Raw genomic sequence first — 72,089 nt, 5'->3', positions numbered from 1 at the left:
CTCTCTCTCTCTCTCTCTCTCTCTCTCTCTCTCTCTGTGTGTGTGTGTGTGTGTGTGTTTATCTGTTTGCATGTATGTTTGTAACAGTTGAAAGAGAGCAAGGGGGATTATGGAAAAAAGGGATGTAGTTATAATTTTTTTAATTGCAAAAAAATGTTCTTATGTCCCCAAATGCAATTTATTCTTACAATATAGAGTTTTTGTGATGGCAAAAGTTTCTGCTTTATAAATTGAAGGCTATTCTACAATGTTGATGGATACTTTGTAAAGCCCACTGGGGGGTGTTTAAATGCTGAGACACAGAAATTAAATTTATTTTTGTTGGACTTCAAATTGAAAGTTTGTTCTTTTGCATTTATTCTCAAAATGATATTATTAGAAATTAGTCTCTTATGTACTGTAACTTGCTTTGTCAGTATCTGCACAAACTTACTGACTCAAACTCTACCAGGTTGGTTTGTGCTAACTATACTTCCCCCATGATTCTTCTTCCAATTTACATGATTGTACAGAAATAATTGAGAATATTAGAATAAAAATAATGAGCAACTGTCGGGCTGCACATGAAGATAGACTTAAGAAAAACTCCAGAGGTAGGTATATAGTAAGTATCAGAAATACTTCACAAATATTTTTATTGAAGAGCAGGACATATTCTTAATTATTATAATAGATATGTACATGTCTAATATATAATGTTTTGTGATAATCTTTCAGAGAAATAACACAGTATGTTAATAAAGTTAATAGACAAACAGCATCCATGGGAAAGTCTGTGCAAGTGGAAATAACAGTTTGTTATTTAACAATCTACCTAACTGTTCTGGAAAAGGAAGTCTCATAGCAACTGGCAAAGACATTTCCCCTTACTATAGGCATTCTTTTCACTTCATTGATGGTGTTTCTTCTGTACAGATGCTTTTAGTTTCATGTGGTCTCACTTTTTTCAATGTTGGTCTCCATACCTATACAATAAGGGTCCTTCTCAGAAGGTCTCCTCCTATGCCAGTGAGTTCAAGCACAGCCCCTCCTCTCTCCTCTTATCAGATTCAGCATATCAGTTCCTATTTCAAAGCTCTTTAGTTTTATTCTTCTACATGTAACTACCATTACTATTTGTCTTCTCTCAAGTGTGTCATTTTAGCCTGTGCTAAAATTTGGGAGGCTGTAGAGGCACAGACTTTTGTCTGTATCACCCGTTCCTTTCTATTGATGAGTATATAAATGTCAGCTTTATTTTTATATTCTGTAGCATTAGTTGAAATCGTGATAGTGAATTCTTTATCATTAATTTTATTGTATAAAATTATTTTAGATATTCTTGATCTTCTGTGTTCCCATATGAATTTTAAGCATATTTTTTCAAATTGTGTAAAAATTTGAATTGGAATTTTATGGCTATTAGATTCAACCTGTGTATTGCTTTTGATAGGACAGTCGTATCATAATATTAATTCTACCAAACCATGAGCACCGGTGATATTTCCATCTTCTGTTAGATTCTTAAGTTTCTTTCTTCATTGTCTTAATGTTTTCACTGGTAAAGTAGCCAAAGGTATAAAATAAAATATAGCTGAATTTTTCTTCTTAATTTCTCTTATAATCAAAAAAGATAAAGAATCTGATGGATAATAACAAACCTTCTTTATACTATATAATATTTCTGTGTTGGTTCAAAAATAGTCTCTTTTTTCACCTCATTTTAGAAAATTAGTGGGAATACAGGACTTTTAAAGCAAGATATGAGTATTGTACTTGATGCCATGATGGGGGTCAAACTGACCCAATCAGAATATTTTATTTCTATATCATCAAATCTTGATCCAAACAGAAAGCAAATTTTGAATTCAGATTCCCTCTCAAATCCTATGTGACCTATCAACATTATTTTTATTTTTTTATCTGTTAAGTTCTTTAACACATTGTATCATTTTCTATATTTCATTGATTATGCAAAGTACACATATTGATATAAAGAACTTATTTTACTATGAAAAATAATGTTATTTCAAGATTATGTTTAATGAGAATAAATTTTATTCAGGATTTATTATTAATGTGAAAATCATGTTTTTTAATCTGAAAATGCAGTCTGTTAACATTAACCACGATTTAGAGTATGTGTATTATACCCAATGTACTGATCACTTTTATAGGCACTGATTTATAAAATGTATCTATTAGTCTACTAATAATTTTAATGATTATTTTTGAGGTAGTATTACAGATGACCTTTAATCTCTTATTTCCTTTTTAAAAAAAAAATCCCCGTATAAACTCAGAGTCAGCTTTATAGTGTATAGTTCAAGACTGGTCTTAACTAAATCAGAAAGAGTATTACTGTAATTTTCATTAGACACACTGATTTAAAATATAGTTGAGAAAGTTTAAAAGAAAAACTAAAGTAATATAAATTATCTTTTACTGATATTCATATGTCTCTCCTACTAATGCAAATGAGTAGGTGTTAGATGTTAAGGTATAAGCTGGACTATTATTAGTGATTAAATAAGACTAAAGCAGATAAAAAACATCCTCCATCCTGTATCCAATAGAAAACCTCTGTCACTGAAAAAAGTTTTTCATTTTTGTATACATTTTTCCTACAGTCATTCAGTGATGAGTCTAGTGCATTATTATGCCTTTATCTTTTCTCATATCATAGAATTTGTATTACCAATTCTTAAATATTTTACAATAAGGATATAAAATAAAAGACTGGGATATTAAGCTATTTGCATATAAGTCAGAAATCAATTCATCTATCATGAATGTTTTATTAGTAAATAAAACATTTGTGGTATTTGGAAATGTCACTAAAGCTAAAAATGTATTGGACCAAGAATTGTGTTCAGTATTGTGAATCAGAGAAGTCTGTGCTGAGGTGAAACCCCTTAGGGTACACACAGGTACAAAGTCTCTGTCTTTCTGGAAAAACCTGAATAATAGCTGCCTTTTTGCCTCTGAATCAGACCTATGTTGTCTGCTGGCTAATTATGAGTTACCTGCTACTTGCCCCTACACAACAAAATTCACTTCCATTTTCCCTTCCTTCCAAACTCACTGCCTCTGAATTCTCTGATATTATATTTGATGCCAAGGATCAGCTGTCAACAGTGATGGATTTTCAGAATTGGTCTTAGAATAGCAGAGAGAGAGAGTTTACCTTATTCTTTTGTGAGCATTCTACCAGTGAATTGTTCCTCCAATGTTAAATTACTGAAAGATTTAAAAACTTCTCACTAGAACATAGGAATTTGAAAACTGTCACATGTGTGACAGTTAACAACCTGGTATGTAGATAAAGCCCATACAGGTACACCCGTGTCAAGTACACTTAATTAATTGGCTTTATGGAAATAAGAGATAATTGGATTCACACCAAATATTTTCTTACTATTGCTTTTGTATGAGTATTTCATTGGAGTAGGCAGTATATCAACAGGATGTACTTTCCATTTGAATTCATGAATGCTAAACTTTTAGAACTTTTTTATTATTTAGTGGAAGAGATTCTCAGGCTTAATTTATTTTGCAAAGCTATTTCCCTCCTGTTTTCCATTTCTGAATAGAAAGAGCCTATTGTTGGGGAAAGTGGATGTTAATTAATCATATTCAAGCAAGGTTTTTTTTATTGCGTAGCTTGACTTTAGTTGAAAGGCACAAGCAGGGTCCAGGTAGGGCGAGAGTGAACGAGTCAGACAACGCTTATGGTTTATGGCAGGATTGGATACTTACAAGAACTATCTGAAGGCTTCAGTATGTTTTCTGTTGGTAACATTTTGTGGTTGATTAAACCTGTCAGACCATTATTCAAATTAAATGCGGAGGCAGGTCATTCAGAATGAAGAAGTATGCGCAGCCAATCAGCACTCAGCACTCTAGTAGAAGGCAAGAATGCTAATTATCCGAGTCCCTCCTGAAGCATGACAAGGATCCTTCACCTTAAAATACTAATATCGAATTCATATATTTTTATTTTAAGATTACAAATGTCACATTAGCCTTTATTTAACTTTTAAATCATAGTGTTGGAAACTAGTATCTTTCTGGTAATTTCTAAATAATGAAAATAAAAAAAAATAATTTAACAAATGAGATGGCAGATTTAAGAAAATCAGTCTCATTGAGGTGCCACGCTGTTTGAAAACAAAAATTTAAAATTTTTAGTAAATCCTTAAATTTTATTTTCTATCAAAAACTAAATGTGCTTGCATGCTAAACAGGTTCTGAAAATATGACTCAATATTCATATATTTAAAAGATCCTATTAAAATGAATTTTTCTTATAAAAACTTGTTCTTGAGCCAGCAGTGCACTCTGATTTAACAAACACTAAATATCTGTCTATTTGACAGTGAGTAAGTGTGTGCATACTGCAACCAACACATTGCTTCTTTATTCTGAAAAGAAACAGGGATGACTAGAGGAGCTGGATTGACTTCTGAGACAAGAATACCTTTTAGGAAGGTTTTTAGTCATAGTTCAATAACTCCACCAACTATAAGGTACATTGCTAATCTAGATCATTTCAAAGTCCCTTTAAGTCCTGAGAAGTTTCAAACAACACCCCCCCCCCCCCCGCCCACAATTTATCAAGTGGTCTAAATTTATCATATCTATTTACTTTCTCTTTACAAACGTAAATCATTTCATTGAAGGTTTTTTTGTTTGTTTGTTTGGTTTGGTTTTTTTTTTTTTTTGACAGTCCTGTTTGGTTTTATCTTAGGTCTCTAGCTGTCCTGCTTCTGATTCCTGACCATTCAGGCAGTGCCAGGAGTGGGCTCCCTCTTAAGTTGGACAAGCCATTCCCACAAGTTCTGTGCCACCTCTACCCCAAAAGTTCTTGCAGGCAGGAAAAATGTAGGTTGAAGGTTTCCTGCTGGTTTCATGTCCCAGTTGCTCCACTGGAAGCCTTGTCTGGTTATGGAAGATGGCCAGTTCAGGCTTTATAGCCCACATTACTGGGAGTCTTTGACAGGGTCACCCTCATAGATTTCAAGGAGGTTAGGATGGCAACTTTTTCTTATTCTTCCATGTTTTCCTTGTATTAAAAAGGGTCCCCCCACTTTTCCTCTGCCCTGAACTCCAGTGGAACATGCAGATATTCTCATACAACCTTTCTCTACACCTACCCCTTTCTCTGAGCCTTCAACTCTGGCAAGCATTCTCTGGAAACACTCCAGCCACCCCTGCCGGAGAAGCAGCAGAACAGGGAAACAAGTAAACGATCTTCACATTTTTACTCTTTCATTGCTTCGGATTCTGATTTCCAGTCTTATACTCAGCTCTACTGCAGTGGCCTCACTGTCCTCTGTGTCCGTCCCTCAGGGACTAAACTTACCCTGGTAGAAAAACCCTGACTTCCTCCCTCCTGTGAACCCACCACTGCCCATCTCCCATCCCATCACCATTCTTAAGTGTCAAGTCCCAACACCTGAAAACACTTCTACCTGGAACCCCAAGTGGCTGCACTTCGAAGGATCCCAGAAGATTCTTTACTAAGCAGCACACTAAAAGCCACTAAGTAGCCTTTACGCTATATATGGCATGGCCTCTTATGCTATAAATGCTGATGTAAAGTGCAGACTCTCTCTCTCTCTCTCTCTCTCTCTCTCTCTCTCTCTCTCTCTCTCTCTCTCTCTCCCCAGGCTTCTGGAATGGGTTCTTGTTCCCCATTTGTGCAGAGGACTGTGATCTGTGAGTCTACCCCTAAATAAATAACACTTTATTATATGCAATACTAAGCTAGTGTGAGTTCCATCTTCAGCAGACAGCCACCATAGTCTATCAAGAAGTAGAGGGAGCAAACAAAGGAAAGAATCACCTACCTAACAAAGACAGAACCAGATATCAGCACCTACATTTACATTTAAACCTAGATGATCATGTAAAAGTACAATCAATAACAGTCAGAGCAGTATGTCTCTACTAGAGTCCAGCAACTCTACTACAATAGGGCCTTAAAGCACAACATAGCAGAAGCACAAAATAGGGACTTCAGAATCACCTTATGAATGTTATAGACCATTAAACATTTATGAAAACATAAACAGTGGAATAAAGCCAATAAAAGAGTTCAAGACATAAAAGTGGAAGTAGAATCAATAAAGACAGCACAAACTGAGAAAAAAACTGGAAAAGAAAATTTCAAGAATGAGACCAGGAACCTAAGAGACAAGACTTGCCAACAGAATACAAAAGATAGAAGAAAGATCCTCAGGCAATGAAGACAACATGGAAGAAATGGAGGCCTCAGTTAAAGAAAATGTTTATCCAAAATTCAGTCACAAAACATCCAGGAAATAATCTGGGACACTATGAGAAGACCAAGTCTGCATGTAATGGAATAGGAGAAAGAGAATAAACAGAAAGTATTTCTAATAAAATCATAGAAGGCAAATTTCCTGACTAAAGCGGAGGTACCTATCAAGGTACAAGAAGCATACAGAACATTGAAGAGACAAGATCAGTAAAGAAATTCCCCATGCCACATAATAATCAAAACACTAAATGCATGGAACAAAGAAGACTTTTTTAAAAGCTGCATGGGAAAAATAAACATATTAAACAACAAACATTAAAACAGACCTTTTAGAATAACACCTGACTTTTCAATGGAGTATATAAAAGACACAAAGACATGGATGGATGTTCTGTAACTCTAAGAGACAACCGAGGCCAACCTAGACTACTTGCAAAACTTGCTATCACAATGGATGGAGAAAGAAACATATTTCAAAAAAGAAACAAAAAACAAATTCAAGCTGTATCTATCTACATATCCTGCAGGAGGTGCTAGAAGAAACCATCAACCTGAAGAAATTATCTGCCCAAGAAAACACAAGAAATAAATCATCCCAAACAAGCAAATAAAAAGGGGAAGCATATCAAAATAACAAAAAAGACAACAAAATAGGAATCCCTCTTGTGTCTATAGACAGGTTGTCCAGATAAACACTTAAACAGAGAAATCTGAAATGAACTGTCATCATAAACCAAATGGACCTAAGAGATATTTACAGAACATTTCACCCAAACATAAAAGACACACCATCTAAGTAGGTCATGAAATCTTCTCCGATTTTGATCATATATTTAGACACAAATCAAGTCTCAACAGTTTAGAATATTGATATCTGATTACTACATATTGTAACTACATATCAAAAGAAACAAATACCAAAAAGAGGAACAACAGAAAGCTTACAAACTCAAGGGCACTGAACAACTAATCACTGAATAAAAAATAAATCAAGCCAAAAATTAATGAAGAAATTAAAAAAAAATTCTAAAATTAAATAAAAATAAACACAGAAAAGACCCAGACTTATACAACCAATGAAACAAGTTCTAAGGAAAATTCACAATACTTACTTATACAACTTACACAACAACAACAACAAAACAACAACAAAAAATCAAAAATAAAAAAACCTACCCACCCTAAAAGAATGATTTCATACTAAAACACCTCATAGTTATAGAACAAAAAAAGAAGAAATAAAACCCCAAAGAGGTAAATGGCAAGAGATAATCAAACTCAGAGATGAACTCAATAAATCAGCAACAAAGAAATGAGAAAAACACGATATAATAAATGAATTTGTTCTTTGAGAAAATCAGTAAAATTGAAAAACATCAGTTTAACGAAAGGCTGAAGGAAAAAGATCCAAGTTAGCAAAACTGGAGATAAAAAATGGGGCATAACAACAGACACTGGGAAATCCAGGGAATCACAAGCACATACTTTAAAAACCTGTAACCCACCCAATTGTAAATTCTAAAATAAATATATAATTTTATTGATATATAACATTTACCAAAATTAAATCAACAATAGACAAGTGATTCGAATAAACATGTAAACTCTAGTGAAATAGAAAAAGTAACTAAAAGTCTAGCAAGCAAATGAGTCCCAGGACCAGATGGTTTTAGGCCAGAATTCTACTTAACAGTCAAAGACTTAATGGCTCAATTAATTCCATAAGACACAAACAAAAGAATCATTTCTTAATCCTTTGTATGAGGCCACATTATGCTTATATTTGATCCACTAAATACACAACAAAGAAAGAAATTTATAAATCAATTTCGCTGTCAATGACTATCAGTGCAAAAAATTTCAATAAAATACTTGCAAGCTGAATCCAAGTACCCATTAACAAGATCATCCACCATGATCAAGTAGGCTTTATTTCAGAGATTCAGGAATATTTCAGCATATGCAAATCAATAAAAGTAATCCACCATATAAACAAAGTAAAAAACAGAAAATGCATGATCATCTCACTGGAATCAGAAAAGGACTTTGAAAAATATTCAACACATCTTCTGCATAAAAGTGACAGAGAGATTAGGGATGCAAGAGACATTCCCCAACACAATAAAGGCAAATTAGCTAAAGTGATAACCAACAACAACTTAAATGGAGAGAAACTCAAAATATTTCTTCTAAAATCAGGAATGAAAAAAAAAAGTTGTTCACCTTTCCTATACCTATTTAATACAGTGCTTGAAGTCTTAGCTAGGATAATAGGATGACTATCAAGTGGCTACAAATAAGAAGAGAAAAAAATTCAAAGTATCATTATTTGCAGACAATATGATAACAAGCATTAATGACCTTAAATGTTTCACTGGGAAACTCCGAGAACTGATAAACACTTTTAGCAAAGTAGCTGGATACAAAATTAACCAAGAAAGCCCAGTAACTTTTCTGTAAACAAATGTCTGGGAGAGAAATCAGCAAAACTTTCAAAATAGCTTCAAAAATAGAAAATATATTGGTATAATTCTAACCAAGCAAGTGAGTCTTTAAGACATAAAATATTCAAGTTATTGGGGAAAGAAATAGTAAGATATCAGAAGATAGAAAGATGTTCCACGCTCATGAATTGATGGGATTAATATAGTAAAATTACTAGTCTACAAAAAGCAATCAACATATTCAATGCAATCTGCACCAAAATTTCAACACAACTCTTCATAGATCTTGAAAGGGCAATTTTCTGCTTCATATGGAACAAGCAAGCAAGCGAGCAAGCAATAAAGTAAGTAAAGAAACTAACAAACACAGCTAAAACAATTTTTAACATACGAGAACTGCTGGAGGGATCACCATCTCTGATCTCTGTAGTACAGAACTATAGCAACAAAGGTGCCATAATATTGGCTTGAAAACAGATGTGCTGATCAATGGAATCAAGCTGAAGACCCATATATTAGTATACACACGTTTGGTCATCTGACTTTTGATTAAGAAGACTGAAATACACACTGGAAAAAGAGTGGCATATTCAATAAATGGTTCTGGTTAAACTGAATGTAACAGAATCCAAATAGGTTCTATTTAACACCCTGCACAAAACTCAACTGCAAATGGAACAAAGACCTTAACATAATACTAGATAGGCTGAATTATGTAGAAGAGAAACTGAGGAACAGTCTTGAATTCATTGGCACAGGAAAAGACTTTCTATGTAGAATATCAATAGCAGAAGCACTAAGATCAGCAATTAATAAATGGAACCAGATGAAACTGAGAAACTTCTGTCGGGCAAAGGACTTCATAATTCAAAGAGATAGCCTACAGAATGATAATTTTTGCCATCTAAACATCTGATATAGGGCTAATATCAAAAATATATAACTAGCTGAAGAGATGGCTCAGAGCTTTAGAGCACTGACTGTTCTTCCAGAGGTGTTGAGTTTAATTTTTGTCGGGGTCTAAACAGAGAGTTTTCAAAAGAGAGAACTCAAATGAATGAGAAATACTTAAAGAAATGTTCAACATCTTTAGTCATCAGAGAAATGTAAATCTAAATTACTTTGAAATTTCATATGACACCAGGCAGAATAACCAAGAACAGGAGAACAAAAGACAGCTCGTGTTGTTTAGGATGGGGAGTAAGGAGAACACTTGTTCACTGCTGGTGGGAGTGTAAACTTGCTTAGCCTCTTGGAAATCAGTGTAGTAGCTTCTCAGGAAGATAGAAATTGATTTACCCCCCAAACCAACTATATCACTCCTGGGCATATTCCAAAAAAAAAAAAAACCCACTTAATTGTACTATAAAGATGCTCGCTCAATCATGTTCATTCACGTTTTATTTATATTAGGCAGAAATTGGAAACAACCTTCTGACAACCAACCGAAAAAAATAGTTAATGGAGATGTGGTGCATTTATGTAAATGATTACTCCTCAACTTTAAAAAAATGTAATTATGAAATTTTGAGGAAAATTGAGGCAAGTGGGAAAAAAATCTCCGAGTGATGTACACTAGACCCATAAAGACAAATATGGTATGTATTTGCTTATATGTGGATCTTAGCTGTTAATTCAATGATAAGCAAGCTACAATACGGAACTTCAGATATTAGGTGGTATCCATCTTTCTAGTCAAGGGAAATAAGAGAGTTATAGATGAATGGCGGCAGCTGGAATGAGAGGAACAGTTTGTGAAGAAGGTGGGTAAAGAGGGAGAAGATAAGAATAGGGGAAAGGCAGCTAAAATTAAAAGCCATTTGTGTGGTCATATGGAAACCTAATACAGTAGAAGCTTCCTAATATATAAAGGTGATTTAAATGAAATCACCAAGTAATGATTAAAACAAAGCCCCAACTGGACAACAATTATCACTAAATAGAGTTTTTGGTACTTGAAATGGGTTGCATCTAACTTAGTTTTCAGCCGAACGGTTCCCATGGGAACCCTCAAACAGCCCAGGCTGTTGCCACAACTTACTTTACTCTTCACAAGGACCTATTGGTGAAGATAACACCTATATTGAATATGGAGAAGTAGAATTGGTGCCTATCTGAATCCTTTACTCTTCTGGGCTCATGATACCAGAAGATACTCTGAATTCTACCAAAGGAGAAAACTAAACAATAACCCAACTACAACTCCTTCAGTCTACAATGGTGTCCTGCCAGCAATGTACTTAGTACAAAAATGTGGCTTAATGTTTGCGGGAGGAACCTGCTAATATCTGGTTCGAACTAAGGCCCATTCCACAAGATGGAGCCCATACTCAACATTGCTTCTGTGGTCAAGAACCTAAGGCTAGACAGATCAGGGATCTATGGGCAACCAAATACTACTGTTTCGCGAAAGGAACATAGCAATGAAATGATTTCTACTGACATCCGCTATGGATATAGCAGCGCGTTGCCCAGCCATCATAAAAGAAGTTTCCTCCTGCATCAGATGGGAACAAATACAAAGACCACAGAGTTCCTGAGCACTGAGAGGAGGGATTAAATGGAGCCAACCCTTGAGGGCTGAGTGTTCCAAGGTCTTTTACGCTATGTATACTCTCAGAGGAGATGAATAGTAGCATGAAATGAAGGATTTCTTGACACAACAGGGCTGGTGAACATATCAATTGAAACAGGAGGAGATAAGCAACACAGCCATTAATAAATCTGTAACTGTGCTTATTCAAAATCCACACATTCTTCTGGATACAATCACCTGGAAAGGAGTCTCAGGCATTGTCTCCATCTGACCAGCCTCTAAGTGTATGTATAAGGGATTGACTTGAGTTATTTGTGGAAAGACCTGCACACTGTTGGTGGCATATTCCCAATGTACACAATTCTGAACTGTTTAAGTGGAGAGAGGCAACGGAGGACAAGCGTTCGTGTAATAGTTTATTTTTTTCCTATTTTCCCCTGATGGTTGAGGTGGTTGCATTGAGAACAGGTGTTTCAAGATGAGAACAGATGTTTTAAGGTCTTGGTGTGATTTCCCAGCAACGATGAATTATAATCTGGAACTGAGAACGAAAATGAAACAGGCCCTATCTTAAAAACAAACAATAAAACAAAATATCACATCTTATTAAGCACCAGCTATAGTGAAGCAAAATAAAGGGGGGGATTAATAGCATTAAGAATTAGAGAAGTTCATCAGTGTAGGTATCATAACCATTAAAACAATAGTATGACATTATAGAATACTTGCAAATCCAAACTTCCTTTAGAAAATACACTGTAGTAGATTTAAATTAAAACTATAGTCACCTTTATTTCTATGACAAAAATTAAATTCTTAAAAAGACATTTGGCGAGTTTAAAAGAAACTTTTTTATGCTTTGCTAATGCTGAATCCATATCAAATCTGATAAATTTTTTTAGACTTAGCATAATTATGTACTTAACTAATTGTTCAATACATGAGTGTCACAATAGTGACATGGAGTTTATCAGACAATGGAATTGAAGTAAAATATATGTGTTTGTGTGTTTTCTAACCTAAGATAGAAGGGGACTCTAAATTCAAGTTAAGGATGGTATTTAGAAGCTATTTTGAACAATGGAAGTCATGCAAGTATAAGTAACAAAAACAATTAAACCTATTAGAAACTTACTTTCCTCATCTTTGCTTTTACTCTGCCCTGTAAAATCCAAACTGAGACAATTAGTCTAAGGAGACCAAATGATTTAGGTTGGCTCGTTTCATTGAGTAAAAGCAAAAAGCTTTGATTTTTCATTTTAAGGGAAATTGTTTGTTTGCTGTCTTTACATGCTAGCTTGGTTCTATCCTGAGAACAAGCAACTTGAGGGTCAAGGGCACTCTGAGTTCTCTTGTACTGAATTTAATCTTGCCTCCAGAATTCCAAATGATTTTCTTCTAATGTCTTGAAATATTCACAATTATGAATAGTGATTTATATATTTCAGTAATATGCTATTTGCATTTATTTCATTTCCCAAAAGTTGTAAAAAATAAAACCTATAGGATAGGGTCATTTCAGGTTCCCTATCCTCAGCTGCCCAAGGAACTAACTGGGGACATTGCCCTGGGCACCTGGGAGCCACTCTAGGTTCAAGTCTCTTACCAACCCTAAGGTGGTTCCCTTAATTAAGTTATGTGATTCCCTGCTCCTCTATCCAATCTTGTTTTATCCCAATCATCCCGTTTCCCCAACTTTCCCCCATCCTCCCCTTCTCACTTTTCTCTCCCCTTCTCCCCTTACCCCCATCCCACCCCATCCCCAAGATCCCAATTTTTTGCCCAGCAATTTTGTCTATTTCCCATAGCAGGGATAATAACTATATGTTTTCCTTTGGGTTCACCTTCTTATTTAGCTTCTTTAGGATCACAAATTATAAATTAAATGACCCTATCCTATAGCAATACTGATGAATATCTTGCATATCACCATAGAACCTTCATCTAGCGATGGATGGAGATAGAGACAGAGACCCACACTGGAGCATCAGACTAAGCACCCAAAGTCCCAATGAGGAGCAGAAGGAGGGAGAACATGAGCATGGAAGTCAGGACCACGAGAGGTGCAACCACCCACTGAGACAGTGGGGCTGATCTATTGGGAGCTCACCAAGGCCAGCTGGACTGTGACTGAAAAAGCATGGGAAAAAAACGGACTTTCTGAACGTGGCGGACGATGAGGGCTGATGAGAAGCCAAGGACAATGTCATGGGGTTTTGTTCCTACTTCATGTTCTGGCTTTGTGGGAGCCTAGCCAGTTTGGATGTTCACCTTCCTAGACCTGGATGGAGCGGGGAGGACCTTGGACTTTCCACAGGGCAGGGAACCCTGACTGCTCTTCGGACTGGAGGGGGAGAGGAGTGGCGGGAGGGGGAGAGGGACGGGGAGGAGGGGGAGGAAAATGAGAGGCCGGGAGGAGGCAGAAATTTTTTTTTTCAAAAAAAAAAATAAAAAAATAAAAAATAAAAAAACACAATAATAAATAAATAATATAAAAAAAACAAAACCTAGATTTACAAAGAAGTTTCTTTGAAAAGTACCTGTTTTATTTTAGAAAATTCACATAATTTGACAATTTCCAAAAAGAGGAAAAACTAAAAGAAATTGAAATGTAGGATAACTCATTGTTGGTTACAAACATTGATGGTCTATTTAAGATATTGGTTAACTAACATAATTTAGGTGAGTTTCATTCTGGACGAGTTACCTGGCAGGACATCTATTCGCATATTTATTTAGCACATGTCTGGAATGGTGGGTGCAGATTAGATGACTCTTTAATGGGCAGCTGCATTCTTGTTAGGATGGTTTTTAAAAAGCAGCGTTATCCTAAATGGTTTGAGATAAAATATGCAGTCCTGCAGTTTAGTCAGAATTTTTCAAGTGAACATCTGAAGGACGTTTATTATTTCGGTGACCTGAGAGTAAGATAGAAGTAAACTCAGCCAAATTTTGTAGAAGCTAATCCCATTGACTCATCCATTTATTTTGCGCACATTAATTCAGACAGCTTGCACTATGCTTAGAGTCATCTCCTTTCCACTCTCTGAGCGATGTGCTGACAGCAAAAAGACACCTGTGAATAGACCCTGCTTCAAGGAATTTATGATGTCAGGGCAAGACGGGAGTGGATAAGGAGCAAGCACGTAGTCCGTTCTTGAACCAAATCATTTCTGTAATCAAAGACTAGGACACCTTCTCTTTATTCTCTGTAATTACTGTCCACTAATAAATAAGCAATGCCAAAAGCATTTTATCTCACGATTTTCCAGGCATTTCCTAAATGGTGTGTGATGCACCACGTCAAACAATGAAATCTGATGCTTAGATATGCCATTTCTTGAACAATACAGATTAGTATGATGGCTTTAGCTCCAGTTTAATGAGATTTTTGAAAGTTGCAAGCTGATTACCTCATTTCCCCTTGCTTCCACATGCATCCATATATCTATTATCTAGTTAGACAAACATAAAAACTTCTCTGGTTTTCCAAGCTTATAGTATTTGTAGGGCATGTAATTTGTTCAGGAATGGAGATTTCTGTTTGATCTTAGCTGTGTAATTTAATTGAATAATAATTAAATTATTAAGTTAGTGTGTGTGTGTGTGTGTGTGTGTGTGTGTATGTGTGTGTGTGTGTGTGTGTGTGTCCATGCATTTGTACTGTAGTGCATAGATGCGGACAAGTGGTCAACCCACAGCACTTGGTTTGGTTCTTTTTTTCCACCATGTGGGTCCTGAGGATCCAACTTGGGTCTGAAGTCTTGCTACCAAGTGTGCTCATTGGCTCATCCAAAGCTTATTTCCATTGCTGAATGTACTCCTTCTTTCATTATCACAGAGACCAAGGACTGAAGACAGGTGGTTCTGTTTTTAGTAAGCAAAAGAATTGTTTCCATTGAATACTAATGGGTAACATGACTTCTCTAATTTCTCTATTACTTCGCCAGTGTTATCTGTTTGTTTTGTTACTTAATTAGTAAAACAATTCAAATGAACTAATGTTTGCAGGAGGGCCGCTTGTTGGTTCCTGGCTGCTCGGAAGCTCAGACCCAAAATAAACACACAGAAGCAATATTATTTTTTTTCCTTTTTTTTTATTTTTTTAATTTATTTATTTATTAAGGATTTCTGCCTCGTCCCCACAACCGCTTCCCATTTCCCTCCCCCTCCCCCGATCAAGTCCCCCCCCCCCTCATCTGCTCGAAGAGCAATCAGGGTTCCCTGACCTGTGGGAAGCCCAAGGACTGCCCACCTCTATCCAGGTCTCATAAGGTGAGCATTCAAACTGCCTAGGCTCCCACAAAGCCAGTACGTGCAGTAGGATCAAAAACCCACTGCAATTGTTCTTGAATTCTCAGTATTCCTCATTGTCTGCTATGTTCAGCTAGTCCGGATTTATCCCATGCTTTTTCAGACCTAGGCCAGCTGGCCTTGGTGAGATCCCAATAGAACATCCCCATTGTCTTAGTGTGTGGGTGCACCCCTCGTGGTCCTGAGTTCCTTGCTCGTGCTCCGTCTCCTTCTGCTCCTGATTTGGACCTTGAGATTTCTGTCCGGTGCTCCCGTGTGGGTCTCTGTCTCTGTCTCCTTTCATCGCCTGATGAAGGTTAATATTCCTGAGGATGCCTATGTGTTTGTCTTTGGATTCACCTTATTTAGCTTCTCTAGGAACATGAATTATAGGCTCAATGTTTTTTATTTATGGCTAGAAACAATATTATTTAAAACACCGCTTGTCCCATTGTTGGCTTACTCTTACATATTAATTTAACCTATTTCTAGTAATCTGTGTATTGCCACACGGCTGTGGTTTATTGGCTAAAGTTCTGGTGTCTGTCTCTGGCAGGGCTACATGGCTTCTCCCTGACTCTGCCTTCCTCCTTCCAGCATTCAGTTTAGTTTTCCCTGCCTAGCTAATCCTGCCCTGCTATAGGTCCAAAACAGTTTCTTTATTCATTAATGTTAATCACACCACACAGAGGGAACTCCCACATCAAACTAATAGATGAATTCAACCCTAAGTGTGAATTAATAGAGTTAATTAAATAGTCCTTTTTTGTGTTTAGAAATATTAATATGCATAATTTTATTAGCACATACCATGATTTCCAATTTTCACCCTATTTTAGCTATTTTAGCTAATTCTACATCAGTTCACAGGATAGGTAGGAACTGAAAAAAAATAAGTCTATTTCTTTAGGATAGGATACTGAATCTTCCTACATGTCTAAATATAAGTCATACCAAGTATGAACTTAGAAATCTGAGTTTGAATAGTGATCAGGGAAGACCTCTTAAAGGATTTTATTCTAGTTTTGTCATGTAACAATTTATGCCCTGGCTCAGATTACTAGAATAGATCTTAAGACATGTTTCATTTTGATTTGTTTTCTGACCATGAGTTACATCACTGGTATAATATTTTTAAGTTGTGCCCATTTTATCACAAGTTTCATCAGTTCATTTTTATGGCTGAATAAAATTAAGTATTTCCTTAAAATGTATACTAAAACAATGGAGGCTATTGATATAACTCTTAGTTATTTATAAGAACTTGATGGTAAGATCCTTGACTGCTGGAGAAAAGAAGTCATTAATGGTCTTACCATGTTGTGAAATTAGTGAACTATAAGAAAGATTGACATGACAAGGCAGCCAATTGGTATAACAGCAGTATGGATTTTATGAAAGTAACCAACAATTTTCTAATAGACATATACCCACTATATAAGATAGAACATACTCTTGGTGCTTTAGTGTTGGCTAAGAAGCCATGAGGGTGAGTTCATAGTCCCTAAAAGAAATCATGCTCCAATTCTGTAACGGCGTAAATGAATGCAGACAGATTGTAAAAATACAAACAGCTTTAATGGGGAAATAAACTTACAGAACCATCGTTCCCACAGTGACCAGGATAGCAGAAGGGGGGGCTGGGAGCGTGCTGGCCAGATTTATAGGTAAACATTAGCCCTAGGCGAACAGGCCCCCTAAGGGGCTGGACTTATCCCTACACAATTCTTTTGCCAAAGGTGCATAGTATCAAACTGCCGTCAAAGTGCATATCCTTGCACTCATAGATACGTACGACTCTCACCCCTTATTAGAGGAAATTATTGCTGTAGTAGATGGCAGTTAATAAAAATGCAGTGTGTGACAATGTAGAGAATAAGGGACTGTGGAGTTCTCAGTGCCAAAGGAGAGATTTTTATGATGCCACTCCCCAGGAAGAGTTGTGGAATATCACTGAAAAGAGTGTAGAAAAACTGTAAGAGCCAGATCTTGAGGGTGGATTGAGGTAAAATTGTATCTACTAGACAGGACAGGACAGTCTCATTCTTGTATTCATGGCTTTATTGGTTATCTGCACAACGTCTGTGCAGATTAAGACAGATGATTCTATCAACATAGATAGGAAAAAGACCCTTGAGATCTTTCCACTATGAATGTGATTCAGGCAGGTGATGACGCAGAGGGAGTGAAAGTCAGTTTTCTTCACTCTTGTGACACATGATGTATTTCCCATGTTCTATAAGATGGCCTTATACCCATGAATATATGGACATTTGTCTTAGTTAGGGTTTCTATTGTTTCCATGAAACGCCATGATGAAAAAAGCTGGTTGGGGAGGAAAGTGTTTTTTGGGCTTATGCTTCCACATTGTAGTTCATTACCAATGGAAGCCAAGACAGGAACTCAGACATGGCAAGAACCTAAAGTTTATGCAGCGGCGATAGAGGGGTGATTCTTACTGATATGTTCCACATGGCTTTCTTTCGGCCTGCTTTCTTATAGAAGCCAGGACCATCAACCTAGGTTAGCCCCACCCACAAGGGGCTGTACCATCCCCCATCAATCACTACATCAACTTGCAGGCTGGCCTACAGCCTAATCTTAGGGAGACATTTTCTCAACCACGGTACCTTCATTTCAGATGACTACAGTTTGTATCAAGTTGACGTCAATCTAGCCAATAGCACAGCATCATTAATTATAGTCAGTAATTTATAGAAAAGAACAAGAAGAGAGAAAGAGAAAGAAGAAAAACAAATTGTTGCTTTGAAATTGGGAAGATTATAGAGAAGTTCCTGAGAAGTTGGAGAGAATAAATTGGATGGGTATGATCTAAATGCATTGTATTTATGTATTAATTAAACAAAAAATAATAATTAATCTAAAAACTCATCCTCTTTAGAATTGTAGTTATTAAATAGGTTTTACATAAAAACTGTTAATGTGTATTTAATGTATTAAAAATATCTAAATATTCTTGGTTTTGTAAATGTATTCTCTTAAATTATAAGCTATTTCATCTAAGATCTTATATTTAAAATATAGAACTCAAGTATTGATGAATTATTTGTAGATCAGATTACTTTCAATAGCAAGGATAAAATAGACAATTAAGTAGACTAAAATAAATAATTTTCTATCTATTAAATTTCTCTTGAATGAACCATAGAGTAGAATTTTGTGTTGAAACAAGTTTTGTGGCAATATCATTGTACCAATAACCACAGCTATTTGGATGGTTGAAATTGTGATGTTTAAATAATGGTTCATTTTGCTTACTATCTTGGTATTTAATAGAAAGAGAGAGAGAGAGCTTGAAAGCAAGACTAAAGAAACAAAGGGTACATTGGTAATAAATTAGAACAGGAACTTCAACAAACCACTAATTGCTGTTTTGGAGCTGAGTCAAAAATACAAAGATCTCTTCTAGAGGTCAATGCCCTTTCTCCAGGAAGAGGAGATAACATCACAAAAACAGGTTTGAATCTAAGAAAAGTTCTACTTACTTGCAAATTCTAGAAAAGAAGGGAAAGAGAATTTTAAGCTAAGTAATTTTTGAGCCTAGAAATGGAAAGACATATTTGGGAGGACTATATTTTAAAAGTCCCAGAGATAGAACTGGGCAGAAAGCTCAGTGAAGTGTTTCCCTTGTATTGCTCACATCTTAAAAGCTGGTTGTGTTAACACAGATTGGTGCCATGAACTAATTATTGCAGTGCTGGTGGTGCAAAAGATAGATAGATCCCTGAGTTTCACCGGCTGGCACGCCTAGGTAACTTGGCAAGTTCTATTCAGTGAGAAACTGTCTCAAAATAAGTGGACTGACCAATGACATACCACATTATGCCTCAGCAACCCTTTTAATTCCTTTCTCTTGGGATTCTCTTAAACTGCCCACTGCTCAAGCAGCTAAGAGGAGTGTAGTAAGTACCTCTGCTGTTATTTTTCTCAGACCTTTCCCCTAGGAAGACTCATAAATTTCACTTGCAGCCCATCCATGAACCTGTAAAAATTTCACAGAACCATATAATACTCTTGTTTCTCTTATTCTCAGTCATGCTTTCTCAGAACTCCCTAAAATACTGCATGGTTCTTTCCTCCTCCAGGTCATTCCAGCTACTACTCTATACTGAATAGAAGCCTACAAGGTCTAGAGTATTAGCTGAAACTCTACAAAATACATAGCCATCAACCTAACTAAATGTCTGAGTTCCTAGATACCCAAATATTGAGACTGAAGCATTTCATAGTTTATCAATACCAGTCATGTTAAGAAAGCAGTGAATATATGTATATATAGATAATTTATAACCATATACTTATTCAACATAGAAGGGCTTAAAAATTCATATCAAAAGCTCTATGCAACAATTTAACTCCAAATACCAAGGTCCCATTGCATAAACATAAGTGATATGAAAATCAAGAGAATATATTCTATCTCCAAATCACCAACCCCATAATAATGATAACAACCAAGACAACATTCAAGACACAGAAAAAACAACAGCTATAAACATCTTCAAAGAGTTAAATGAATGAAAAGAAAGGAAAACAAAAGACCAAAATAAACTCCTAAAAGAATCTAAAAGGGTGGGAGTAAACCCCAGATTAAAGTCTACACACACACACACACACACACACACACACACAGAAGCAGGATAGCAATTCAGGATATGAAAACAGTTTTCAATAAAGAGAAATACTAAATAAATAAAAAGATGAAGTGAAAATTGAAAATTAGCATTTCAGTAAGTCAAAGAAAAAGTTCATCACAAAAACCACCAACAGAATGGGGCCTCGAGGAAGGCAGAACATCAAAGCTTGAAAATAGTGTCAAAGAATTTGATCATCAATTTAAATATGATAAGTTTTATAAAATGATGACTGGGGTAGGTAGAATGTAGGGCACACTATGACTAAAAGTATAAATTGAGGGTTTAGAAACATGAGATGAATTCTATGTTAAAGACATAGAGAACATTTCCAACAAAATCACAGAAGAAAATTTTCCAAATCTGGCAAAAGAGATGCTCATCCAAGTTCAAGAGACACATCAAATACAGCATAGGTAGAATCATAAAGTAAACTCTTCATATTATATATGGAAACCCTAAATATAAGATAAAGGATATTAGAATCTGCAAGAGAACAGGTCCACGCTGTGCATAAATACAGTGTATGGATAGAAGAGCTAACTTCTCAGTAGAAGGCTTAAAGGCCAGATCATGGAGCCATGTGAGTCAAATTCAGAAAGACCATAGATGCCAATCCAGGCTATTTTATCCAGAAAATCTATACACAATAATTGGCAGAGAAGGAGAAATTTTCCATGATGAAAGCAGCTTAAAAGAATTTATAACCTCCATGATATCCCTAGAGAGAATGTTGGAGAAAATGTCCAATAATAACTCTTAATACTAATGCACTCAGTTAAAACAAACACACAAATTAAATGATTGGAACAGAGAAAAAAATTCTGTCTCATTGTGGTCAATATGATAGAGAACTCACCCCCCTCTCCAATAAATAGTACATTGAGAGTGACTGAATGGAAACTACTCCAAGCAAATAAGATGGGAAACAAGTAATTGTTTCTACCCTGAATATCTGACAACATAGATTTCAGGGCATTGCTCAGAAAAGATAAAAAGAGTCATTTCATTCTGACCTAGTAAACAATGCACCACACATAAACATATAATTATGGTTCTAAACATACACACCCCAAATTTAGTTGCACCACATTTTTTTAAAACAAGTACTTCTTAGGTATCAAGTCACAGGCAGAAAGACAGAGGTTATATTTTTATTAATTCTTTGAGAATTTTTTTTTTTTTGATTTTTCGAGACAGGGTTTCTCCATAGCTTTTGGCTCCTGTCCTGGAACTAGCTCTTGTAGACCAGGCTGGCCTCGAACTCACAGAGATCCGCCTGCCTCTGCCTTCCGAGTGCTGGGATTAAAGGCGTGCGCCACCACCGCCCGGCTCTTTGAGAATTTTTTACAGGCTATTTAATCATATTTAATTGCTTCCACACTCATTATTGCTACCTACCCAATTCCCAACCCCCACTTCTTGTGTGTGTGTGTGTGTCTGTGTGTGTCTGTGTATGTTTTAAATCCACCAAATTCAATATGTGATTCCTAAATAATCTTGAGTTTTAGAGCCTTCATTGGAGTTTGGCTGACAAGACTGAATCTCCTTCTTCATCAGCTATCATGTACTACTAACACTAGTAACACTTCAGCCAGGAGTGGACTATGCATTCACCTCCCTACTTCCATGCTTAGATCTTCTCAGGCTTCAGATTCCACAGATGCTGTGCATACTGTCACAACTGAATCCATATGTGCAACTGCCCTGTTGTCTTCACAACACACAGTTGCCTTTTAGTTATTTTCCACCTCTAGGTCTGAATCTTTGAGCACCCTCTTCCATGATGGTCTTCAAGTACGGGAAGAGATGAATTAAATAGACATAATTTTTATTGTTGAGTCTCTTATTCTCTACATATTGAACAATAGTGGATCTCCAGGTTAACTGCTGTTAGCTGCAAGAAGAATTTCTTCTGATGAGGGTTGAGAGATACATTAATCTATGAGTATGCAAATAACTCATTCTAGTTCCTTACATATGTCCATTTAGCAGAATGGTATTAAGTCTCCCTTAAGGTCTGTGACCTCTGTGTCCACAGGATCTTGGACATGTTAATGGTTTCCGGTTTGAGTTTCACCTCAGGGAACTTTCCTTGAATCCAATCATAAAATCGTTGGCTATTTCCATAATAGTCGTGCCACGATTACATAAGGGGGCATATTTTATCAGTACAGTTGTTGCTGTAGCTCACATAATTTGAAGCCTGTTAAGATTTCTTCTGGTGGCATTCATAGCACCTAGATTATTAACTGTCATCGACCTCCATACAAAAAATGGATGCTCACCAAGCATCTACAAAGAATATAAGGCAGCAAAGCCATAGCAAAGGCAATCACCTTTAATATATGCCAACGTTTATGCAGTTGTATGAAATTTGTCTTCTAAAAACTACCAGTAATATACCACCAAAGAGTATTTGTTCATCTCTGCTACTGTTCTTCTGAGATATTTAAAAATCTATTTTGCTTATCAATTTTTACATAATATTTTAAATTTTATTTGATCAGGTGGTATAATGAGAACTTTTCAGACTGCATAGAGCTCCATGTCTCCAAAGTGGGATAGTGCTGAAACTCTTAGAAATCATATTGACTGAATTATTATTTATATATTAGATATAATAATTGGTGTCCTTAAATAAAAATTATTCAAATTTGTTTACAATCAAAGTAAATAGAAGGGAAGAGAACCTCTTAGGAATGCTAGCTATATTCAATAATTCTCTGGACTTCTAACACCTTAATTTAAATTTTTCCATAATTTAAAGAAATGATCTGTGCCATTACATTCCTACACAATCCTATAAACATGTTATAGGTTGAGGACTTTTGCATCGAGCATCTCACTGAAAACCTATTACTTGGGTCTCTGTTACCTCATTATGAACCCATTCAGCCCTGTTTTCTTCAGCTTCATCCCATTAAAACTGTGTCAACAATTCATTTTTCTAGTAATAGGAGCCATACACTTGGTGAATTGTTTTCATGGCATTAATTGACGTAAGTATTTCCTTAAAGCTTCAAATGTTACTTATTTTTTAACTTTGGACTCAATTTTGATAATACTATTCATAATACTTGCAAATACCTGGTCTTCTCACTTTTAATAATGATGTAGTTGAGTCTGGGTTCTCATGGTAAGAGCTTGATTCTTATTTTGTCAGGAACGGGAAAACAGTATTATTTTTATGTTGGTATTTCAACATTTGTTATTACTAACTTATCTAAAATTTCCTTTCCTTTTCTGCTCTGGATTATGCAAAAAATACAGGCAGAGACAGTAGGTAATTGTGTCACTTTGTGCCCCTTCATAATTAGTCGTTGACTTGAAATTTATATCCAAAATTAAACATTAAGTCTCTTGTAATTTTGTTATTACCTTTAGTTAAGGAGTTTATAAAGATATAATAATAGTTAATGCTCTCTCACAATAATCAAAGTGAATATTTTCCAAGATACCCTGTCCATTAAAGTTAATATTTTATCTCATTTTTCTAACTATCACACACATTACATTTTTACCTGTTTTACAAATGAGAAACTTAAATTTTCTGAGTGACTTCACAGCTATGAAGTAGAGAAAGAGCCCTGAAGCTAGCAATAAGTACTAAACTCTACTCTGTCATCTTACCTGTGACAGTGAGCACTTTTGTTAGTGTTGTGACAAAATGACCGACATCAGTGACTTAAGGAAGGGAGGGCTTGTTGGAGATCAAATTTTGATGGCATGGTGCATTTCAGTAGGGAAGGTGTGGTGGCTAAGGTGTTGTCAGAGTAACAACAGGAAAATGAAGTAGTTGTGCCCTTTGCATTCATAGCAAAGAGAGATGAATATTGGTGTGCACTTTAATCTCTTGGATTTACTTAGATTAGGACCCTAGCCCAGGGGGTCTAGCATATACATTCAGGGGTTGGCCTTTCTTCTTCAATCTTCTGTGGAAACATCCTCACAGACATATCTAGGCAGTTGACAATGAAGACTAATGTCACAATCAAGTACACTATTTTCATGGCTGTGTCCACTTGATAATACACATTTCTTGAGAATATAGATAGTATAGGTAACATTTTGCTTCAAGTTTTCAGTGAGATGCTTGACGCAAAATTCCTCAAGATATGCTGACAATTGAATGATTTTTTGATAAAGCTAAAACAAATCCCTGTTTACATGAAACCTACAATACTGTTAGAGTTATAAAACACTAGTGGTACAAAGAGCAAAATAAGAATTCAAGCTCAAAGAAAACATTAATGTGATATAAGGAAAGTAACTATTTGGCTTGAGGATAACCAATAGAGTATCAAAATAAAAAACAGTTGAGTAACTTGTAGTTTCAGATCACAATTTGACATGAACCTTTCCATGTTCTTGAAAATGAACATTTTCTTCCACAGTTGTTATATAACTATTCTTAACATTCAAAGGATATACTTCTTGCTTTAGTAGAATCCTTTATCTCCATAGTAAAAATCATGGAAATATCATAATTGGATTAAAATGTATAAGAAAAACCCAGAGTAGGTTTACCCATTGAACTTCAGGAACAGTTGCAATCAGAATCTCTAGTGAGAAGAATTTATTATGTTCTTAGTGACAGAGAATGCTAGTGAAGAAGAATGGAAATGATGGGCCCTAAGCAGCCTTAGGCCCTCTAGGGACCAGTAGGGACATATATATATATGAATATCAAAATGTCAGCTTCCTCTGAGATAAATGTCATGATCAGTGGTCAGTGATAGCCTGGCAGAAAAGAGATCAAGTAACTAAAAGCGACAAATTTCAAGCACCTCTGTAAAATTGCATTCATCAATCCTTCCTAATCTATTTTAAAATTATTTTGCCAATGAGATGAATCCTTTACATTGAAGATTCCGTGACTCCTGTGACATTAACATCTGTGTTATTTTTAAAGTTTGGAATTGAGATTATATCAAGGTGCACCCCTACATGAACTAATAAAATGTTGTCCTTTATTACAACATCAAAGATGAATGCATATGGAAAGACACAGAAAGAGAAAATTTCTTAGGCATAGAAATCTATACATATGTTACAATCTGTGTAAATTAAATATTACATATAAGAAATATCTTACATTATATTTTTGTGGTACAAAAATTGGGGTAAAGGAAGCAAAATATTGACTAATGGGACCACTTTGGAGCTGACGGTGTCTTGTCGGCCTTAGCTAATAGATTTCAATTTGTTAGTGCTAAAAACCAGGTTAAATCCCTAGTGGGAATGAATCTGGAAAATATTAGGCAATAGATAGTGAAGGTTCTAGGACCCTTCATTTAATTATAGTTTAACCTACTGCCATTAACATTTGAATTATGAAAGTCTTTTTGCTCTGAGCCAATGCCCTTTCTAGTAACCTTTGATTCCTCTCTCTATATTAATTCCGATGGCAGAACAGATTTTGCTTCTGATACGTTAAAAAAGAATATCTGCAAGTAAAGTTTTTCATTGTAAATAAAATGTTTCCTCTTATTAGAGTTGTTGAGATAAACTTACACATCATCAAATGTCTTTTAAATATTATATCATAGACACAAGCTTTGCCAGACTTAATCAGAAAAAAATCCTATTGACAAGAAATTGGGGGTGAATGCAGGAATTGATGGCATCCAAGCTGTTGAGAGTAAGTGACTGTTGAGGGCTGAGCCTAAACAAGATATTTATATAATATCTTCTAAGCTTCAGCGACCATTGCTGAAAAAAGGGTGAGAAATTCATACTACCTGTTATGGTGAAAGGCTGAAAACTGCCATTCTGTAGACTTGATACAACTATTAGAGTCATTACATCACAGAAAGGCTGATTACTACTCTGGACCCACAAGAGACAAGCCCTGTCAACAGTGAGTCAGAATGAGTAGGGAGTTATAGAGATACATTCTTTAATGTTTCAATAGTGGCTACTGTTGTATACCCCCTGCTGCAGTATATCCACCACAGAGTCCTCTAGTCACCAACAGATAGGTCCAAATGCGTGGTCACACAGATAACCCTTGTTAAATTTAACTTGTCACACAACAAATACACATGAGCATGAAGGAACGATTTGTTGGAAGATGCGGTGTGAACAGGGCTGATAGGAAAATAACAGAGGGTAGGGATGCAAATGCCGTATACAATGAAAATAGTATTATATAATGTATAATAAATGAAACAATATAATTTATAATAAATACATAGAAAATGTATATAGCTTATATAATGTAAATAGTTTTATTTAATACTACCAATTTAACTGACGAATAAGTGACTAATGAAGAGTTTATTAATTCATGGACACTTCATAAGTGACCAGGTCAAGTCTTAGACTCATGGGTATCTGGCTGTATGGGATGAGTTCTTAAGCATTATCCATCAGGAAAATATGATAGGGTTATAAATACCATTTAGTACATCACATATTCATTGTGTGAAATTATCTAAAAACAAATTAAATTAACTTAAAAAGTTGACACAGTATTTTTGACTATTTAATATTAAACAAGATAAAAAAGTAGGCTTCTTATTCCAAAATAAGATTTTACAATCTATTAGGTCCTTATTTGTTCTGGTTTAAATGAGTGATCAGACATTATGATATCTAATGTGGTTTCTCAATTTGAAGTTTAGGTATTGTCATAGCTTTATCTTTTAATACACAGACAGACCTTGAGCCATTTATAATGAGGGATCATCTACTGAGAAATTTTCCAGACCGTATGGGCTTGTGACAATGTCTGTAAGCATTTAGTTCGTTGTTAATTGTTACAGGAGGGTCCCAGCAACTGTGGTGGAACGATCAGTCTGCATTTGGGCAAGAGAAGTATAAAAATAGTTGACCAAGTCAGTGTTAGAAAGCCAGGAAGCAACATTCCTCTATATGTATTGCTTCAGTTTCTGTACAAGTTCCTGCCATGACTCCTCTTCATGAGAATGGTAAATTGTGCAGTGAAAATCTTTCCTTCCTGAATTCATTTCTGTCAGTGGTTTATTTTATTTATTTGTATTTATTTATTTATTTATTTATTTGCATAGAACAGTAATCACTAGCCATTTTATCAGACTTAGTCTAGTCTGGGTTTTAACATCATTCAAGAATAAGATGATGGTAAAACTTATAATAGCAAGACTGCAAAGACAAGATAATAAAAATACTTAGAGGAAAAATAGTGTCAAGCTTTTTTTTTTCAGAGCTTCCTAAACTTTCTACGGAATAGCAACTCTAAGTAGAACAGATGGAGAAATAGCCAGGAAAGACAAACTTTAAATGAAACATTTATGTAAGTCTGTTTCATAATAGAAAATAATGTCCATTCTGAATTTACTTAGCTATATATTTATTTGGTATGTTTTCTTATAAATAAAAGCTTTCATTTTAATGATGACTTATCATGTGTCATATGTGATGAAAATAGCTAATATATCATTTTATTCAATAGTGTCAGTTTAATTGACTAATACATGAAGACTGTTTAAATTCTTAGAACTTCCTAAGTGACCAGGTCTGGACTAAAACTCATGTGTATCTGACATTATGGGATGAGTTCTTAAGCATTATCCTTCAGGTATTATGAATACCATTTATTGCTTCACTGTCTTGCAAATGTACGCAAAACTGTGCTCATAAAAAACTCAGTTAAATTCTTTTCTCTGCTGTATCCAATAATACATAAGACAATTCATATAGAGAGGGCTCAAAACCTTTTTTTTAAACAAAGTAGCATGGTTATCTCAATGCAAGGAGTCAAGGGCTTCATCCTAGTTATCATGTGCTTATGATGGATTGTTGTACATATTTGTATATTTCTCCATTGAGTCTGGACACTAAGATGGGAGGATAAACAATAACTCAAGGAACTTAGAAATTTCCTGTCTGAATAAATAAATAATAAAATACTAATAATGAAAGCTGGATGTATCTCTGTAGTTCTGTGCTTTAGCAATTATCAAGTCTCTAAAGTGTCTTGTGTGTAATTTCTTGCATCCCAACAAACACACAAACAAGCAAGGAATCAAATACATAAGTAACACAAATAATATCCTCACACACATTTCTTCATTCTTCTTTGTGTATATCAACAAACTTTTTTTTTTTTGTCTAGAGAAAATGCCAGTCTTCTCCATCTCAGACAATCTGACCTTGAGGAGTAAGCTGAGGTCCTGGAAAAGAAACCTGGTGGATGTTAAACAAACTATACTACACATGGAGTCCTGTGCTTGCTCCTCTGGCAAGGCCAGGGACAAATTCTGGGATGCAGATTTATCTTGGAACACCCCCCCATCAAAGAGAGCATGAGTGTCTTCTTTTTCTGCGTGAAAATTTTGTAAAAGGTATGATTTTCTGTGCTGTGAAGATAATACTGGTTCTAAGGGGAGAACTGACAAACTGAATACATATGCCCCATTGCAATAAATGTATTTTTTTCCATTTCGTTTGTTAAGTTGTGCTAGTCACTTTTGTCTAATGAGTTAAAATGTTATTTTGGGTTTAAATATAGGTATGTACATTTGACGTATATATTGACCATAATAAACATATATTATAATATACTGTACATGCTTTTTTCAAATATTTCTAAATCATAATACATCTATCTACGTTAGAATAACTTACGTTACATTTCTTTCAGCATACAGGTTGGAAGTCTGTGAGGAGGTTATGCATATTTTAGCAAGATTTAATGAGCAAAAAGGAAATGTCAAACTCTATTTGGAAAATGTAAAAATATCTAGCCCAAAACTTTCAACTGTATTTCTGTTGACCACCAAACTGCAGAAGTAGTTTTTATAAGTACACTCCCTGGAGAGTCCAGAATTAGAATCAAGATGTTCCGATTAAAAGGAAAATTAAATTTAAATGAAATGAAATGTTCTTTAAAATTCCTTGTCTGTAATATTTCTAGAATACATAGCATTTGAACAGTGACACAGAAAAAAAAAAGTCTAACCCATCTACTGAAATATTCAAACAAAAACTGTTGTAGGAAATTAATTTACATTTTCTCATCTATCTGTGTGAGATCCAGTGTATGCTTTGTCTCTCAGAGACAATTCCTCTTTTTGACTAAGAGTCAGAGCATTGATACCTCACTGAGGAGAGCCTATGGATAATTTTAACTCTTTCTTTTTAGAAACACAAGACTCTCTCTGCATGTAAATAGAGCCACAGCAGACACTTTTGAAACAGCACAAAACATCTGACCCCACCATGATAGGGCTAGTGCCATAGTACCACAGCAATAAACAAATGTTACTGAAAGTTGATGAGGAAGACCCTCCAATACTTAATCTAGATTTGCTGTCTTTTTGGTATGTTCTGTGAATATGCGAGAGATATTGTATTCTCCACAGGCAAGGAATATGCATTTTGTTAACGTATTTGGAAAGACTGCTACATTTGGAATTCAATACTTGTTCTTTGAAGTTCAATATATATACATACATATATGTGTGTGTGTGTGCACATACACAGTATATGCATTATATACATATATCCTTTTATATATGTATATATATAGATATATATGTGTGTGTGTGTTTTAAATTTCATTTTGTATTCCAATCACAGCTCCCACTCCCACTCCACCCCCCCCCCCCGCTCCTTCTCACTTCCCTCCAGATCACCCCCCATCTTTTCCTCTCAAAGGGTAAGGGCTCCCATTGGGAATCAACAAACATAGTCCATTAAGTTGAGGGAGGACCAAGTCCTTCCCCTCTTCATTAAGACTGAGAATGATATACTGGCATAGGGAATGGGATCCAACAAGCTAGTTCAAGCACTAGAGATAAATCCTGCTCCTACTTCCAGGGACCCCTCAGATAAACCAAGCTACACAACTGATTTCCATATGCCGAGGGCCTACTTCAGTCCCTTGGAGGCTCCACAGTTGTCAGTCTTATAAGGTTCATGAGTTCCCATGAGCTTGGTCCAGCTCTCTCTGTAGATTTCCTCTTCATGATCTGACCTCCCTGATTCATACATTCTCTACTCAACTCTCCCTGTCATCAGATTGGCGAATACTGTCATTATATACCCTTTATCCAGTAACTGATGGAACCCGTTGCAGAGATCCACAGCCAAGCACCAGGCCAAGCTCCAGGAATCCAGGGGAGGAGAGGGAGGATGGAACAAGTATATATTTAAGTTGAGCGCGTGGGAAGTATGTTTGGAAAATATCAGGAAAATGAAAAGTAAAAAGTATTCCATAAGAGAAAGGCTTTGCTACCCGTGAAATATGGTAGACACCAAACTAGAAAATAATTAGCTGGAAGGTGTTTCAAGAACACAGACTCCGGTCCAATATAAGCTTCAATCTCTTTCACTGTATCATGTTTAACTTAGTAGTTATACAAATTTACTCTTTTCTGTAAGGATAGTGAAACTATTTAATGTCAAAATGCTTTATAAAATTAAATGAGATTTTATATAAAAATATTTTTGAATATTTTCATTTCATATTTTAGTTAACTGGTAAAATGGAGTGCACTTTGGTGGTATATATTCTGAAATACATCCACATAGTGAATATCTTAGCTATGGTTCTATTGCTGGGAGAAGACACAATTATCAAGGCAACTCCTTAAAAAGACAGCATTTATTTGAGGGCTGACTTATAACTTAAGCAGGTTGGTTACTCATCATCATGGTAGGCAGCATGATAGTAGGCAGGCAGGCAGAGTGCTGGAGAAGTAGCTGAAAGCTGTATCCTGATACACAGGCAGTTGGCAGAAAGCAAGACACACTGGCCCTGCCATGAGCTTTGGAAACCTCAAAGTCCCCTCCCAGTGACATATGTCCTCCAACAGGGCCATACCTCCAAATGATTCATCATCTGGGGACTAAGAATGAAAAGACATTAGGCTCTGGGGGACCATTCTCATTCCAACTACAACACTGTATTCTCTAAACTGAGCTACATAGTAAAAACTTTATCTAAGGTACGTTTTAGTGGTAAGAATACCTAACATCTATTCTTCTAGAATCTTAAAGAATACAATATAATTAACTGTAATCACTACCTTGTATATCTATTAGGTCTCTAGAAATTCTCCTGACTATCTGTCTGAAATGAAATAAACTGCAGTGTTACCCTCTGGACAATACTTTTCTAACCCCCACAATTACTGCAACCATTGATATCCAATGTTCTTTAAAAAAGATATCTGAGAGTCTCAGAGTTATGAATGAGTTAGACTTGACTTCATACCATATATACAATTCAGTTCAAGAGAATAAAAAGTTTAAATGGATAGTTATCATGTATAAAATGTCACTTATATTATTGCTGGTCAATATCTATTTATAATCATTATAATTATAAATATCTGTTTAGGACATGCTCATTAACATAATTGGGAAGAATAACTCATCACAGAGGAAAATATTATCTTTAGCAATATTACCATATTTCTCAAAAAGCATGACTGGATGTTCAGTTAAATTTGAATATCAGACAAACACTGAAACTACTTTAGTGTAAATAAGTGCAAATATTTACTGCATACCTGTATTATTTGAACATCTTTATGCCTTTCACAAAATACTGACTTAATTTTTTTGTACTTCCAGTACATTTTCCAGATTGCTATTTACTTATCTAGCCAGAAAGACTGTTTGAATATTTATGTGAGTCTCTATGTTATAGGACATGGTTTGGGCAAGCTTACCTAGACGTAACAGGGATGCACAAGCTTATTTCTCGAACCAAGTCAGTAAAAACAACCAGGAATTTTGGATGAAAGTACTGGAAAGCAGAAAGAGTTTTACCTGTGGGAGTTGGAAAGCCAGCTCTTCGATTGTGAGCCAGAGTTGGCAGGGTGAGCCTGTGAAATAAGGTATGAATTAAAACAGAATAGGCATAACACCAAAAACATAGGAGGTTTGAAAGAACAAGATTATATTCTCAAAATTGCCTCTGTGCTTGGAGTTGGGTGATATATAAATAAATACCATTTCAGTTATTGGAACCATTGAATTCTGTGTTTAACTAACACAAGTTTTGTGGATACAGTTTCATCTCTTAAAACAGTAACTGGCTTTCCAACCCTTAGAACCTACAGAATTATACAAAGTTATTATGGTACCTTTGATACCATAGATGAAGGAGGGAAGATGGATGTGAAACACTGGATGCTTTTGTGTCAAGGTCTCTCCGTCATTGTGGTAACACGGTAATGGGACAGGAGTCTCCTGAAGTTGCAGGTGGCTGAGTTCTAAGATGGTTTACCTAAAGCTAGTTGTCACTGCTTACTGCTGGGTGCCCTATTGGGGGTCATCCTTATGTTCATAGAGCTGAGTGAGAAGAAGGCTACATTCAATTAAAAATATTCCATGAGACTTAAATTATTTATCATCAATGTTATGCTAACTTCCATTCTTTAGTGGGTAAAATTACAACTTAGGGCTGTTACCAAGAGAAGAAAAAAACGAGGATACAGGGCATAAAAGCAAGACAGCATCGTTCATGGAGCAGGAGAGAACATGGGACAGTACACCTATGAAGACCAGAGTCGCCTAACACAAGTTAAACAGATCTAATTTATCTTCCACGTGATTTGTCTTATAGAATAGAATATTCTTAATTATTCATTTCCCAAGTATTTTCCTCTCCAAACATAGGTTAAATATTTTGAAGGTACTAATGGTATCTGTTTCCTTACCCATTGTGAGTATCACTGTCATTTTCGGTCAAATAGTAGGCACCATTGTAAAGGTAAATACGGAATTACTGTGCAAATGAAAAATTAGTTCCTCAAGCCAGTCCTCCTGAGTTTGAAGGTATTCTGTATGCAATGTATAAATCACATGGTACTTAAACATGCAATGATCAATTGTTTATATTCATGGGGAGAAATTATTTTAGTGAAATATAGTACTGAATGTATGTGTAGAACTCATAAGTTTAAACATGCCGTTAAACAAGTCAATATTAACCATCATAAAATTTTATATTTAAACTAATAAATATGTTTTTAAAGTGTTATAAAATTGGAGAGATATCCACAATACAAATTTAAAGGATTTACAGAAACAAAGGTCTTAGACATCTTACAATTAGTGATAATATATATATATTATTCATGATTAGTATTTAACTAAAATTATTAATTTTTATTATTAATAGCATAGCTATTACTTGGTAAATTTGTCACAAATTATACATAGCTACTTTTGTTTATGAGATCAGATTCCAAACATTAGACTGTGTATGAGCACAGGTAGATCACTTTTCTGTGGCTTCGGATTTTCTTAAAACCAATACATTTATTTCCTTGAAGAATCATCAGACATATCTCATAACAATATATAGCCTTCAGCAACATTTTGATAAGTTGAATTAGACAAGTGAAGATTTCAATTGTCTAGAAATACATTTTCTTTAAAGAATAAATGGATAAAAATTGCTGGGGCAATTTGGGTTTCGGTTTTGTCAAGTTTTCAATGTGCATAAAATTGTTTGAGGCAGAAGATGACCTAGAATACGGGTTTTTTTTTTTCCTGTCCTTTGATCACTGCCTCAAGGATCCTGAAGCACAAACAAAACATCATTTTCTAATCTTCTCAGATCTTTTGTGTCTTTTTAAGGATGCAAGAGAGAGATTTTAGTAGTTGATATTATTCTGGTTAACTCTACAATTGCTGTGATGTTATGTAAAGAGGGAAAATCAGAATTTTGTATGAGTTTGAGATTTTTTTTATTTTTTTTAATTTATTTATTTATTAAAGATTTCTGACTCTTGCCCGCCACCGCCTCCCATTTCCCTCCCCCTCTCCCAATTAAGCCCCCCCCCCCCAGCCCGAAAAGCAATCAGGGTTCCCTGTCCTGTGGGAAGTCCAAGGAACCCCCACCTCCATCCAGGTCTAGAGAGCACGAGCAAGGAACTCAGGACCGCGAGGGGTGCACCCACACACTGAAACAATGGGGATGTTCTACTGGGAACTCACCAAGACCAGCTGGCCTGGGTCTGGAAAAGCCTGGGATAAAACTGGACTCTCTGAACATAGCGGACAATGAGGACTACTGAGAACTCAAGAACAATGGCAATGGGTTTTTGATCCTACTGCACGCACTGGCTTTGTGGGAGCCTAGGCAGTTTGGATGCTCAACTTACTAGACCTGGATGAGTTTGAGATTTAAAGGAATTCTATAATTCTAAAAATTCATCAGTTTGGAGCTGACCCTCACTCAGCTCAGCTATTCAGTTCCAGAATGATTTCCACAAGTGACTATATCATTTTGGGACTGCCTTTTTTTATGTCAAACCCAGACTTGCAACAGCAGCTGCTTCACACATATTGTTAGAAAAAATCAACTAAAGCACTTGGGCTCTGTTTTCAACATTTGCAGAACTCTATTTGAGTGTGACCAAGACTGAATATTGCCCACTGCAGTCCATGATCATCCAAGGAGTGAGTTTACAAATTTTATTCTTTACTATACTCAAGAACTCCTTTCTGTTTGTCCAATCATACTCAGAGAAAATGAAATGTCCCATTCTGAGATCATGAGTCTGGGTCTTAGGATTTTGATTTACACACTGCATGGAGATAGAGGAACCCTTTCCTAGGGGAATGTGAAATTCTCTCTCTTCATTCTTGGAATTCAAGGTTACTGTTCCCAGAAAGGGGAAGTGACAAGAACTCCTTGATCTTAGGTTAAAAAATCCATCTCTGTAGAATTTTTTTCTTTAATTGAAATGTAATTATTCAAGTCACATATTTTAAATAGTTTACTATTCAGTGTTGTAGAGCTAAGAAGGATTTTGAAAATAAGACATCATATTCTACTTGTGTGAATTTTATTTTTTAAAAACTGGCTCTTTTGTTGTCTTATTTTAAATTTGGCTTTTTCCTGTCTTCTTGTGTTGTGATGGCAGTTGTTGGGTTGTGATTTTCCTCTCCCTTTACTCGAAATAATTCCTACTGACCTAGATAGAGGTTTTATCTGCAGGTAGGCAGACAGGCAGGAAGTAATTAAGCGATCTGACTGTAGTAAGAGCTTCTTATATCAAAATGTGATTTACTGTATTTTTCAGATAAACATTTCTCTCTGGTCTCTGGTGAGGTTGTAATTACCACATCATTTCCAAACTTCAACAACTTATATATGGAATTTGCAAGCATGCATGCTGTGCAAGCAGAAAGTTGATGCCTATGTTTAGACATTTTATGACCATGTTGCAAATTCTAAGGCAGCAGTTCTGCAGTGGAGATGTGATACGCAGACACAAGCAAGGAAAAGCAGATGTGATTTTTACACTAATGCTTTACTTAATCAGCAAGAGGAACAGATATAACTTCATTTTCATGAAGCAAATGCATTAGCTGATTATTTACTACTATGTTCTGGACTAAGAATGGACTACATGTTTTCCCCTGAGCCTGTTAAGAGAAACTGTATTTACTTACTTACTGACTGTGAATTCTTTCTCAGTAGATAAATGAGATGCGGGACTACCAGTAATCTACTAACTGATTATCAACTAAAAACAATAAAACTGCTTTAAATAAAAAAAATGTGCTAAGCATATCTGTGGTAGTTTGAATAAGAATGGTTCCATAGGTGGCCATTTGAATGCTTAGAGAATAGCACTATTGAAAGAATTAGGAGGTGTGCCTTCTTGGAGGAAGGGTGTCACTGGGACAGGCATGGGCTTTGAGTTTTCCAACCCAAACAGGTCCAGTAGCTCTCTCTTCCTGCTTATTGGGGATCCAGATGTAGACCTCTCAGCTTCTTCTTCAGCACCATATTTGCCTGTATGCTGCCATATTCCCCACCATTGAGAATCAACTAAACCTCTGAAACTGTAAGGAAGCCCCAGTTACGTGTATTCCTTTATACAAGTGTTACCATGGTCATGGTGTTTCTCCACAGCAAAAGAACACTGACTGAGTCAAAAATATCAGAGAAATACTTCCACTGAGCAATATGTGTCTATACATTGCAAATATTAATAAATGCATTTAAACATTATTCACAAGTAATAACGATCTATTTGGCCAGAAGCCCATTAAAACAATACTTCATTTGTGCACCATTAGAAAGTGTTACCTCTCATGGAATCCAAGAAAATCAATGTTTGTAAAAGGAAATAGTCACATGGAACAAACTCTAGGAGGAGGTTTGCTTTTCCCTTTGATTTTGCTGAGATAGGGATTGAACCCAGAACTATTTTTTTCTCGCTTAAAAATGCTTCCATTGAGCCACACTCCCAAATTCATATGTGAATTTCACAATCATAATTCTTATATAATGCTAAAGTAATATCAGAGAATGTACTAAAAAACATCAGAGATAACCTAAACATAAAATATAACCAGGCTTGCTGATGCAGAAATGTTTCTAAAGGTTCTCATTGTTCTTTTTTTTTTTTTTAAATTCAGCTTTATCTTAAAATATCAGACTTCATATTCCACTCTTTGGGAAACATGTTTAATTACATGGCCCATGTGTTCTCCTCATTGTCACCTACCATAGTCAATCCTTACTACCTACAAAGATCAAGTTAAACCACAACTAAAAATCTTACCTTGCATTTCATAATCACAGCTTTTAAAGAGAAATTAGATTCTTTCATACATACCATATATTCTTAGTTTCACACCTTTTGTTTGTTTCCTGAAGATATGTATACACACACATACATACATACATATATATATATATATTATGCGATACATATATATCTCAGTAGTATTATGCTACTACTGTACCACAGTGTGCTCATCTTTTCATTATGGACAATCTGTTTACAATGGTTTAGGGAAGCCAGCTCTGTGCTTATTAGAATCCTTCTTCCCTGTCTCCCCTAATAATATAGTTTCATTAATTGTGCTCTTTTCTCCGAATCATTAAATTTAACCATCCATTAGTTATTCCAATGACTTTATATTATTTATTTCTTTTTTAAAGCATGTTTGAATATGTATGTTGGAAGATTCTGGAGATTGAGCCTGTGTGGGGAGCATGTTTGAACATGACAGTGTGTTTGCATGTACCTTTAAGCTAAAGAACATGCTCATATGTCATTTTCATGTATGAAGTTCACTTTCTTTAAGACAAAGCTTTTCATTGGTCTAGAGCTTATGATGAGGCCAGAATGTCAGGCAAAAGATTTCCAGAAGTCTTTTATTCGTCCTTTTACCACAGAAAAACAAAGGTGAGCCAGCAATCACAACCTAAAGATAGACAGAATATATGGAGCAAGCAATGGACAATTATTAACATTGGGCTCTCTTTGGTTCAGTTTACCCCCATGAAGAAATGCTGTGTTTCATTGCTTAATGCAACAGTGATACATTTTGGTGCCTTTGAAGTTTTCTTTGGTGTGTTAACTAACGCAGCCCAGAGTCGTGTAACTGGGTGATAAAGCATTTTTGTTATAAGTATTTTGAAGAGTTTGCATACTGATTTTTCACAATGGCTTGATCAATTTGCACTCCCATACCAGCCATATGTGAGGGTCCCCCACCCCCAAGCTCTCCAGCATGTGTTGTTTTCTAACCATAGTCATTCTATTTGGGTTGAGAAGAAATCTCAGCATGATTTTATTTGCATTTTCTTGACGACTGAGGAAGCTGAATCATCTTTTCTTATGCCTATCAACATTTGTGCATCATCTCTTGAGAACCATGTTAATTTCATTAGCCCATTTATTAATCAGGGTATTTTTCCCCAATTTTTTTTGAAAAAAATGTGTTTCTGTTTCTTTTTCCAATTCATTTTGTATTCCAAATATTAAATTTCTGCAGATGTAAATTGTTAAAATTAGAGTTTTTCCAATTTTTCTAGTGGATCTATTTGAAATGATCCTGTGGGGATGGTTTGGCATAAGGCTGAGGTGTCATTTCTCTGTGCTGGGATGGGAGGGGAAATCAGTGGGTAGATGGTAGGCCACATTCTTAAGACATCAGACTTAATTGCCTGTACTACTTTGAAGCTAAAATACTATCTACAGAAACAATCACAACTGATGGATAGACCCATTAATAGTCAACTATAAACAATGCTATTCAACCTCAGTACTTGGGGCGTGGGGTGGTAAAGGAGTAGTAACAGTACTATGTGTGCTGAATTGTTAGCTACTGAGAACATAAATGTGAAAGAAGCAAGTAGTGTGATAATAGCAATTAATTTAGAACAACAAAAATAGTAGCAGAGAGACAAGCAAATACAAAGAAAATTAATAAGGGCACACAGGGGAATAAGGCACCTCCATCTAAAAGAATGAAGAGGAAGGGATGTAAAAGAATGTAATAAGGAAATCTTTTTTTTTTTTTTTTTTTTTTTTTTTTTTTTTTAAAAAAAGCATGCATTGAGGAGGTTGCTAGCTCGAGACTTGTAAATCAAGGCCAACCTGTGTTTATAGGGAAGGATAGTCTACAAGAGCAATATTAGGAGAAAAACAGAAAACAAAACCAGGACAGAGTTAGTGAGAGAGAGGGGAGTTGAGAGAGACAGGAAGAAAAGGGAAACAGAGAGAGACAAAGATACAAAGATACATAGGAATAGACAGAGAGACAAAGAGACAGAGACACAGATACAGAGAAAGACACATACAGACAGAGACCCACAGACAGCCTTTACTTTTCTACCAGCTGAAGATTTCTAGAGCAAGTGGTTCAGAGAGACACTTTGCCTTCAAGGCAGACAGCTAGCCATTCAGCTGTGTGGTTAAATTATTCCAAATTATTTTGTTCTTTTGATGTCTTTAGAAATGAAATCACATTCTTAGTAAGTTTTAAAATATATTATAATTAATATACTGAAGCACGAGTTTTGTTTTCTGAATTTGTATTCAGAAAAATCATTGCATTTAATTCTTTCTTAAATCCTTTAAAAATCTTCTTTAAGATATTGTATATACATAGCCATTATGGAAATCAATACAGCAGTAGTATTTATCTACCTCGAGACCCAGCTATACAACTTTTGGGCATAGCCAAAAGATGTTCCATCCTACCAAAAGGACACTTGCTCAAATATGTACATATTCATAATAGCCAGAACCTGAAAACAACCTAGATTTCTCTCAACAGAAGAATGGTAAAGAAAATGTGGTACAGTTGCACAGTGGAGTATTACTTAGGTGTTGAAAAATGACATCATGAAATCTGCCGGCAGATGGATGCAGCTAGGAAAAAATCCTTCTGGTAATGGGGGATATGGAACCTGAACTGGCCATTCTGTAATCAGGCAAAGCTTCCAGTGGTGGGACTGGAACAGCAACCTAGCCTTAAACCTTCAACCTACAATCATTCTGCCTGCAAGATATGCTGGGGTAATGTTGATTGAGAGCCTGTGGGAGTGGTTAACCAAGGACTGGTCAAACTTGAAGCCCACACCATACTATGAGAGGGAGCCCGAGCACACAGTGCCTAGCAGTCAGGATGGCCAGACACTCAGGATAGAACAAGATACAACTGGAAAAGAGTCGATGGAATGATTCCTAATGATATTCTCTTATACTCATAGTGCCTACCCCATTAGTCATCAGAGAGCTTCTTCCAGCTGCTAAGGGAAGCAGATGCAGAGAGCCCCAACCACACTTTGGACAGAGCTCAGGGAACCCCACAGAAGTGGAGACAGGACTGTAGGAGCCAGAGTGGTATAAGATTCCAGGCGAATATGATCCACAGTATTAACTCACAGAAGCTCACAGAGACTAAAGCAACAAACACTGCGTGGGTTTGCACTAGGTCCCCTGAGTACAAGCTGTGGTTGTTTAGCTTGGAGATTTCATGGGACTCCTAACAGTAGAACTGAGGGTATTTCTGACTCTTTTGTCTGCTCTTCGGATCCTTTTCTTTTTACTGGATTGTCTTGTGAGCCTTAATAATGAGATGATGTGCCTAGTTTTATTGCATCTTGTTATGCCAAGTTCATGGGAGGCCTGCTCTTTTTTGAAGGAAGGAATGTATCTAGGGGAGAAGGGAGGAGATTGGGAGTAATGGAGGGAGGAGAGGCTGTGGTAAGAATGTATTATATGAGCGAAGAATAAATAAATAAATAAATAAGATATTGTTCATACACTATCCTAGTACGGAGAACTGATTTTAATTAGTTAGGGGTAGATTCCTTTAGTTGGTCTGGTTAGACTGGATATACTTTCTGTGCTGAACAGAAACAGTAGGTATAGCTAGCCTCTTCTAGTTTTGGTATTAGAAGACAATATTTGTTTTTCACCCCACTGAATTTGATGTTATCCATGGCTTTTATTTTGCAACGTATTATTTCTTTTTTTATATAATTTTGTTCCTTGAGGGGTTTTAAGATTTTTGGTGATTTTTTTTTTTTGTAATAAATGGAGTTGGGTTTTGTAGCTTGGTTACTTAGTTTGCAACCGTTGGTATGATAATTAATTTTCATCCTTCAAACAGTTAACATGGTATATCACTCTTGACAATTTTAGTCTGTCAAGCCATTCCTATATCTAAGAGATATACCTTCCTTGTTGATTATTGTGGTCACCTTACTGTGCTGCTCAGTAGTTTGACAATACTTTGTTAAGAATTTTTTCATGTGTTCATGATGGAGATTATTGTGTACTTTGCTTGCTTAGAGCCCTGTGATGTAGTTTCAGATCAGCGTAAGAATGCTTTTTTAATTGGTCTCTTTGAGGTAAAGCTCTTGGAGACAGTCTGTCACTGGGCAAGAACCAGTCACCTCAGGACAGCACAGGATACTGCTGGAACCACCTGTTCTGCAGACTCTCTTCTCTCTCATAATGTTGGTGGTCCTCTTAGCCATTTTTTTAATTTTGCTTTGTCAGTCATGCATGGGACAGATATAATTATTCTCAGAAACCCCATTTTTTTCTCATGTATATATTTCCTCTAAAATTCTTTGGGAACTGCAGCTTCTCAGGTTTCTTATCGGGAAATACCAGCTGTCATTCCAGACCCTGGAAACTTTCTGACTCAGTGCTGACAGGATCAGAGGCAATAAAAGCTAATGGGCTCAAATAATGAAGAAACACGGAAACATTAACTACATCTCCTGATTCTGATAAAAAAAAACATTAAGGATGATGTGATGTGATGAAAAAAGAGTCCTTACTAAAGTTTGTCCTTTATAGAGAGACTTAGGCATGTCCTACCCCTATTTAGGACAAGGGAACAGTTAGAAAAATACAAGCTAACTGTATGCACACAGGATATGGTGAAACACCTCTATTTCTGTTAACATGCTTTGTTAAGTTGTGAACAATATTGTTGTTCTTGAGAATGTGTGCCTATGTCTCTCACCCGTGAGTGTTGTAAGGACAGAATGTGCCTGGCTCAATATTTAGCTATGCTAGCAAAATGCTGCGTTTTTACTCTAGTTTAAAAGCTGTTTTGATTTAAAAGTTGGGGAAAACATGTTGGGGTTTAGTGTTGGAGAGTGGGCTAAACATTTTTTTTTGATGTATAAATATCCTATACCTCGAGCTATTCAGGGCTACAACTTGTATGAAATCCTCCTGGGGGGTCAGAGATTTTTGGGCAGCGTTGCCCCTTACCTGACTCAGGACCTGAATCTGGTTGGGGCAGGATCCTGGCACTTCCTCTTGCAGTATCTTTATGCCATGATTCAAATTCACTTGCAACTCAAAGCATCCTAAATAGCTTAAGCAATAATTTTTTCATGTACGTGTGATATACATGTGTGCATACATGATCATGCGTGTTCTTACATGTACACGAGTATAAATATTTTTGAGATCCACACACTGAGGCCAGAATATGATGTCATAAGGTGGCTTCTTCATCTGTTGTTCCCTGATTGTGGCCCAAACCACTGGGATAATTTTGTCTTTTACACTTCTGAGCTGGAAATACAAATGTGTGTGCCACATCTTGCTTTTTTTAAGATTGGATACTTGGGATCCAAACCCAGGTAAGGTCCTCATGCTTGCATAGCAAACATTTTATCAACTAAGCCATCTCCTCAGCACTGCTAATTGATCAAGAAGAAAATGATATCATTCTGCTCGAAGTCAACATATTAGAAAGTTATAGTAATTAAAACACTATAACAATTACATAAACTGCAGAGACTAATGTAGTAGAATAGATAGCCTAGAACTAAAACCTTAAATACATAATAAATTTCTTTCCACAGGATTTCAAGAGTTCATAGTTGGTAGAGAAGAATCTTCTCTAAAACTGTCCTGCTAAAATAAGATATCAACATGCAAAAGACTGAAATTGTACCTTTAACATATAGTTCAAAAATCAGTTTTCACTGGTTAAAAGCTAATCTATGGGACCTGAAAAATACAAACTTTCTAAAAGAAAATACTGAAGAAAAGTTTTATTAACATCCTTGTTGATGAGTCTGTCTTAGATATGACACGGAAGCAACCAGAATCAAAACCAAAATTAATCACTAAACTGCAACAAACAAAAATGCTTCAGCACACAGCATGAAATAAAATTTTGAAATGGCAACTTATTGAACAGTAGTAATATTTTTAAATACTATGTCTGACAAATGTTGATGTTAAAACAGACAAGCACAGCAGGCAAGCCAAAGACAACCTCATCAGGCTGTGAGCTTGGGGTCACAGTTCTTTCTTTCTTTTTTATTTTTATTTAATTATTTATTTTTTTGTGGAAAAGAATTTCTGCCTCCTCCCCGCCTCCCATTTCCCTCCCCCTCTTCCCATTCTTCCCCCCTCCCCCCACTTCTTTGCCCCTTTCCCCACTCCTCTCTCCCTCTCCCCACTTCTCTCCCCCTCCCCCTGCTCCATTCCCCCTCCCTCTCCAGTCTGAAGAGCAGTCTGGATTCCCTGCCCTGTGGGAAGTCCAAGGTCCTCCCCACTCCATACAGGTCCAGGAAGGTGAGCATCCAGTCTAGGCTCCCACAAAGCACAGTTCATGCAGTGTGATCAAAACCTAGTGCCATTGTCCTTGGCTTCTCATCAGCCTTTATTGTCCACCATGTTCAGAGAGTCCGGCTTTATCCCATGCTTATTCAGTCCCAGTTACTACCTGGGGACATCTCCCTGGACACCTGGGAGCCCCTCTAGAGTCAAGTCTCTTGCCAACCCTAAAATGGCTCCCTTAATTAGGATATATACTTCCCTGCTCCCATATCCACCCTTCCTTTATCCCAACTATCCCATTCCCCCAAGCTCCCCCATCCTCCCCTTTTCACTTTTCTCACCCCATTTCCCCTTACCCCCATTCACCTCATCCCCAAGTTCCCAGTTTTTGCCTTGAAATCTTGTGTACTTCCCATATCCAGGCGGATGACTATATGTTTTTCTTTGGGTTCACCTTCTTATTTAGCTTCTCTAGGATCACAAATTATAGGCTCAATGTCCTTTATTTATGGCTAGAAACCAATTATGAGTGAGTACATCCCATGTTCATCTTTTTGGGTCTGGGTTACCTCACTCAGGATACTGTTTTCTATTTCTATCCATTTGCATGCAAAATTCATGACATCTTCTGCATCGATTAAAAAGCTATCAAAGTCGACAATCATCTGGGAAGTACAAGTAGCACATCTTACAATTGTTAGAATGGGCATCTCAAAATAAAAACAAAGCCCATTCATTGAGTTGAAGGACTTGAAATGTCCACATATACCACTAATAAAAGTATAACTTTTATACTTTATTATCTTAAATAAACCATTTCTATTAGTCTGTGTATCACCATGAGACTGTGGCCTACCAGAAAGCTTACTGTATCCTTCTCCTTCAGCAGTTTCTTGGCGTCTACCTGACTGTGATTACTCTCTATATATATCTTGTTCAGCCTGGCTATATTCAGCCCTGCCATAAGCATTTCCTTTACTAACCAGTGGTAATAAAACATATTCATAGCATACTGAGGGGAATCCCACATCATCCCTCCCCAACATACATCACAAGAATTAATGAAACAAAGAGGCAAAGGAATTGAAAGAGAGTAGGAAGGCTTGGTGGGAGGAAAGATGAGGGAGAATGATATAATTATGATTTCAAAATAAAAATTAATTAAAAAATAATGTTACTATTGTAAAGAGTTACATGTACTTCATTATTCATTATGAACAATCACAATAGTCAAGAAAGGATAAAAATCTGAATATTCATTTGTAATGAGTACATAAGAGACAATAATATCTTTAGAACATTGTTCAACACTAAAAATATTTTTGGTTTAAAAATTCTCTCTCTCTTCTTTTCTATTTTCTGTTTTCTGCCCTGCATGAAACCAGAGGCTCCACCCTGCTTTTGGACTGTCAACTGGGAGTTTAATAAATCTCTCTCTCTTATTTTAAATAAAGCTCCTAGCAACAGTCAGTTTTGATAGCAACATAAAGTAGGCTAAGTCACAGATGTATAGGTTAGAGTTCATATTAAATGTCCTCGTGACAGTGTAAACAAAAAACACAAATATAAGAAGTTTTTGATCTCTGGTTATTTTTTAATTAGCAGTAAATTTTCCTGCTCAACCAAATTTCTGGAAATTCTTGTATACAGGTAGAGCTTTCCAAATTTTTCCCTTCAGATTTTCTCTCAAATAAATTAAAATAGGATTTATCATTTTGCCATTTCATTAAACGAAAACTTTAATGATAGTTGCTTGCTAAAGCAGAAATCAATTTTAACTTTCTATCTTCATTTTATTTAATTTTTTAGTTCTTTAGCTTTGTAGGTACGTTTGACTTAGGATTTGGTAGTGTAATTTAGAAAAATCTCAAGTTTTCTTCTTACACCTTTGCCAATGTTTACAAGTAAGAATATTATTATCTAACCAAAGAAGATGGAGAAAAAGATGGATCTAGAGGTAAGAGTACTGGCTGCTCTTTCAGAAGATCCAGGTTCGATTCTGACCACCCACATGGTTGCTCACAACCATCTGTAACTCCAGTCCAAGCGTATTCAACAATCTTCTGACCCCACAGACAGAGATGCTGGCATATACTTATTGTACTTAGGGTGGTATAAAGTAACATAGGTGTGTGTAATCCCATCACCTGTTGAAGGAACGAACATTTGCACAGTTTCCCTTTTGGCACAGTGAAAATTAAAATTTAAAATGATAATTTTATTATATTTGTAAGTAAACATATATTTATCTATGGTTTGTAGTTTGATAAGCTTATTATTTATAAGGTAACATGCATTTAACTTTCTAAGAAAGTTCTATTATTTCAACAAATGACTGATATTTGCATTCATTATGCAATATCACAGACACTTGGTATGAAGAATAATTGTTAATTTATTTTTCTTTATGTCCACATGTATGTGGATGAATAACATATTTTAAAAGTTGTTTCCTAATATTTTTCTCTTACATTCTAAAACACACTCAAATTTTCATAAGCTGGGTGAATAAAAATAAATAATTTATCCAAATCAGTTGAAATTACATCCTAAAATATTTATGTTTGTAGGCCAAGTCTAGTGTGTGAAATCTTCTAGTGGTATAGAAAATTGAAATGCATAAATAACACCCTGAACGTCTGGCTACATAGTCTCATGTGCATAGGATTAGAATGGCTCGGGTGAGGGTAGATACATATGCCTGAATGTTATTTGTATTCACTGGACCTTCTTTGTCCCCCTGGACACTGTTCTACAGATATCATCTGTGCATCGCTCACCAGAGCATTGTCTTACCAGCTAGTCCATATGAAGAATGTGTTCATAGCCTCCTTACTGTTCACAACAGAGCAAAACAATGTTCCCTTCTTACTTAAACACATTATGCATTTTATTTCCTTGTCTCTAATCATTTCTTTTCTTGCCTGGGGCTGTTTGATTTTCATATTCAATTGGAAGACATATCGGCTTTAGAGTAGGTTAACATTTTTAATTTTTTTTCTTTCAGACAAAAGAAATTCTTTCTCTGACAAAATCTCCACAAAAATTAACAAGTTATATTGGTATAGAGTACCTTAATGCTGGCTTACTTTTTCCTTCAGATTTCTAGAAAAACAGAGGCCTGAGCTGTTCCTACAATAGATGTATAAAATAAGAAGTTTTTTTTATGAAAGAGGATAAATAGCAAGCTCTCATCATTTTAAAAGCCCCCAGAACCAGAAATAGAAGAACACCAGCATCCTAGAAAATGTCCTTATGTCTCCTTCAAAGAAACTCATTTCTTTTCCCCCTCACTTTTCTTATGCTTGATTTTTTAACTTCAAATAAATGGAAACACAGACTACCAGGCTCAGAATATAATTTCATGACTCTTAGGTCACTTCAAAGGAGCACTTTCTTACAATGATGGATGCTGTTGGCTTTGACACCATGTTTCAGCATGGTACTGAATGAATAATATTTGCCCTGGAAATCCACGTTTTTCCAAGTAACTGATATTGCATTTGATGTTATTTCTTTATATAGTGACCAAGAGGTATGCCCTATTCATTTGACTTGTTACATTTCCAAAAATCTTGCTGTGGCTTTTCTATAAAAAATATATTTATTTTGAATGCTTGAGCTTTAGTATAGCTTTTTTTGGTGAAGATTTATGGTTCTGATAATGAAATTTATAACAGTGAAAGATTGTGGATTGATTTCTGTTTCAGTTCTACCCTCCTTGAGTTCCTGCCTTGGCTTCTCAATGGACTGTGGCCTGGAATATGTAACCAAATTAACCCTTTCCTCCTCCAGTTGTTTGTTCATGGAATTTTATCACAACAATAGAAACCAAAACGGTATTACACCACACATATATATATATATATATATATATATATATATATGTACATACAGACACACACACACACACACACAATTCCATAAGATAGTTCACAATTTAAAAGACATATTCCTTTTAGATACTTGACCTGAAAGCAAATCCTGACAACTAAGTGATTGGAAGAGGCATACCAAAACTGTTCATATTTCAAAGTATGTGCAAGGTACTTCAGGAGTTAAACAATTTTTTTCCCTTGGAAGAAAGTTCCTCAAAATTTCATGCACTAACTTGACTGTAGAAAAATTAGTATTTTTAATTTATTATTTTTACAAAAACATATGATTTTTCATCAAATAATGTAAAGGTAATTCTTATTAAGGCAACTTTTCCAATAGAGTCATCTTTTTTTTTCACAAATACAGGTAAAACAACATGAGTCACAATGTAATTAATTTTCACCAAATGAACATATCCATTCACCAGCCTCCAGACAAAAACTATGATGTTGCCAGTATCCTAGGAAGTAATATTAAAAATAGTTACTACTACTGAAAGTTTTTCCTGGGCACACACAGAAGGCCCTCTTATTTTTCAGGATTGTCTCTGTTCATGGAGACTCTGTTTTGTTTTCCCAGCCACCCAGACCTGAGTAATCACACAAAAACTATAGTAATTGCAACAATGTTTGTCCAATGGCTCAAGCATATTCCTATCTGGCTCTTACATCTTAAACTAACTCATTTCTATTAATCTGTGTACCACCATAAGACTGTGGCTTACTAGTAAGGTTCATATTTCTCCTTCAGCAGCTATGTGGTGACTCTCCGACTCTGCCTTATTTCTCTGTCTATCTCTGCTTGGATTTCCCACCTTGCTAAATTCTGCCCTGCCATAGGCTAAAGCAGCTTCGTTATTAATCAATAGTAATAAATCATATTCACAGCATACAGAGGGGAATCCCACATTATCTCCACTTTTCTTTCTAAATAAAATGAACGGTTTTAACTTTAACATAATAAAATTACATATACGAAACAGTTATCAAGGAAGAATTATAGTTATACTATTTAGTACATTTACAATTGAGGAATTAAGGAAAATACTTAATCATCTATCTTGTCTTTGTGAGTCTAAAGTTTTACATATAATTTATCTTCTATCATAACTAAGGACAATTATAATTATAACTATCTAGTCTTCAATTCCATCAAAGGCCCAAGAAGGATATATTACCTAAATAAACAGGAAGTGCATTGTAAGCAACTTCCAAATCTCTAGAATTGACAGAGACATCTCACTGCCTGAACAGTCACCCAAAGTTCTTCTGTACCATTGAGACATCCATCTTCAGCCTATAGGCTTATAGTATCTGGCACACTTTTCCATGAAGCAGAAAATTCAAAAGATTGTTTTGCCTATTTTGGCAGCTTGTCATTCACTTTGTTTTGTGTACTGCAGAATGTCTGTCAGAGTCTTTCATGAAGCAGGAACCCTGAAGGATTGTCTCACTTTCTTTTGGCAAGGTCAGCAGTTATTTTTCTGTGTACTGAATGTCCAGTTTATACAGTATATTGTTATGCAGTCCAGGCAAGAGTAGTTTCCTGCCCAAATGGTTAGCCTTGTCACATTGAAGGAATATAAGTAAACTCTTTTGCAAAATACATGTGCCGTCTTCCACAAAGATAGGTTTTGTAGCTTAGGGGCCTACGGCGTATCTGGTGTGGTCTTGGTCATAAAGACGGTTTAGAGGTCACAGAGATGTAAAGGATGTATCATGTCTCCAATTCTCCACTAAGATTAGGCTCTATTGACTTAGAAACAATACTCAAGATAAAGATCTAGGATGGAAAAGTTTGGGACCAACATAATGTTCAGGGAGATGCAGGTGTGATTTGGTCCTATAGATGTCACAGATCGCAGGGCTTTCATCACAGACTTCTGTGTTGGAAACAGTGCACGTCTCCTCAGCAGGGGGAAAAAATAGTGTGTGGGTGTTTAATATTCCTGGTTTCTTTAGTGCTCATCTGTGAGCACAAGGACCTCTAATCATTCCTATTAGAGACAAGTACAGACCTTGCAGTTAACCTCATCCTTGATGCTCTCTAAGATCAGGAACAAAGCAAAGTTTTCCCCTCTCATTAGTCTTATCCAACATCAGACTAGACTTCCAAGAAAAAGGAAGAAGGCAAGAAAAGGAACTGTGCTATGCAAATTATAAGGAAGAACTGAGTTGACATCGTGGAACAACATGATTTTGAATGCCAAAATCTCCAAAAAATGTGCAAAAGTAGTAACATAACTCCTAAAGCAAAATACCAATTCTGTGAAGATACCAAGACACAAGTCAGTATGCAAAGTTAAATATACTCCTCTGTAACATTAATGAGGAATTAAAATTCTAAATTCAAAACAAAGGGTATGAAAGTCCCAGAATGATTTCCTTTTCTACAATCAATCGATCCCTTTTTTTGAAGCAAAAGTAACTCATAGTGTCTCAACTTAAGAGTATCTTGGAATTTCACACTGTTAAAATCGTTATTTTTCTGTAGTGCATTCCTGGCATCCCTGGGCTTCTTTCCACATCGCATTGCTCTGTGGAGCCCGAATATGTGGATACAACACAGCACGCTTTGTGCACCTTGTTCCAGGTGTCTGTAACGGTTCAGTAACGTCACATAGTAGATTCTTAGTTTGGCAGAACTATGTTTGGCAGCGAGGGTAAAGGCAACACTCAAAGCCATTCTCACTCCCTATCTTTACTGTTTTCCTTTATGCCAACTTCCTTTCCCCTATGGAATGGATTAAAACCCTGCCTTACGCTATAAAAGAATTTTACCAATTTGTGTCTCCCTTTAGCTATTTATTCATTATATTAACAGTCAAATTTGATTAAACAATTCCTATTATTAAAAAAGTGGACTGAAAAAGTAATGAGCATGGCTGTCTGTAGTACCCTGATTGTACAGTTGAAGTGTGAACTGACATCTGCAGGCTATTTTTCTCCCTATCTTTGAACTAAATATGAAGCCCCAAAGCTGCTTGTCCTTCGCTAAACTCAATTATCAGTGTGGCAGCTGTTGAAATACTTAATCTTTCTAATGCCATCACTGGGTAAAGAAACAAACTTTCTTTTCATCCCGCAGAAATGCTCACTGCCTAAGGTGAAGGCATATGGAGAGGTTGTTTTGTTACATATGAAATGTTAGATGAGAAGACTATTAGAAAAGCCAGTACTTCAAACACCCTGGAAAGGAATGCATCCCATTTCTATTTCTCAGGATTTTGAGGTAAATTCCCCATGCTTCCTTAATTTAGCTGCTGATTTGGAGTTTGTGGTTTTATCATTTTTTATTCCTATTATTGCATTATCTCCCTACTTTTTGTATTTTTATCAATCATTTTTTATTTATTTATTTTAGAAAGATGAATTTCCCCTTAATAAGACCAATCGTTATTCAAAAATCATCTAACAGGTGCCATAGCATGCCCATTACCCCAGCTATGGGGAGGCTGTGACAGGGTTGCTTGGACACAGGATTTGGAGACCAATATGAACAATGGTGCCAGGCCCCTTCTATGAAAAGCTAATACATCTGAAACAAAATATTCATTGAGTGCTGTTGTGCTAGCCTTAATCTTAGCTCTTACAAGACTGAGCCAGGAGGATGCTGAGTTCAATGTCACCATCATCACAGAAAGATGCTGACTCAAAAAGGTAAAATAAGTAAAATTTGAAATTTGGTTTCCATCTTTGTAATATTTTGCCCTACCATAGGCCACTTGCTATGACTCATCTCCATCTTCCTGTCTAATGCAGCAGTTCTGAACAACATGCAAACTCTTTCACTGAGATAGAAGTAATGATAACTAATATTTACTGAATATTTAAGTGACACTGGTTACATTATTTCTTGTAAGAACAGTTATTAAGTATAGATACTCATTTTCCTCTGTTCTGAAGATAAAGAAATTGAGGTGAAGGTCCTGTAAATACACCGTGATAAAACAAACAAATGTTGAAATATCTTGGTGCTCCTCCTCCACCTCTGCTTGCAGAATCCCTCAGAAGGAGGTGCTAGATTACTCATCATGACACCGGAAATCTATGGCCTTTTCTGGTCTTTCCTATATGTAGAAATAGCTTTAATTCCCAAGTTCAACAAAACATGCAAATGTAATTTCACAATTTGCTGAAGATTGCAACTTATAGTTAACCCTTGATTCTCTAAATTTTCCCTCTTATTTTAGGGTAACTCTCTATTCCTCATTAATTGCAAGCTTATTTGGCCAAATTAAAGGACCTCTTGATTCCCCAGGGGGAAGCAGGAAGCTGCGGAAATGCTACTACCAGGAGGAAGAAAGAGAGACCATGTCTTCCTCTTTTGGAAGATCATTTAAATACCCTGGGGAAGTGGCTGGGATAGATGCGAGGGGCTGGGGCCTATGCTCCCAACTTGACAGTGTCAGTGTCACAAAATGCCCAAACAAGACTCCCGCAGAGCTGATATCCAACGGGAACACACAGGAGTTTATTGATTACAAGCTTGAGCTTGGGCCACCATCCAGCACTCCGATGCAGCGGAGTGTCCCAAGCTCTCAGGTTTGAGGGTTTTTAAAGGGAAAAAACAGAAGCAGGGTAGTACATGCCTTAGCGATTCTCTTCACTCTTGTGCCCACAAGAGCCCAATCATGGGTCTTGGTTCTGCTTTAGTTCACCTAATTCTATCCCAGCCCTCAGAGCCCTCTTGAACAGGGCTGGTAATAAGCTTCCCCTAAAGCGTTTGTTGACACTGGTTGATAAATAGTCTCAAGTATGTCTTTTATAAATTGCACCAGAATGTTTAAGATGCAAGGGCCAAAGGTTATGAATGGAAGTAATGTAAGGAGAGGATCCAGTAAGGTGGAAATTCTGGTGGTCATCCAGGAGGAGGCCTTTAAACCATAATTCAAACTATCCCTGGGCTGTCTCGCATTCCCTTGTGTGCTTTGATAGCCCCTTCCTCACTTTGGCTATTGAATCTTTTACCATTTCTGAGTGATGTATATAGAAACAACATTCTTCCGCTAAGGCAGCACAGAATCCTCCTTGCTGAAGAAAGATCAGGTCTAAACCTCTTCTGTTCTGTAAGGCAGCTTCAGCTAGTGATGCTAAGGACTCCTGCTGTGGAGAAGTAGGATTCTCGAGTCACTCTATATCTAAGTCAGTGTGGCGGCACATAGGTCGTAATAATGTTGGTTCTGAATGATTAGGGAAGCTGCCCCCATTCCTAACCCGGCCAGACTTAAAGTGAGAGTAGCCACTTCTCTTTTAACTCACCCCCAGGCCGCGGTCACTAATGTGTTCTTTCTCAGTATGGTATATCAACACGAACTAGCTTTACCATAACGCGAAATCCTTTAGTTTGTTTTAGGACTTGTGTGTGCACACAGGGTGTCAGTCCAGTGGAACATGCCTACTATGTAACATTGTGGGGAATCAAATACTCATGGGGGGGGGTGAAATAGCCTTCTCCCTTTCATATAGGCCCTGTTGTTGCTCTGGAATGTTCCCTATAGGAAGTACCTGTCCTGTAACTTGTTTGAGTGTAAAGATAGCTTCAGACCACCAGTGGCACTGACCGTATTCAGTGTTTACAGAATAACTCCCTTCAACGGCCATCCCTTTGTAGTAAGGGGGTGCAGTGTCATAGAAGAACTAGCAAGAGGAAGCTACATCTGGTTTGGTAGAATCCAGGACAAAAAGGACCACTGGATAAACTCAAGGAGTATGTCTGCCTCAGTTAGACACTCTCTTGAGGTGGTTGGTGATCTCGGTGGAGTTGAGGTCTTCCTCCATTATATAGCTAGGAGGGTGGCCATGGTCAGGATAGCCATTGCTTTGGTGATCACTGATGCTCTGTAGCTCAAGGGTGGTGGGGAGCCCTGTGATCCAATAACCAAACAGAGCAAAGGGGTGGTAATGCCAGAGGTTGGGAAAGGCATAAAGGTTGTGTTAATGGAAGACCTGGTGTGTTTGGGACCGGAGCAGGCTTAATAAGCCCTTTATTAGGCTCCACTGCTCTTGGAAGCCTGGTGGACTTGGGCCTGGGAAGGGTCTTGACTACCTCAGTTATTATTGGCCAGACAAGGAGTTTTAGCAAGAAGAAGGCCCCTTGGTCAGCTACTCACCCAGAAGATTGGGCTTTGTCATAGTGTCTGATTCCCCAGGATTTCCCCCACGTCCAGTTGATTCCCTTCGTTTGTCCCTCTTGGGTAAAGGTTATGTTTATGGGATTATAACATCTTCGGCACTCTGCTGTGTGATTTTCACATGTTACTTGCTGGTCATCACATGGTGGGGGGGGGTGGTAAGGAAATATAATCCATTTTGAGTAGGCTATTTTCAGAAGGCCAGTGAGTCTCCTGAAGTACATCCCACAAGTACAGTACATACAGTCTGTAGGATTGCCAAGGTTGTCATTCCCGCCCTTTGGGTTCTTGTCTTATCTTGAGCTTGAGTGAGTTGGCTGAATCTCTGGAAACTGTCTATCCTTCTCTTCTATAGTCTTCCTCATAAGTGAACAGATAGATTATCAGGCCTGGCGTGGGTATGGTATATCCAGGAGGCCATGTGGTCAACCTTAAAAGTGGTGGATGTCATCAGCAGGGTGATGCTGGGTCCCTTCCACCTGGGCTCTAGTATTTCTTGGCAATGCCTTTAAATGTAGAGCCAGTCCCCTGAACAAAGCCCTTGGGGTTCAGGATGGACACCAGACTCATAAAGGGCCCTAAGCTTTAGCCGTACATGCTTATGTGCCCATTTGACTCTCTGTATGGCATCAAAGAGGTCCCAGTCATTTAGCTCCATGAGGAGATCTGTCTGTTGGCTGGAAATGATAAAGGGTGGAGCACCAAGCATAATCTCAAAGGGTGTCAACCCCATTGGATAGGGACACTTTCTAACCCTGAGCAAGGCAAAGGGGACGAAAATCTCCCAGTCTGTGCCAGTCTCCAGGGCTAATTAGGGAAGGGTCTCTTTTAGAGTTCTATTCATGTATCCCTATCCTGAACTCTGGGGTCTATAAGCACAATGTAATTTCCAATTATTTCCCAGGCTAAATTCAGACTCACCTGGGACACACAAGTAATCCACTATCTTATCATAGTAGGAAATCCATACTGGGGTAGGATGTCTTCTAGTAGTTTCTTCTCACCACCTGTACTGTCTCATGTTTGGTGGAGAATGTTTCTGTCCATCCTGAGAATGTATCTATAAACACTAACAGATATTTATCCTCATACTTGCCAGATTTCAATTCAGTCAAGTTTGCCTCCTGATACATATCAGGCATTTTCCCTCTGAGTCTGGTCCCAAGATTTCTGGGATTTGGATCGTTGACGGGTTTTACATTTGGAGACTCTGATCATAATTTTCTGCTCCGCATCTCTGATCTTAACTCCAGAATGCTTCAAGAGGTCTTGCATTCTGTGGATCCCCATATGAGAGGGGTAATGGATCTACTGGAGCAGCTTCTGCCCCAGACGCTCAGGTAGAGTAATTGTGCTGTCTGCTGATCACCACCATCCTTCCAGGAATTGCCCAATGGAGATTTAATTCAGGAGATATCCTCCTGGGTGTACTTGAAATCTCAGGTAAGACAGGGGCCCCTGCATCTATGAAGACTGACACACCAGAATTGGGTTGGTCTGTAAGGCTACCTCCTGGGCAGTTTTGTCTGTCAAATTATTGCCCTGGAAACAGGTACGTTCCCCTTCCAGTGTCCTGGAAAGTATATTATGACCCCTTTCTTGGATTCTCAGAGGGCTTTGAGAAGAACCAGAACTTCTTTTTTATTGTCTTTCCCTCAGAATTTAACAGTACCCCCCCCCCTTTTTTATATAGACCCGTGTACATGGGCTGTGGAAAATGCATAGTGGATACTGGTTAGCTTTCTTGGCTGAGGTACAATACCCTAGGACCCTGAGGATTCACAATAACAACTCAGTTCCAGTCAGGAAGGTCTCTCAGTCTTCATTGAAATCAGCAGTTTTCAACATTCTGCAACAGACTGTTATCTGGGTTCTGTACCTGGTACTCACTAAGGTCCTCGTGCAGAAATTCATTACCTGCCCGCTGATCCTAATCTCTGGGTCATGCCATTCAAAGCTGAAGTATTGTTGTCTTTGCGGGGCCAGAGACTGATTGAAAAAGGAACTCAAAGCCATTCCACTAAAATCAGGAACAAGATAAGGCTGTCCACTCTCTCCATTCCTCTTCAATATAGTGCTTGAAGTTCTAGCAATAGCAATAAGACAACATAAGGGGATCAAGGGGATTCGTATTGGAAAGGAAGAAGTTAAGCTTTTGTTATTTGCAGATGATATGATAGTATACATAAGCAACCCCAAAAACACTACCAAAGAACTCCTACAGCTGATAAACACCTTTAGTAATGTGGCAGGATACAAGATCAACTCCAAAAAATCAGTGGCCTTCCTATACACTAAGGATAAGGAAACAGAGAGGGAAATCAGAGAAGCATCACCTTTCACGATAGCCACAAATAGCATAAAATATCTTGGGGGTTACTGTGACCAAGGAAGTGAAAGATCTATTTTACAAGAACTTTAAGTCTTGGAAGAAAGAAATTGAAGAGGACACCAGAAAATGGAAGGATCTCCCTTGCTCTTAGATTGGGAGGATCAACATAGTAAAAATAACAATTCTACCAAAAGCAATCTATAGATTCAATGCAATCCCCATCAAAATCCCATCAAAATTCTTCACAGATCGGGAGAAGACAATAATCAACTTTATATGGAAAAACAAAAAACCCAGGATAGCCAAAACAATCTTATACAATAAAGGATCGTCTGGAGGCATTACCATCCCTGACTGCAAACTCTATTACAGAGCTACAGTATTGAAAACAGCTTGGTATTGGCATAAAAACAGAGAAGTCGACCAATGGAATCGAATAGAAGACCCTGACTTTAACCCACAAACCTATGAACACCTGATTTTCGATAAAGGAGCTAAAAGTATACAATGGAAAAAGAGAACATCTTCAACAAATTGTGCTGGCAAAACTGGATGTCAGTCTGTAGAAGAATGAAAAGAGATCCATATCTATCACCATGCTCAAAACTCAAGTCCAAATGGATTAAAGACCTCAATATCAGTCAGAACACACTGAACCTCATAGAAGAGAAAGTGGGAAGTACTCTCTACAACACATGGGCACAGGAGACCACTTCCTATGTATAACCCCAGCAGCACAGACATTAAGGACCTCATTGAATAAATGGGACCTCCTGAGACTGAGAAGCTTCCGTAAAGCAAAGGACACTGTCACTAAGACAAAAAGGCAACCCACTGACTGGGAGAAGATCTTCACCAACCCCGCAACTGACAAAAGTCTGATCTCCAAAATATATAAAGAACTCAAGAAACTAGACCGTAAAAGGCTAATCAACACAATTATAAAATGGGGCACTGAGCTGAACAGAGAATTATCAACAGAAGAAGTTCAAATGGCCAAAAGACATTTAAGGTCATGTTCAACTTTCTTAGCAATCAGGGAAATGCAAATCAAGACAACTTTAAGATACCATCTTACACCTGTCAGAATGGCCAAAATAAAAAACACCAATGATAGCCTTTGCTGGAGAGGTTGTGGAGAAAGGGGTACACTCATCCATTGCTGGTCGGAATGCAAACTTGTGCAACTACTTTGGAAAGCAGTGTGGTGATTTCTCAGGAAATTCGGGATCAACCTACCCCTGGACCCAGCAATACCACTCTTGGGTATATACCCAAGAGATGCCCTATAATACAACAAAAGTATATGCTCAACTATGTTCATAGCAGCATTGTTTGTAATAGCCAGAACCTGGAAACAACCTAGATGCCCTTCAATGGAAGAATGGATGAAGAAAGTATGGAATATATACATATTAGAGTACTACTCAGCAGTAAAAAACAAGGACTTCTTGAATTTTGCATGCAAATAGATGGAAATAGAAAGCACTATCCTGAGTGAGGTAAGCCAGACCCAAAAAGAAGAACATGGCATGTACTCACTCATATGTGGTTTCTAGCCATAAATAAAGGACATTGAATCTATAATTAGTGATCCTAGAGAAGCTAAATAAGAAGGAGAACCCAAAGGAAAACATATAGGCATCCTCCTGAATATTAACCTTCATCAGGCGATGAAAGGAGACAGAGGCAGAGACCCACATTGGAGCACCGGATTGAAATCTCAAGGTCCAAATCAGGAGCAGAAGAAGAGACAGCACGAGCATGGAACTCAGGACTGCGAGGGGTGCACCCACACACTGAAACAATGGGGATGTTCTATCGAGAACTCACCAAGGCCAGCTGACCTGGGTCTGAAAAAGCATGGGATAAAACTGGACTCGCTGAACATAGTGGACAATGAGGACTGCTGAGAACTCAAGAATAATGGCAATGGGTTTTTGATCCTACTGCACGTACTGGCTTTGTGGGAGCCTAGGCAGTTTAAATTCTATTTAAATTATATATACTGAGGTCATTAACAGGGCTGTGTTTTCCCTGTTGATAGTAAAACGAGAATTCAAGAACACAATTAGAATGAGGTAGGCTTCTCAATAATTTCCACACAATTGAAAACTTTGCATGGATAGATCATCCAAGGCTGGTAATCTCTCACTGGGAATCAGCGGTAGAAATTAGAAACCCTAGAGAAGGAGATTAATGAAGGCGTCTTTATTTCACACCACAGGAAAAAGACAATGGAAACAAAGTAAAGGGGCAAGTTTTCCAGCTCACCTTACTAGACCTGGATGGAGGTGGGTGGTCCTTGGACTTCCCACAGGGCAGGGAACCCTGATTGTTCTTTGGGCTGATGAGGGAGGGGGAGTAGATTGGGGGAGGGGGAGGGAAATGGGAGGCGGTGGCAGGGAATAGACAAAAATCTTTAATAAATAAATAAATTAATTAATTAAAAAAGAATCAATGGAAAAAAAAGAACAATTGTAAAAAAAAAAAGACTAGATCTTATTTTATCCCCCGACACCACTTTAAAAAGAACATTTATACAAATAGAAGGAAAATAGTTGTCTATTTTCTTGGACATGCCTGGATTCTAAGAAGTAGCCCAAATACAAGAATATAAGTGAACGTGAAGAATTCTATTTAAATTATATATACTGAGGTCATTAACAGGGCTGTGTTTTCCCTGTCGATAGTAAAACGAGAATTCAAGAACACAATTAGAATGAGGTAGGCTTCTCAATAATTTCCACACAATTGAAAACTTAGCATGGACAGATCATTCAAGGCTGGTAATCTCTCACTGGGAATCAGCGGTAGAAATTAGAAACCCTAGAGAAGGAGACTAATGAAGGCGTCTTTATTTCACACCACAGGAAAAAGACAATGGAAACAAAGTAAAGGGGCAAGTTTTCCAATGCCCCAACCTCTTCTCCAGTAGGGAATTGCACTGTAATTGACATGCTGAATCGATGCACACTGTATTACGTTGGTAAGTCAGGCTATGTAGTCCGGAACCAGGTGTTGTTGTTTTCACATTCAAAGATGACCATGATCATGTTAAACCCCACAACAAAGTCTTTCTCCTACACAGAACATTAAAACAAATATATATCAGTCTTCAGTGGCAACCTGTGGTAGAAATTGGACCATGGCCATATTCTTGAGGGGAAGCAGCATCACTGGGGGCAAGACGGTGTTGGGAAAGCATACACCCTGGATGTCCTGGAAATAGAAACAAATGTTTATCCTATTTTTATTTTGTTTCTTTGAGTTGAGAATAGAAGATAGTGATCTATTTTCTTCCCTTCTAGTTTGAGTCATTACAAGACTGTACTGAGGCTCATGAAGGTCAGTCAGATATTCTACATTTTCATTAGTAAATGAGAATTAATTAAACAATTCATAAGAACACGAAGATTTTAGGTGAAATTAAATATAATTTATTATGATAACAGACCAGAATAAAAAATTTTCAGGTGTATCATTATATATATTCCTTAGATAAAAGAACAGAGTAGAACATTAAAATGGAAGCTAAATAGTAAAGATGATGTGTTAAAAGGGGGAAATATTTATTTTCTCAAATGTGTCTAGGCAATGTTAAAATAAAACCTCAAGCATATAAGAGTAGGAAAAATGAACCTTTAAACATCATTTGAACACTTCTTTCTTCTTTAAACCACATGAGATTCCATAAACAAAATAGTAAAAATAAACCTGGCCTATAACAGTAGAAGTATTCTTACGTCACTTTTGTCCTTCCAAATCACAGAGACAGTTTGAAGAGCGCATAAAAGAAATCCTTGATGTGGTTTCAGGCTTCCAGTGGGAATTGTATTGTTAGGTGGAACAGATGTGCAACGGCATTGCTCCTCCCAGCTCCCACTGTCATGTCAGGATACCTGAATTTTCGGTGGCTCCCACAGTGTACATTAAGTCTTTTAATGGGAATATTGTGGCTGTATCAAAATTAGAGAAATCATGATAAACTCACTAAGAAGACATTCATGTAGTAATGTGGAAATAAACAAAATAATGAGAAAATATACAAATTAATGCCTAAGTTGGGTATAAATCTGATTGCTCCAGCGTGGGAAGGGTGAATGATACATGCAGTGTCTGTCCCCATCTTATTAAGACATTGTGTGTGTGTGTGTGTGTGTGTGAGTGTGTGTGTGTGTGTGTGTGTGTGTGTATGTGTGTGTGAATAAATAACTCTGTGAAGTAGCTATGGATATATTACAAGTATATAATTTTTCTTTTTCTTGATTTGCTAAAATGAAGAAAAGTTTTTTATCTTTAAACTAATATGTATGCTGATCTTTGTTCTCTATATTAAAGCCAAAATTCCCTTCCAAAAAAAAAATCTTGTCATTTAGGACTTAAGATAAAATATGATTGAAGAATTCCGTGAGAGTAAAAATAATCACACCTCTTTAAACCCAAATGATCCAAACTGATTTTATGGTGTATTAGCATATGTAAGTGTTCAAGAATAAACCTTCCACATGCAAACAGCCCTCATAGGAAAGGTCTTCCACCTTTTAAAATGAACATTTACTCTGACATGCCTTGAGAGCTGCTATTAGCAGGAAGTCCCAAAGAGCAAAGCAAATGTTAGAGAAAATTTGAGATAATGCTTTTGAATACAGACATTCAGAATTCAGAGCAGTGTTGTTAGCATGCTTAGCATATTGTAATAGTTCCTCTCATTTTAGGAAGAACTAATCAGCTCATCAATTCACAATGCAAACTAGGTTGGCCATAACCTAATTTGTATGCTAAATATATGTTTCTATATTTTATGTAGATCTATCAGTCTTTTTTATAGGGACCACCAACCAGCTCCCAAATCATAACATGGAGACTTCTTATTTGTTATGAATGCTCATCCTTATCTTAGGCTCATCCCATTAGCTCTTATAACGTAACCTGGTTTTCTTTATCTATGTTTTTCCTCAGGGCTTTTTAACTTTTCTTTCCTATATCTTACTTTGGGTGCTTCTCTTATCTGGTTGGATGGTGGCTGCCTGGCTTCTGGTCCTGGGCGTGTTCCTCTCTTTCTCCCTCATTGTCTTCTTTTCTCATTTCCCTTGAGCCTATATTTCTTCTCCAAATTTTCTCTCTGCTGATCAACCCTGCCTAGCCATCTTTTGCCTACTTATTGGCTGTTCAGCTTGTTATTAGAGTAATCAGTTGCCTAGGCAGGCAAGGTGAAACAAATACAACATATCTTTACATAATTAAACAAATGCAGCATAAACAAATGTAACACACCTTTACATAGTTAAAGCAATATTCTGCAATGTCAACAAATGCAACACATTTTTACATATTTATATATTCTACAACATGTATTGTCAAAAAATAACCTCAAAGATGAGCTACAAAATGATTTCTCACTTCAAATGTCTAGAAAATTGTAGAATGACACTGATTATCCTTTGCATCAGAAAGAGCCAGTCATTAAGGCTACCAGTTTCCATAGTGGGTGATTTTAAACTATGAACTGGATTTAACGACTACCAAGGAATATTTGAATTATTTACTACATTTTTAATGGGCTTTGATTGTGTTTTCAATATTTTTTAAAAATTTTATTTTAAATATTCTTTAGCTCACTTTCAATGATACCAGATTTGTAGTATTAGAAACTGATATAAAATATCAATTAAAAAATCGATAAAATATTGATAAAAATATCGATAATAAAAAGCTTGTAATCATGTTAGGTATGTATTCTTGAATAAACAGACATATTTTACATAGATAGGTAGTCTTCAAACACTTTAAAGACCTATAAAATATGACATTTAAGATATTTTACTGATATAAGGCTTTTCACAACAGTGATATAACTCTGCTCCCGGCAGCACCAGTTTACTTCAAAAATGAATGATAGGCATCAAAGAACGTTCATGTGGCAAAGTCGGCCAATTGGCAAAGAAGCTGCCCTGTCTCAATTGCTGACTGTATGCGAGAGGTGTTGCTGGAGTGGCATCTGGTTCACTATCACTTCGAGTCCTCAGGCAGCTGCTTTTTGAGGGAGATGAGAAGGCAGGTGGCTAGGATAAAAATTTTACGACTGGCCCTATAAAATGGGACTAGCCATGGGAAGGCATTAACTGCCACAAAGAATGGGACAGAGGGGTGCCCTGGTTGTACAGGTGAGGCTCGGGTGTATAATTAGGACACAATAGCATATAAAACCAGATTTTAGTTGGTAGGTGTCCTTGATCCAGGAAAGTTGGCACTAATGGTGAAGTCCCAGGAGCTGTTGCAGGTGTATGGCATTATCTGGAGAGCACTTTGTGAGTTGGTCTTGGCCCAGGCAGCAGGAGTGACCTGTAAAATGTGCTTGAAATTGATTGGGGTTAAAAGAGACTCTGGAGACTGTTAGTTTTTTACCAGACTGATTTTTTGATATAGCAGCAGAATTTTTTTTTTCAGGAACCTGTAGGTATCTGTAGCAGATTTACATCTTGATAACTTAGCAAAAGGCTATTGCTTTAGGTTAAAAGGTATGAATTAAAGGAAATTGGGAATTCTGGATTTTAAAGATACACCTGAAACCTGTTAATCCTGGACTATGAAGCCTGTTAAGGAGGCACACCTGTCTGTATTTTAGCAGGAAACTTTATTAAATGTCATGGATGAAGTAATAAGTTAACGGTACCTAAGTTATCAAATGCCATTAGATAGATTTGTGAGAGATAAATAAGCAAAAAGTGAGACAGCTTTTTAGCTATGCAAGAAATCCCAAATCCTCTCCTTAGTCCTTGGAGAACACCAGTCTTAGAAGCAGTGCTTGCCATTAGTTGATGAGTAAAGAGGCCCAAAGCTTTTTCCTGTTGGGGGGAGATTTATTCTACTTGTCTTGGCAAGATGAGATCGATTCCCCAGGTGAAGCCTCCAGGAAGCTAAATAGGTGAAAGGTGGGTAGGTTTGCGAAACCCAAAGGCAAGGCCTGGCATGTCTGTGTTAGAAGCTCTTTTGTTAAATGCCATATTCTCAGATCTGTAAAGGCACTTGAGAGTCACGGTACCATTACCTGTTATTTTAAACTGGGCATATAAGGTAAATTTAGATATATATTTTGTCAAATTAGTTATAGTTTACCAATGCTAGTAAAGGTAAGAAGATTAAAAAGAATATTTTAACACACATGGGTACTCTTATCCAAGATGGCAGAGAGGTAAAAATGGGGGTTATCCACACGTATGTATTTTTCCAGACAGAACTGTTTTAGTCTGGAGTTATCCTAAGATAACACATGCACACAGAAGCATAAATCCATATACTTACACAGACATACTCTGTAATTGATAAAAACATTGACTGGAAAGGAGATATCTATCTCCCTAGGAAACAGAAATATAATTGAGAGTTTTGTATGGATGGGGAAGGCTAAAAATGAATGAGTGGGATGGGGCAGTGAATACAGTGAGACAGTTAAAATTCATGGTCATTTAAGGGGTAGTAAGGAAACCTAGTACTGTAGAGTTATAAAACATATGCATATATAAAGGTGATCTAAATGAAATAGCAAAATACTGGGGGAGACATAGCCCCAAATGGCCATCTTTTCTGAGCAAATCAGTTTCCAGTCCCAGGAACACTGTACCTGTAACTGAGTTGTTGGACAAAGGGGTCGTCTGCGAACCCCCAAACATGGTTATAGATTGATCTCCATTTCCCTATTGCTGAAGACAGCACCTACACAACTCACTGAACATGGTGAAGTCTAGCCTCATCAAATCCCCCTCCTTAGGGCTCAGGAAACTTTTTGGAAGAGGAGGCAAAAAGGGTATCAGAGTCAAAGGAGATAGAGGACACCAAGAAAGCAAGGCCCTCTAACTCAGCACAATCAAAGCTGATATGAACTCAAAGATACTGAGGTAGCATGCACAGGTCCTGCAGCAGTTGGCATTAGGTCCTTTATGTCTATTTTATGGCTTCCAGCTTAGTGTTTTTATGGAATTCCTAAGTACGTGAAGGAGCAGGTCTCTTTTTTTTCTTGTACTTTCTCCTGGGCTGCAATTCTTCAGTCTGTTTGTTTTGTCCAATTCCAATGTATTAGTTTTTGTTTTATCTTATTTTATTAGTATTCCTTAGAGGCCTGTTGGTTTTCTATTGAGAGACAGAAAGTGGGTGGATCTGAGTGGGAGGGGAAATGGGGGAGGAACCAAAAAGAGTAGAGGAAATGGAAACTGTAATCAAGTTATACTTTGAGAAAAAAATATTTTCAATAAAATTCTTTTAGGCTTCTTTTTGGATCCGTAAAGCATCTTCATTCTCCTATGTGTTTCAGTGTGTTTGCTCACTTCATGATTATGGACTGACAGGATGCTGCTATATTCTTCTTCCACTTGTTTTTTTTAACCAGTGAGCCATCTGCTGGCATATGTAACTTCACTTTATGTATAGTGTTTTCATTTCCCCAGCTTCCTTCACATTGTGTCTTTATTATTGATTTTGAACAAAGCATCTTATTTGGATTGTTAAATTCTTATTAAAATTTCTTCTTTTGGCATGTCTGTATCTTTGCAGAGTTCATTGTTGTCCTTAAAATTTTGGCATGGAGTCTATAACTTTTATGATAATTTCTTTTTTTTTTCATTTTACACACCAACCCCAGTTCCCTCTCCTTCCCCCTTTTCCCAACCTCCCACATACCTCACCCGATCCCACCCTACATCAGTTCCTCATAGGAGGTAAGTCCTTCCTTTGGTAGTCAACAAAGTCTCACATACCAAGTTGAGGCAGAACCAAGACTTCCCCCATGTATGAAGGTTGAGCAATGTATCCCACCATAGGGAAAAATAACTGTTGGAAGCAGATGCAGTGATCCACAGCCAAGCACTGGGCTGAGATCCTGGAGTTAAGTTGAAGAGAAGAAGAAGTGATCATATAAGCAAAGGGGAGTAAAGATCATGATGGATAAAAGCACAGAGACAGCTGACTTGAGCTAGTGGGGAGCTACTGGATTCCGTACTGACAGGTAGAGAGACCCTGCATGGACCAAACTAAACCCGCTGAATGTGGGTGCCAGTTATGTGGCTTGGTCTGTTGGGGGGGTGCAATTGGACCAGGACTCATCCTGGGTTCGCGAACTGGAGTCTTTAATCGTTAAATATGAAGTTTTCTGCCTGTTTACTCTTTAGTCCTTCTCATACTTTCTAAATCTTACAATCACGTGTTGGATGCTTGATGCTGACTTACTGTACTTCCCTGCTGTGTCCTTACCATTGGTTCCATTGCTGTGTCCTTATGTTTACTGATCCCCTCTTGGGAGGTTGATGGAGGAAGGTCATTGGCTAATAAAGGAACTGCCTTGGCCCATTTTATTGGTTAGAAGATAGGTGGGAGGAGTAAACAGAACAGAACGCTGGGAGGAACAGGAAGTGAGCTCAGACTCCACAGCTCTCCTCTCGGGAGCAGATGCCTGAGAGAGACACCATGCCCCGCTCCCCGGCAGACATGAAGCTCCGACCCAGGATGGACATAGGCTAGAATCTTCCCGGTAAGACCGGTTCTCACAGATTATTAGAGATGGGTTGGTCGGGATATCAGAATTAGCCAGTAAGGGCTAGAGCTAAAGGGTCAAGCAGTGTTTAAATGAATACAGTTTGTGTGTTGTTATTTCGGGTAAAGCTAGCCGTGCAGGCGGCTGGGGTGCTGGGGATGCAGCCCCGCCGCCCTTATTACTCCAGGAGGTATCACATCTGCTGTCAATTTCATTCTGGGTATTATCTCCTGCTTCTTTCCCCCTGATTTTTGAATGCAGACTTGGGCCATTTTGATAGGTCTCATGAGACTACTTAACCTTTTGAGCATATGTGCTGATGTTATAATAACCTGCTTAATGTTGTCTCTGGTAACTTTCAGTATCTGTCAGTTATGAGTCATTTTGACTTATGCTTTCCTGAGTCTACAGTGAAATACACATTAAGAAGTTTAAAAAATAGGGACCTATGTTATAAAAGTTTTGACTTTGGTTTCTGTAATTTTGTGGTAGCTTTGATATAAACAATCATGAAGAAACATATTAGATGAAAGGATGTCTGTGGTAATGTCAAGGAGCTGAGGGAAACTTGCATGACTTGTTCATGTGGATCTTTCACTGACCTATATGTCTTCAGGCACAAGGAGGTCACCTTTTCCAGTTGGAAGAACAGCATCTTCCACCTGAGAGTCACAGGGTCTGTTCTGCAGAAGGGTGAGAAAAGCTGCCTTAGGTTCTCTACTCTGATTCAAATGATGGAAGATCTTAGCATGCAAGATCAGTCTTCTTAGATTCTATAGGTTTCTTCAGCACCATTATACAGATGGAACAAGTTATATGTAGGAACATGTATGTAAATTTATATAGACATGCATTTAGTAAAAGTAGTGAAAAAAAGAGGCTGTGAATTTGAGGGATTCTGGGAAAGGCTGTGTCTCAGGGTATAGATGTTTGGATGTACAAAAGGAGAAGAATACGTTGGAATCAGACTATAAGGTGCATATATATATATATATATATATATATATATATGAAAATTTCCTGTTGTCATATTTTGAATGGAGTGTTTATGAATTATTTAAGTGTTTATCAATAACACTGAATCTTTGTTAAGAAAGTGACCACAGCGGATCTGTTTGTATAGGTCACAACAATATTCCTATAAAGTTTGTTTACCTAATTTATTCCTCACAAGGATCTCACAGGCAGGTGGATAAGGAAGAAAATGGAAGTCTGTATGTTCTTAATGATTTTCATTATACCTTATTAAATGTTTCAAATTTATGAAAATGATACTGCTTTGCTTTGTAATTAATTGCCCATTAGTTTTTAACTTCAAGAAGCATGATATATTGACTGCTAAAATATATTCTCTGTAAAGGGATAAAGAGTCTCACAGGTCTTATTTGGATCTGTCAGTTGAGTTCATTCATAATACATTGTCATGTATTTTAGAAGGCTTAGTAATATGTATCATTAACTAGAATATGAAGAAAATATTCTTGCTATATAAGATACTAGTTTTTTAGTACCAGCTATTGAAAAGTAAATTAAGTTTTTGCTCTGTGCTTTTCTTTTTAAAGATATATTATTTTAAAATTTAGGTGTGGCAATAGTTTCTTCTTAAGAAAATTCTCTAAATTTTACTTGCTTTGGAGGGGTTAAAATCAGAACATTGAGCATGGTCAGTCATTAATACTGAGTGTCTTTCATCTATTAATCTTAAATTAAATGCATGTCTATTGGTGTTACTTGACAGAATGTGCCACCCTTACACAACTTTCATGATTTCCTTTAAAAGAGATTTTTAATGCTTTCTTGGGTTGGTTCATTTAACAACACCAGGAGCCGCTTCTCATCAAATTCAGTTTAAGCAGATATGGACATGTTTTTCAGAACTATTTGTGTCAAAACCTTGTATGAAAGAATAGTTTTACATTATCTCCTGAAAAGAGAAATTACATTAAAATGGTTTCTATTTGAGTTTGCAAAGTAGAAACTTGTACTGAATGTCTTCAAACCTGAACTTTAGTGCCACTCTGGTTCTCTCACTAACAGCCGCTTACCTGAAATACTGCGCAGAATATTAATATTCCTGCCTCTCACCTATTCCCGATCATTCTCACAACTTTCCCTATTCACTTCATAAGTGTTGAAATACGGAGCGGCGGGCTGTGTCCCGCCACACGGCTAGCTTTACCCGAAATAATTACACGGAAACTGTATTCTTTTAAACACTGCCTGACCCATTAGTTTCAGTTTCTTATTGGCTAGCTTTTACATATTGATCTAACCCATTTCTATTAATCTGTGTAGCCCAAGAGCTGGCTTACCAGGAATGATCTTAACCTTGCTGCCTGGACAGTCACCCAAAGTTCTTTTGTATGGTTGGGGCATCCATCTTCAGCCTTCAGACCCAAAGTATCCAGCAGACATTTCCATGAAGCAGGAAATTCCAAAGACAGTTCAGTCACTATCTGCTGTGTCCTGCAGAATGTCTCGCAGACTCTTTCATGAGTCATGAACCCCGAAAGACCATCTCACCTTTAGGCAAGTTCAGCAGTCCTCTCTCTGTGGGTTCTCTGTGTCCATTTTATGCAACAGTCCAGGCAAGAGCAGTTTCTTGCCCAAATGGCTATCAAACTCCATAAGGATCCTCTTCGATGCCCATCTTCCTCTCAAAGTAGATGGGTGCTGCCAGGAGCAGACGTGTCTCATTGTCATGAAAAGTCCTAAGTTATTAAAATATTTTAAACGCCATTTTCTGTAGCCTTTGAGTGATATGAAGAATGCCTATCTGAAATATATCTCTATATATCTAGAAAATCTAAGTAACATGACTACAAACTTGACTATTATGATTATCCATCAACAACCTATATTTCCTAATTATACATTACATTTTAAAAATGAACTACACAATCACACCTTATTCAAGATCAAAAATACATATACATATAACAAAATTGACCTTAAAATCCATACCAATGCAAATTATTCATACCTATATCATATCCCCCTTTAAATGTAAAAGAACATTTATAAACAATATTTTGGGAACATGGGCGCCGTTTTTTCTCTCCAAACTGCTTCCTGCTGAATGGGGGTGTCGTTAATTAGGTCTTTCATGGTATAACCTGTGTGCTAGTTTCATCTCAGTTGGCAGTTGAGCGAAGCAATTTTCTGAAGATGTTCACAACAACCTTTCAGGAGGGCGTGGTCTATCATACCAAATTGTAATAGAAGAAATCCACAGGGTTTGGTCCTCTGTGAAAACAAAAGAAGACCCTCTCCAAAGCATCATATTCTTAAACCCAAATTTTGAAATCGTAATACCCTTATATCCATTCTGGTTTAGCTTAGCAGCCCATGTAATGAAATGTCTCTCTGTACTTAGCTCCTTTACAGTCAAAAATTTTAAAGAAAGCACAATGTACATAATCCAGACTCTCTGTGAATTTTCCATTTTTACGTGGCTTATTTTTCTTTATTTCTTTTAATCTCTTAACTATCTGTACTCTGTCTCTTTAAAGACTTTACCTTTTTTTTTAAACCATTAACTTTATTCTCTATATTCTTTTTCTTCTCTCTCTCAAGCCTACGTACATTTATCCAACAGTGTGGTATTTTATGTCTGAATCTGTTTTATTGTGAATCTCTAACATTTTTTTTACTATCCAGGAGCATTTCTTAAAATGTTAAGCAGTTCTTAAAAACTTAAGTTGCACCATGTACAGGTAATACAGTACCGCCTGTGTCCTGCCCAGTTGAAACCTTAAATGCGCTGTTTTTATGGTAATTACTGTAGTTCCTGCCTGAGACCAGCACAGTTCATCATGGCAGAGCCTAGCCGCTCCTGCCTCAGAGCCATTTGGTGCCCCTGAGCCACACACAGTTCCAGGCACACAGCAGTCCACATTGCCATCAAGCAAGCCATAGAGCTTTACTCCAAATGCTCCATTCAAAAGCTCTGTCTGCTGCAGGAGCCAGACAGAGATCGCAATGGCGGCACAGCCCAGAAAGCCGGCATTTTAAAACAGCCAGTTTTTTCCTGCTGCTGAGTCAGGACAATTTCTTTGCGGCACGCAACCCACAAACAGCAAAAAGCTGTCTTAAATTCTCTCTCTCTCCTTTTTAAGTCCTCTCAGGTTTTACGTGGAGTTCATTAGCACGTTGGGTGCCACTCTGTTGAAATACTGAGCGGCGGGCTGTGTCCCGCCACCCGGCTAGCTTTACCCGAAATAATTACACGGAAACTGTATTCTTTTAAACACTGCCTGACCCATTAGTTTCAGTTTCTTATTGGCTAGCTTTTACATATTGATCTAACCCATTTCTATTAATCTGTGTAGCCCAAGAGCTGGCTTACCAGGAATGATCTTAACCTGCTTCTGTCTGGAGTGGGAGAATCATGGCGACTCCCTGACTCAGCTTCTTTCTCCCAGCATTCCGTTCTGTTTACTCCGCCTACCTAAGGGTTGGCCTATCAAATGGGTCTAGGCAGTTTCTTTATTAATAAGAAATCACTCCCACATCACATAAGTAAATGTTCGAGTTGAATTATCTGACCTTAAGAGTTTGCCCTATTCTCCCCATCCATTACAACTATCATTGCCATTTTTCTAGTATGTAACCTGCAGGTGACAATCAAGGGCAACCATACCTTGATAGAAGGACACTGGAGGACAAAGGCAGGAGTTTACTTTGTGACAAAAAGCGATGAAAATCTAGGAAATTGTTACATAAAACCAAATTTTGCCCAGATCCTCAAATTTCTCATAGGTATGTCAGACCTCAGAAACTCCATTAAGAACCTGAGAATTTGCATGGAACTCATCAGGTTCCTGTGCCATCTTACTTCTGATTTTCCAGAACTGAGTAACCCACCCCACGTTAGTTCTACCTGACACTGTCTATTGTTTTGGATGTTTGAACACGTTTCATTATTTATCTATTAAGTGTGCATAATAGAATTTCAATCATTGGATATGCCTCTAGAGAATGAAGTGAGCCACCTGTCCAAAGTATTGTTCAGTGGGTTTGGGTTTTATACCATTCCGAGGTCCATTTAGACTCTGTCATCTACTTAAGTTCCCGAAACATAAATAATCCATTAGTGGTTTTATACCATTATGATAATTTTCTGCATGATATTGGCCACATTTTAGATAGTAGTTTGAATTGTCATTAATTTATCTATATTATTCAGCTTTTAGTAACATGAAGAAGATGCCTGATATAACTAACATATAAAGAGAATATAAATTAACTTTATTTTGGTTCGCAGCTTTGGAAATGACCTTTCAACGTCAGGTATACACAGTGGTTTGTGTATTTGGGCCTTAGAAAAACAGGGAATGGACAGCAGAAGAAAATTCTGGTGTCATGAGCCAGGAAGTAAAAACAAGAAAGAGAATGGGAAAGGAAGAAGCCATGGTACCAAAGTCCCATTCCAGCGAGTGACACTAATAATCTAAAGAAATCCCAAAGCTGCCCTGTTGAGTGTCTCCTAATCTCCCAGTAACTGCTGCCATGGAGACCAAGCCTATGACAAATGAGACTTTGGAGGGCATTAAGTACTCAGCAAAAAACACTAACCAGTCACTGTAAATGCCAATATATTTATGAGTCATTACTTAGGACAAATGCTAATATATCAACATTATTTTAATTAAGTCTGAAGTTTAATGAAGTTTTATAGAAATGACATTAATTTATGTTGGATGTCCTCATTTTGATATACTTACCTGAAAGATTGAGTCTCTGTACTGATTTAGACTGCACTTTGGATTACTTGCAAATTTTATAACGTAGATTGTAAGTCTAACCCTTTACCCACTATGGTTATTGATTATTCTTCAACTATTTTTAGTATTCCTCTTATAATTTCCTAATTTCAACATTTCTGAAATAAACATTTTAAGTGCATTTATTTCATTGATATTCAATATTTGAAAGTCTCATATCAGATGAACATGTGTCCGCCAAGAAGATGGTATCAATTATTCCTGTCTGCAGCATTCTGTGCTCATCAAGACTGGGAGCTGCTTTATTAGAACCTTTAATCTTGTTTATAATTAACATTAACATTTCCTGAGGAAAAGCTGTATCTCTAAATTTTGACAGTTTGAAGACATACACTAGAGGATCTGCCATTTTAAATGTTAAATTTAAACAAGTGATTGATTGAGGCTCAAAATGTAAGTAGGTGGAGAGGAGGTTTTGCAAGCACATGGTTCTGGGTTCAATCCTATGGACTAATTAAACTAGGCACAGTGAACACCCCACCCCCACCACACACACATATAATTCTAACATTTGGCGGGAAGAAACAGTAGGATTACAAGTTCAAGTTCATTCTTAATTTCATAACCAGTTTGAAACTAATCTTTGTTATATGAGACTCTGCATGTATGTATAGTTTGACAAAATTATTGACAATTGAAACATTCAATAAGTGCTTTGAGTTGTAAACAAAAAAGTATTAATTATGAATCTGCTATGTACTGGTTTCCTTGGATATTAGATCTATCCATCTTGGAGGGACAGTCTAAGACATGGGATATTACAGGGCAGGTAAAATAACAGGATATTTTTAAACAGAACATTAAAGGGGAGTTGAGAAGCAGGATGTTCTAAAGTGGTCACTGATTAAGATCCAGAGTTGACAAGGAGGTGAAATAACTGTATGTTCCAAGACATGAAACATTCTGTACTGCAAGGAAGCTTTGATCTCAGGAAGTAAATAGCAACCGAATCTCTCCTGAAACGGACCAGATAAACTAGACCCTTTTCTTCCAAAGAAGATAAGTAAAGACTGTTGAGAGACACTCAGACCAGGCAAGATGCCCAGAGAAGCTTGGGCTGACTGAGCTATCTGGAAAGATCTGCTGCAACCTGCTGATTTGTCTAAAGATTTGGAGCTGTCACCCATGCTGGACTTGACTTTGGTAATAAGACCATCATTGTGTTAACTTTGCCCTTTTAAGCAATCCCTTACTTCTATATAAATACTAAATAAACTCAATGGTTCATGTGGTTAGATTTTGATAATATTACTTTGATCTGCCATCACTTCTGTATTTGGTATCCACATACCCTTGCTCATGTTTCCCCAGGAGCAGTGTCACATGATAGACTCTTACCTAGTACATATTAAAAGTCACAAAAGGATTTGTTACTGGGGATTTAGAAGTACTGAAATAAACTACAGTGTGTAAATATAGAGCAAAAGAGAAT

This window comes from Microtus oregoni, unplaced genomic scaffold (genome assembly GCF_018167655.1).
Source record: "Microtus oregoni isolate MIOR12 unplaced genomic scaffold, Mior012 000018F_ref0000195, whole genome shotgun sequence".
Lineage (NCBI taxonomy): Eukaryota > Metazoa > Chordata > Mammalia > Rodentia > Cricetidae > Microtus > Microtus oregoni.
Note: the sequence above shows the minus strand (reverse complement) of the source record.